This window comes from Cervus canadensis, chromosome 24 (genome assembly GCF_019320065.1).
Source record: "Cervus canadensis isolate Bull #8, Minnesota chromosome 24, ASM1932006v1, whole genome shotgun sequence".
Taxonomy (NCBI): domain Eukaryota; kingdom Metazoa; phylum Chordata; class Mammalia; order Artiodactyla; family Cervidae; genus Cervus; species Cervus canadensis.
In genome coordinates, this window is record NC_057409.1 from 5,258,218 (window position 1) to 5,327,554 (window position 69,337).

Below are 69,337 nucleotides of genomic sequence, written 5' to 3' on the forward strand. Positions count from 1 at the left end.
ATCTGTCCCTCCTTTTCACATCAATGCCCAAGAAGGGTTCTGAGACCTTGGATCAGGCCAAGGTTTGAACAGTTGATCATGGCTCGGTGAAATGCAGATACAGCCTCTGGGTGTTAAAGATGAATTCCAGATAGCAGGCCAGTAGGTCCTTAGAGCCATCCAGTCACTGACTCAGGAGAGGGAGCAAAGAGGGTCCCCATATATAGAACTGGCTACTGTGTATCTGCTTTTCCACGTCCTTCCCCAAGTCTCTCTGGTCCCTCTTCTACAAAAAAAAAAAAAAAGTCACTGCCACAATTGCAAGATAAAGAAATAATCATTTTATCGTGCACCAGACTATTTCATGAGGATGTCACAAAGGCAAGGAGCCTAGTATAAAAGTCAGGGCATGGGGTGGGGGCAGCAGGGGGTAGCAGCATCCAGAACTGGGACTCGTCCAGCCCGAGGCCTCAGAGGACACCTTGCCTTGTGATCGGACTAGTGGGGAGGGTTTCGGGCAGGGCTTGGACCCTCTGGCCAGCCTCCAGAGTGGGTGACTGTGTCAATCCTGTGCTGGTTCCTCTTTATTTGGACAGTCTGGAGTGGGATGTGTCCCAGGAAGCTCCATTTTCCTGCAGCCGTGGAGCCCTTTGGGGTGCTGGTGGCAGCAGTGGTAGGGGCTGGGCAGAGGTTGCTAGAATCTAGTCTGCTTCACTGAGGCTACACCCTTCGAAAGCCACAGGAGGATCAGCTTTGAGGAGCCCCCTGGTAGGTGGAAAGGTGAAGCCTGTGAACAAGCACAGACCCTGTGCCTTCTTCCTGGGGCAGTGCCTATCATACCAGCATCCAGCCGGGATCTACTATGCCCCTGCCTCTGAGGACAGGACCTGGGGTGGGGGAGGGGTCTTCACCGCCTCCTTTGTGTGGGTCTGGCCCGTGCCAGTGAGGGATAGTGTTTTTCCCTGGCGCTGAGACGACAGCTGAGCAGAGCCCGCCAGAGGAGCAGTGAGCCCAGCTGGGCAGCTAACCGTGGGGACACTGAATCAGCTCAGCTTTCATCCACATCAGAGTCTGCCTGCCCCAAGATTATCCCAACGTTTGAATGTGGGTCCAGCATCTCACTTGGTTTTGGCCTTCTTCTCGGATGGACACTGAGCAGAGAGCTTGGCTAGGGGCCAAGGGTGTTGACCCTGTCTTCGTGAGGGAGCCAACACCAGGAGGCACAAACCTCCAGGCCCGGAGAAGCGAGTCTAACAGGCCAGAGCCTGTGTTGTGGATCTGGGGCTTTGAATTCAGATACTGAATCTTGGAGCCAACAACTGGGAGTCTGAGAACCTGCAAGGGGGAGTCCTGAACCCCAAGAGCTCAAACCAGGAGCAGAAAGCCTCCATGTTGGGGCAGCTTGGAGAGCGGGCTGGAGTGAGGTCCCCGGGGGGTCAGGAGCCCACCTGAGAAACAGCTGGGTCAGGCCGGGGCTTGCCATGTGCAGGCCCTGCCCACAGAAGCCTGGGCCTGTGGCCTGATGGGTGCACAGGGCCAGGCCTAGGCTGTGGGGCTGGCTCTGAGGACGCTGCTTCAGGCCCCGCGGCACCTGGGAGCAGGGGTGCGTCCGTGCTGAGACCTCGCTTTGTCAGCCTGGCTGCTGGCCCCCGCTTCCCTCCGAGCCGGCTCTGCCCTCCCTGGGGAACCACGTGGGCTCCAGCTCGGCCTGTGGTCTGTGGCTCCTGCTGCTGGAGTCCCGTCCCCAAGTCTCAGACGCAAGGGGGCCCTACAGTCTCTGGGACCTTGGGAACAGGCTCCCAGGAGGAGGCCTGGCTGGAGGGCTGTTCTGGCTCCGTGTCCGCATCTATGGGTCCTGGACCCAGCCGAGCCTTGCCCTTCGTCCTGTGAAACGAGCACAAGCGTGCGTCCCTGTCTGGTTGGCCTCCCAGGACTGCCGCGGTCGTCCAGTGAGACGGCCCAGGACAGGGCCTGGAACAGTGTTTGCTCAACAGATGTGACTAAGAGAGTGAAATGAAAGTTGGGTGAGGGCTTTTGCACATGGCCCTTTCCCGTGTATGACATTAACGTTCTTAATTTCACGGAGGAGCAGCCCCGTGAAGAGTCACCGTGAAGGCCGACCTGGGGTCTCCGATCCAGGCTGCAGCTGTATTCCTGTCTGGGAGGGACCGGGGGGAGTGGGGGGCGTCTCCCGCTCTGAGGGTCGGGGTGCTGCAGCCTGCACTGGTCCTGGCCTCATCTGCTGCTCTTGCCTGGAGGGGCCTACAGAGATTGAACCGCCGGCTGCCCATGGAGACCTGGTGTGTCTACCCACTGCTTTTCCAGGGGGCTTGAGAGATGATGAGGCCGAAGCTGCCAGGGGCCCCCGTGTAAGTAGGGGGGGTGTGTGGCTGCCATCTAGATGGCACCGTTCCCCTGCCACCCGTCTCCCTGGACGGCAGGGTCAGTCGGCACGGGTGGCTGGGACACTCTTCGTTACCCACCTGAAGTCCGCAAGTAGAAAAACGGGTACAGATAACAAGTGAGTGGTCAGCAGCGGCCACAGTGGACAGCCGGAGGCACGCGCAAAGTCCCTTTGGTCAGTGGCAGCCACAAAGGCCCCGGCTTCAGGGCGGCCCCAGGGTCGGTGCCCTTGGGGCCGCCCGCCCGGTTCGGGCAATAAATAACAGGAGGGACCCAAAAACCAAACCAAAACAAAAAATAACAACCAGTATCTTTTGGGGCGGGTGGTGGCTGGCAGGGGGGACTGTTTAAATTATCGGCCTTCCCCGGGGCCACGAGGCGGTCGCTGGGCGCCGGCCGGGCGGCGGTCACCGGCACGTGTGCAGCTCCACCAGCCGCTGGCACTGCCGGCATTTGACGAAGCAGCACCAGTGGAACTTGCAGCTGCAGCGCTCGGCCAGCTCCACCTGCGCCGTGTGGAAGCCGCGGCCGCAGCACAGCAGCTCGCAGCCGTCGATGGCCTTGGATGTCTTGTTGCACGTGCGGCCCCGCGTGCCCAGCACGCCGCTGCGCACGTCCTGCTCGCAGAAGTCCGGGCTGGGCTCCAGGTACACCAGGTCCTCATCCGTGTGCGGCTTGAACTGCGCGTTGCGCGGCACGAGGGCCCTGGAGGAGCCCACGCGGCGGGGCTCCACCTCCGTGGCGCCGTCGAACTTCTCCTTCAGGGCGTGGCCCACCTGGCGGAAGGGCGGCACGGCTCGCCAGCACGTCTTTACCTCGCAGGAGCCCGACACCCCGTGGCACTTGCATTCCACCCGCATGTGTGTCAGGATGGCCTGCGGGGGAGGGGAGGGGAGAGGGGTGGTCAGGCGCAGCGGGGGAGGGGGCGGTCAGGCGCGGCGGGGGAGGGGCGGGGGGGAGGGGAGAGGGGCGGTCAGGCGCGGCCGGGGGAGGGGCGGGGTGGGGGAGGGGGAGGGGCGTCAGGGCGCGGCGGGGGAGGGAGAAGGGCGGTCAAGGGCGCGGCGGGGGAGGGGCGGGTGGGGGGAGGGGAGGGCGGTCAGGCGCGCGGGGGAGGGCGGGGGGAGGGAGAGGGGCGGGGGGTAGGCGCGGCGGGGAGGGGCGGGAGGCGGGGGGGGAGGGGAGAGGGGCGGTCAGGTGCTGTGGTGGGGGGCGGGGTGGGGGAGGGGAGAGGGGCGGTCAGGCGCTGTGGGGGAGGGGCGGGGGTGGTCAGGCGTGGCAGGGGAGGGGCGGTCAGGCGCTGTGGGGGAGGGGCGGGGTGGGGGAGGGGAGAGGGGCCGTCAGGCGCTGCCGGGGTGGGGGGGCACGGCTGGGGAGGGGCCGCCGGGGAGGGGCCGCCGGGGTGGGGCGTGGACCTCGGAAGGGGGCGGGCGAGGTTGGGATGCCGCCGCGTGGGAGAAAGATTTAGGGGGGCTCTTCCTCTGTCTTAAAGCCCCTTCTGTATGCTACAGGAGCTGCTCATCTAAGCGGGAAACAGGCCAAGATACTGTCCTTGGCGTCGGGGCCGCTTGGGGTTGATGGAGGAGGGACCTTTCAAAGGGCAGTGTCATTGGAAACAGTGACAGCTGATGTGGGGTGGGGTGGGGGGGTGGGACAGGGCTGCGCTGCACCAGCCACTCCAGGAACCTTGAGGAGTAGGCATTGAGATGGCAGACGGGGTCACAGTCAAGCCCCCGGTCCTGGCAGGGACACAGAGCCAGGGGTGGGAGCTGTGTGTGTGACGGGGGGATGGAGACACACGCCTGTGTGCACATACGCGTGTGGATGGCCCTCACACCTCCGTGAGGCCTGCTCACCTGTCTGCCCTCTCGCCACGCCCCCCGCCCCACAGGAGGGGCCTGGCAGGGAGCGTTTGGGGACCTTGCCGAGCCTGTCCTTCCCAGGCGGGGAGGGGGGCCCACGCTACCTTCCTGCCGGCCTCGTTGTTGTGGAGGTTCATGAGGGCCCGGCTGGACGAGGCCCCCTTGCTCCTCTCGCGGACGTCCACGAATGATTGGGAGAAGGCCACGCCGTAGGCGATGTTATCCGAGCATCCTGACCACTGAAAGCCTGGGTGGGTGGCAGGGGGCGGAGGGGGCACCCGAGACCAAGGGTGAGTGAGGGCCCGGCCCAGGCGCCCCATCCACCCCCCGCCCCGGCCACCCACGTACGCCCTCCCCAGCGCCCCGGCTCACCCTGCGGGCTGACCCCATGCACTGTCCGGTCACAGCCACACTTCTCCAGCTCCCCACTGCTGCACGCCCGCGTCACCGCAAAGGCCACACCTGCCGAAGAGATGGCGTACACGAAGGCCGCCTCCCGAGTCCCTGTGGGAGGCAGAGGGGGGCAGGGCTGGGTCCCAGCGCTCCTCCCGCCCGGCACCCTCCTTTATAGAGGGGAGGGGGAGATGGGACCCTCCTGGACGATGGCGGCCAGGGAGACAGACAGCAAGGCAGCAACTCTGTGGAGCCACGAGTCAGGCTGAGCTGACACTCTCAGCACACCGGCGACCGGGCACATCAACACCCGCCGGGCACTGTTCTGCAGTCTTCACACGCGCCGGGCATTTGTCTGCCCCACACCCGTCAGGTGAGTACACCTGTCATCCCCATTTTCAGAGAGATGAGCCAACTTGTCTCAGGCCTCACAGCTCGTGGTTGAGTGGTACTGGTCCAGCTTCAGTGCTCTGAGCTACCCCCAGATCCTGTTCTCACGGCCTCTCCGGGAGATGAGTGATGCTAGGCTGGGAGAGGTGAATTAACATACCAAGACTGCAGGAGGCCCGGGCTGGGCCTGTCTGCCTGGCTCTTCCTGTGCCTCTTCTAAAGTCTCCGAGAGGGTCCCCTGCCCTGCGAAGCTGCCCTAGCCCCTCCCCGCTGAGGCTGGGCCCATTTCTGAGACCACCTTGCTCCCTTAGACTTTTGAGGGTAAATGGCAGTAACAATGGTCCCGCTGCTTACCAGGCAGGACCACTGCCAGTGAGGGGGTGCCCTCTACCTCTGGAGAGCTGCCCCTTTCACAGATGGCCCGGTGTGGGTTTGGGGAGGGGGGAAGTGGGTCCCAGTCGCCGGTCAGGAAGTGACAGAACCAGGACCCAAGCTCCGGTCCGTCCGCCTCGCTCCCTGTCTCTTCCCTTCGGCCCCCTGACTTCTTGGTGGTTCTATTTTGGTGTCTGCCCTGTCTCTCGCCTGAATGGGTGTTTTTATCCTCCTAGGAACTGTGCCTCAGGGGGTGTAGCTGCCGTGCAGGCTCTTTCTGGGGGTGGGGGTGGTGGGAGGGGGGTATATCTGTGTGTGTGTGTGTGTGTGTGTGTAACGCGTGTGCACACAGCTGGCTGGGTGTGTGACCGGACAGGCCCTGCACCTCTCCTGGGCCCTGTGAGAGCCTCTGTGTGCCCGTGACTGTCCCTCTGTCTCTTGCTGGAGTGTCCGTGTCCGCAGGAGCGGAGGGGGCAGGCTTTGGGCTCGCGGTTGGCAATTACCTCTGCGACACCCAGGCCTGTGCTCCCGGCTGCCCCGGGGAGCAGTCGCCGTGGTCAGGCGGAAACAATCACCTCCTGTGTGCCCGCGTCTGTGGGCAGGGGTGGGAGGCAGCCCTGGCCCCCGTGGCTCAGGACACCCTGTTCTCGGTCCGGCCCTTGAGCGAGGGATCGTGCCCGCCGCCCACTCCCCACGGCCTGCCCGCTACCGTGGTCTGGCCACTCTGGGCCAGCATGAGGGGGCTTGGCCAGAGCCACGGGGGCCTTGACAGCCTGAGACAGAATCCTCTCCAAGTTAATCGAGGTTAATAGCAGGATCATGTTGGTTGGTTTTGTGCTGTGGCCGCCCAAAGAGAGACGACTTTAGTTTCTGGTATTTCTGGTATTTCCAGGCCTGAACCAGCACAAATCTTTGCCCCAAAGACCAAGGGGGAAGGGAAGGCAGGAGGTAGGGTGGAAGGGACTGGCAGGGTGGCCCCAGCTCCTGGCCGGGAGCGGTCCTGTCTCCTCTGCTTCTCTGGGCCCTCAGGCAGCCCCTAGCCTGCCCCAAGCTCTGGGCCTACCCTCTCCCCTGCGTGCTGGGTGCAGAGTGCCCCGTGAGGTGGTCAGGGAGCCCCCGCCAACACCCATCTGCCAGAACACCATGCCCCCTTGTTCTGGCCTTGGTAGCAAGGGCACTACCGCTTGGGTGGAACAGAAGAGGTTCTGGAATGAAGATAATGGCATTAGCTGAAGCTTAGAGAGAGCTCACTCTGTGCTGGGCGCTGTCTGAGCACAACAACCCCATGAAGTAGAGACTTTTGCTTCCCATTTTACAGATGAGGAAACTGAGGCACGGAAGGGTGAAGCAACTGGTCCAAGGACACCCAGCCAGGAAGCCGGGGAGCCAGAATTCAGACTCGGCCAGCCTGGCTCCAGCGTTTCCACCTTGACACGGTCCTGCCCCCCAGAGGAGCCCAGAGTCCTCGGGAATAAAGAGCCCATCTCATCTCACCTCCGTTTACGAAGCCGTGAGCTGTGGGACCTGTCCAGTTCCCTTGTGGGTTCTTCCTGGGGGGATGGTGAGCAGTGCTCAGCACAGGAGCCCCCTCTTCCGCCCCCACGGCCTGGAGGATGTGACCGAGCCCCTGTGTCCTGAGAGCTGATGGCAGCCGTGGCGGCCTTCTCTGAGCCGCCCTGAGTCCCCGTCCCTTGACTCCAGCGCTGTGGCTCCTCCCAGTTCCTCCCCTGTGTCCCGGCTGGAGCCTTGCTCACCCGTGGGGCACCCGGCAGCGACCGCTGAGACACAGGACAGGACTGCGGTGCGGCGGTGAGGGCCGCCGAGGGGAGCTCCCCAGGGCCTGGTAGATAACTGGTCTGAGGGTCTGCGGTGCCAGCTGCAGGGGGAGGACAGTCCTGGCTTTGTCCTCCTGGGATGGCAGAGCCAGCGAGGGAAAGGCAGAGCACTCGAGGGGGCTAGCAGCTGCTCGGAGCTCCTGCCGTTTCCATAAAGCCGTTTGCTCATCCAGCCCCTCATCCGTTTCCACATCCAGCCCCTTTCTTCCTGCTCTTTCCTGTACCTCCTTCCCTGGCTCCAAGGGTCTAAATCCTGAGCGTCCTCTGGGTCCCACCTCACTGCCCTCTTTTCCAAGGAGCGAAGGCTGCCTACAGCTGGGAAATTCAGAGTTGTCCTCGGGATCCAGGGATAACTACCCTTTCCGAGGGCTTCCCACGTGCCAGGGCCTGTCCATGTGCTCATGATGACCTGAGCCACCCAGCTATCTCCAGCTCTGCTCCTGGAGGGAAAAATGAGGCTGGGTGGCTTATCCAGGGTCCTTCAGTCAGCCAGCGGACAGGCAGGAACCAGGGCCTGTGTGTTCGAGCACGTCACGCGCACTGTCTCCCCAGATGTTGGAAGGAGGACGTTGGAGCAGGAGGGAGTGTTTGGAAGAGAGGCTGAGTTGGGCTGGAGAGGAAACCGCGGGCACAGGGATCCCCCGGGGCACCAGGCAGGTGTCTGTGGCACTGTCATTCCAAGCATAACTCACATGTTTCCCAAGCGCGCCCAGCGGGAGTCCCAGGGAGGAGGGGCAGGGCAGGCTGGCCTCCGAGAGAGTCCTGACCTTGCTGTCTTCCCATCCCTGCCCCTCAGTCTGCCTGTCCAATTCCTTTGCTATCTTGTCAGCAAAAGTGGATTTTTTTTTTTCTTGAGACCTCCTCCAGGAAGCCTCTTTGGATTTCCAACACAGTGTAGGACCGGGGAAAGAGTAAAGACGCTGGAGCTGGACAGGGTCATGTCGTGCCCTTTTCCAGTTCTAACATGGGGAAGATAACGCTGCCCCGGGAGGCCAGGCCCTGGCGCTTCCTCCCACCCCCCCATCACGGAGTCCCGGGACTCCGGGTGCCCTCGCTGGCTGGCTCTCCACTTTGACTGTTTCGGCTTCTGAATGTCTTGTGTGGCTTGTCTGCAGCCAGATGGGAAGCTCCAGGAACCACACTATCCCTCACCGCCTCCCAGTACAGAGCTGGCAATGACAGGCCTTTCTCAGCTCCCTGGAAATGGAAAGGGGTTATTGGGAGGAGTGTGGATGCTCAGCCAGGCAGGCCTGAGGTCTGGGCCCGGCTCGGTCACTTCCTAGATGTGAGATTTTGGTTTTCGTGTCCAAAGAATGGGGCTGACATCGTCCTGACCTCTTCAGGTGGGTCTGGAAATCTACTGACGTCAAACACAGGAAATGCTTAGTCACTGGCCCAGAGTATGAGCTTGAGACAATAGCTACTGTGAATGTTACTGTTGGGTGAAATTAATGCCATTTTATTCATTTACTAACAAGTATCAGTAGAGCAGTTATATCCCGAGGGCCACTTGTCCGTATATTGGCCACTGGGCCAAAAGCTTCCTTAGGGTGGAGACACCGCCTCCTTCACCAGATGGTTACCTGCTGTGAGCCAGGCCCTTTGCCAGCACCAGGGAGGCCCAGAGGAACCTGTCCCCAAGGAACCCCTAGTGCGGAGTGTCTCCAGGGTACCCCCTCCCTAGGCCTCCTGTGACTTATCTGATGGCACCAAAGGCTGGCTTGAGAAGTCCCCAGGAGACAGGCGTGTCGTCGCCTTCTCTGGTCCAACGTGATGGCAACATCGAGGATGAAGGTGAGAGCACAGGTGTCAGTGAGTCGCAGCCCAGAGAAGCATCTGCTTCCCACCTCCAGCCTGATGCTGCCTCCGGGAAGAGGCACCGGGACTTCCCTGGTGGTCCAGTGGCTAAGACTCTGAGCTCCCGATGCAGGGAGCATGGGTTTGACCCCTAGTCAGGGAACTAGATCCCACGTGATGCAGCTAAGACCTGGCACAGCCAAATAAATATTAAAAAAAAAAAAAGATGCCCTGAGGTTTGAACTCGGGGACAAGAAAGACAGCCTGGGCTGAAGCTTCACTTGGCTACGACTCATCACCTGTCCAGGTGGCAGCCAGGGCCTGACAGGGCCGCAGACCTCAGGGAGCCCACTCTCTCAGGACAGGGGTGCGGTGGGGCTCACAGAGTGGGGTGCAAAAAGGCGGGGGGGTGGCGCCCAGCATTCTCCACAGAGGGAAGGAGCGGGGAGCCGAGGACCTGGCTTCTTCCCCACCTTTCTGCATCCTGCTCGGGCTAGCCCTGCTCAGAGACCCCCGCCCATCCTGTTCACAGTGACCCTGAACTTTTACCAGACCGCATGGCCTCTCCCTCCCCGCTCAGGCCCTGGGCTTTCGTCATTCCTTCCACAAATGTTTATCAGTTACGTGCGCAGATGCTGCCCCAGGCATGGGGATCCGGCAGTGACCAGACCGCACAGAGGCCATCCCACATCTGGCCCTGAGTGCCTGCCCTGCCAAGAACCTCCGCCTGCCCCATTCCTGGCTGCCCCCCGCCCCCTGCCAACTTCACCAAACTTCTGGCGTAGTCTCAGCCTGGAGCGCGTGGTTTGGCCCTGCCTTACACACTGTCCTCATGGGTCACCAGTGTCACCATCCGTCTTGCCTCTGTAGGCCAGGAGCGGAGGGGGGTCCACTGCCTGGGGTTAGAGGGGGTGCAGGGTTAGAGCCGTGCTGCCTCAGGCAGCGCTGGCGGGAAGAGCCGTCCCCACCCCCGGGAGTCATTCAGGCATTTGGAGACATCACCTCTGAATCCTGATGGGAAGCCTGGCGTTGCCCCCTCGCCCCCTTTCCAAGGGATATGCCGCTGAAGTTCGGAAAGGGGATGGACCTTGCCCAGGGTCTCACGCCTGGCTCAGGTCTGGATCTGGGTGAGTTGCACCCTCTCTGCTGCACCTCCTTTCTCAGCTATAACATGGGAATAATACTAACACACTTGGAGCTGTCCTGAGGGTGGCTGGATGTGAGGCAGTGCCCTCCACAAATGGGGCTCCTTTTCTCCTCCAAGTATGGCCTGGCTCCTAGAGGGATCTGTGACCAATTACCTTTCCAGGTCTGAGGTCATGACCCCAGCCAGGCAGCTCATGAATTTGGGAACCGGCCAAGCTCCCTGACCCCAAAACCTGGGAACTGCGAGAGAGGCCTGCCCAGGCCAGTGCTGCCCCCAAAATTACAGCATCTGGTGATGATGGGTGGCTTTTCTGGGGCCAAGGTCCACCCTAGATGGTGACGCCCTATGAGTGAGCGCAGGGGAGGGTCCCACTGACAGGTGAGGACACTGAGGCTCAGAGGGCGGTCCCTCCCCCAAGGTCGTGCTGCCCACGCTCTTTCCCCAGTGTCTCATCGACCCTGGGAGGGACGGGTCCCTTCTCTTGTTCAGTGGGGATAGAGTAAGGCTTTCCCAGGAGGCATTTTACTAGCGAAGAAAATGGAAAATGCAACAGTGAGGAGATGGACTGGTGGGAAGAGCTCAGACTCCTCCAAAACATGATGGCCCTGGCCTGGTGTGGCTGCCTGGTGTGATGGCCTGGTATATCTGCCTGGTGAGTGCCTGCCCTGACTCGGCCCCGAGGAGACTGGACGCTTGACTGAGTCACTTGGACTTTTAGTCCCGAGCAGGCTCCAGCCAAACCTGGTCGAGTCTTGGCGTCTCCCTGAGCTTGCTTGGGAGGGTCAGGCTCCCTCCCTGGTTCCTGGCGCAGACACAGGTGAGGAAAGCACATCTCAGCAGGGTCCCTCACCAGCTTCAGGCTGCACTGATCCGCGCCTCCCCTCCTCTGCCCCTTGAGTCCATGCCCTGACTTGCTCTCTGCCATTGGATGGCATCCATCGACTGTATCCTCCATGCCAGGCTCGGCCATGTGCTGGGAAGCCGGTAAATGAGACATCTGTCTTGCCTTGAAAGAGTTCTAGGTTTAGGGATGGGGGGGTGGGGGTGGGGTAGGGGAGAAAGCCAGCACAGGTCAGTGTGAAAGGTGTACTGAAAACCGTGTGGGCACACGTGGTGTAGACAGGGGTGTGTGTGTGTGTGTGTGTGTGTGTGTGTGTATTAAGGGAGTGAGAGAAGGAGAGAGAGAGAGAAATTGATGCGTCAAATGGGTTAAAATGTAAATAGCTGGTGAATCTAGGTAAAGAGGCGATGGCAATTCTTCATAGGAAAAACAGAACTCATATGTTCAGAGAACAAATTGGTGCCAGATGCAGAAGCAGGAGGTGAAGGAGGGCAAAATGGGTGAAGGGGGTCAAAAAGTACCAACTTCTAGTTATAAAAATAAATGCATCATGAGGATGTGATGTCCAGTGTAGTGACTGTAGATAGTAATATTGTATTTAAAAGTGGATGAGAACGGAGATCTTAAAAGTTCTCACCACAAGAAAAAAATGTCTACATCTGTGTAGTGATGGATGTTAACTAGACTTTCTGTAGTGATCAGTTCATAATATATACATATTATTGAATCATTATATTATACCCTGAAACTAATATAATGCATGTTAATTATTCCCCAGTTAAAAAAAAATAGGAAGATGAAACGTGAATAAACTGAATAACTGTCACATAGAAATCTTTTTATAAAGAGTACATGGGGGGACTTCCCTGTTGGTCCAGTGGTTAAGACTTCAGCTTCCAGTGCGGGAGTCATGGGTTCTATCCTTGGTTGGGGAGCTAAAATCCCACATGCCTCAGGGCAGCCCAAGATCCAGAACAATAGAAACAATATTGTAATAAATTCAATGAAGACTTAAAAAACAGCCCATATCAGAAAAAAGTCGTAAAAAAAAAAAAAGTATATGAGAATTCCTTGTACTACTGTTGCAAATTTTCTCTAAGTTCGAAATTATATCAAAAAACAATTACCAGAAAAGGGGGGAAAAAACACCCCAGAATGAACAAAGAGCTCTGGGGCCCCGAGGAACAAAGCAACGCCCCTGCCTGCAGGAGCTGGGAAGACTGGAGGAGGGAGAAAGACAAAGACTGGCGGAGAAAGAGGACGGGGTGTCTGGATGGAGGGAACAGCATATGCAAAGGCACGGGGTATGAGAGGGCCTGGCGTGTGAAACCCTGCCCATCTGTTCACCAACCCACCTGGGACACAGAACACCTATTGTGTGCCAGGGGCTTCCCAGGCCCAGGGCCTGCTGCTGAGCCTAGGATCTGGGCCTCAGCAGACAGACAGACACCCTGGTCCCGGGAGGGCCTCAGCTCCCCGGCTGCGCCCTGGGGCTCTGCTTCTTCCACGAAGCAGCAATGTTCAGTTGGGCCAAGCACGATCGTGCCTTTTTTGGCCCCTGCCAGCTCTCAGGAGAAAAGCTTCCAAATTTCTATCGCAGTCGGTTTCCAACAACATCTAAATGGTTTGCCACAAGCCCGGCAGTCCCAGCCTTCCAGGACCGCAGGTGCCAAGACAAAGGTTGGCCCAGGAACGCCCTCCTGCTGCCCAGGCACATCAAGGGGCCTGTGGACAGTCCGTGGCCCAGAGTGTCAGTTTCACGCTCAGGAAGTGGTAGAAAAAGAGGAAGCTGGTTCACAGCGCGCCCTGGAGGACAGCGGCTTGACCCGGTGCCCTCCTGGGGAGTCTTCCAGTTGCCTGGAACGTTCTCTATGCCCTGGCCCACCTTCCTCTGGCTTGAAGGCCTTCTCATGCTCCTGGTATCAGCCGAGGGCCCACCTCCTTGGGGAAGCTCTCCCCCTGAGCACCTGCCCTGGCTGGGGCCAGGTCCACCCCGGGCTCCTGAGGCTCCTGTGTCCCCTCACTGTGGGTAAGACAGAGCGCGACTTGGAGCTGGACCGCGTGGGCTCAAGGCTTGGCTCAGCCGCTTTTATCTGTGACCGTAAGCACATGACTTAGCCTCTGGGTGCCGTAGTTTCTCATTTGCAAGATGGAAGCCTATCTCAAGGGGCCAGATGAGTTCGTATCACTTAAAACAGGTCAACAGTTTTTGGTCTCTTGCTGGTGCTACGGGTGTGAGGGCCACTGCTGCAGCTGGGCCGTCAGCATTGCCTTGACCTGAGCCGGGGAGGACAGGATCCGGGTGGTGTTCTTTCCGGGGTCTCAGGGCTGGGCATGGTCAGGTTCCCAATAGCGTTTGTCAAAGGTACTGAGGAACAAGGCGGTCTTGCCTAAGGCAGGCTGAGCTCTAAGGTAAAAACAGCGTGGGGCTGGAGGTCTGGAGGCCCCTGGATCTGATTTCTGATTCTGCTGTTCACCCTCTGAGGAGCTCCAGGCAGCTCCATCCTTTCCCCTGCCCAGGCCTTGGATTCTGACTCTGAAACGGGATGATGACCCCAGGACTGAAGATGCTGCCCGGGGTATTGCGCTACAAGTGTCAATGAAGGAAGGCCCTCCTGCCTCCGACCCCCGCCTCCGCTGCGTTCTGCTCACTTCCGGCCCTCCACCTGCCATCCTGTGATGAGTGATGGACCGGTCAAGCTACTCTCAAGCACGTGACGCCCCTCCCCGCCTGCCCGCCCCCCCAGGAGACGCCACCCGCGCGCGCGAGCCCCGCCCTCACCTTGCGTCACCACCTTGCCGAAGACCGGCAGCGAGTCGAGCGTGGAGCAGTTCCAGCGCCGGTTCCGGAACTGGTACTGGCACTCCTCGATGGCGAGCTGCGCGCCGCGGCGCACCGAGTCCATCACCTCTAGGTTCCGCTTGCACAGCTGCACCTGCCTCTGGATCAGGCCCTTCAGCTTCTCGCACGTCTCCTCCTCGGAGATGCTTCCCACCGACGACAGCTTTGCTAGGTACCTGGGGAGAGGGCGTGGGTGGGGGTGGGACACCAGGCAGAGCGCCTCCCCTCCTCCTCCCACGCCCAGGCTGAAGCCCCGCCACCACCCCCCACCCCCCAGCCCCGCCCAGGGCTCTGGGAGCCAGTTTGTCCCAGCGATGAGTGCCTGGAGGAGGTGGGCTTCTCTCTGGATTCAGGGACAGCCCTCCTGCCTGGCTCCCAGAGGGGCGGAAGTGGGAAGTGCTATCTTGTTCAAAGCTTTCATCTCGGCTGGAGTTAAACAAAGCCGGGGGAGCCCCAGGAGAGCCGCTGACAGAGCCCCCGTGGGATCCTTCCCCACCTCGGGGCCCCTGGGCGACTGGCATCTGGTCCCCGATGTTACACCAGACCTTCCCCACTCCAAGCCCTGCATGTCGAGATGCCCTCTGTCTGGGAGCCTTGGAGCCACTGTCTGGTCTGGTGTGTCTCTTTCCCTCATCCCCAGGCAGGGACCCCCGCGACCTAAGCCTACCTTCTGGCTACAAAGGCCGCGATCCTCTTTGCCAGTCATTTCCCAGGGCCCCCGGGCAGAGACCAGCATCACAGCAGTAGCACTTAGGACAATGTGTGCAGTGAGGATGGGGGGCTGGGGACGGGCGTGAGGGAGTGTGAGATGAAAACGGAAGTGTGCCAGGCTTCCCGCTCAGCCTCTGGGTTCTTTACCGCCCGGGGATGAGGCACCAGCACTTGCCCAACCTCACAGGGTCGGAAGGGGATCTCAGGCCAGATAACATGGCTTTCTGTCACGGGACCCTGGGAGCAGGCGCATGTGAGAGGGGGCTTTACTGCGTCCATTTCAGCGGAGGACAGGCAGAGCATTGCTGTTTTGTTTTTGTAATCTTTTGAGCACACCACATGGCATGTAGGATCTTAGTTCCCCAACCAGGGATCAAACCCACTTCACCCCCAATCTATGAGTTGACAATTACTGTGCCCATTTTATGGACTCCAACATAAAGGCTAAGAGGGTGACATGCCCAAGGGAATCCAGGTAGCAAGTGAAAGAGCCAAGCCTCAGACCCCTCTGACCCCATGGGCCTTTCCCCTGCCTGTCCTCCTCCGTGAGGGCCCCGGAAGGCTCTACTCTGGCTAATGACGATGACTTTGTGATCTGGGCCAGGATCCAAGGGGCCCCGGAGCAAGATACAAGAACGCTCACCGGGGTGGGAGCAGAGCTGGGGAAAGACCCTGTGAGGAAGAAAAGTGGTTTCTCTCTCAAGGGAAGGGTGTGCACCTACTAAGTGTCAGTATTTCAAAGCAGGGAGGTGGCCGTCGCAGTCACCCAGCTTGTAAGGAAGAGCAGACCTGCATCGGAGTCTGGGTCTGGATGACCCTGAGGCTTGTGCTCCAAACTCTGCCCCTCAACCTGCCCCCAGCCACCCATCCCAGCATCCTTGGCTGAGGCTAGTGCACATAGTAGGCGCACAAGTAGCAGTCTGATGGTGGAAGAAGAGCCGAGTGGTGACTCTGGAAAGCCTTTTCTTCCCCGGCCCCTCTTTCTGCCTCTTCAGTGGGAGGTGCACCTGGTTCCTCCCAGGTTCTTGGAGGTGCAGCAGAGTGCACAGAATCACAGCCTTTGGGAATGAGACAGATGGTCTGGTCCAGACTCCTTACCTTACTGGTAAGCTCAGAGAAGGAAAGGGGCCTTCCCACCAACTTCCCACAGGAGACTCAGACCCCTGCTCTACCTACCCTCAGCCTCAGCCCCAACCTCACGGATCCAGGGCTTTGAATATAAAGAGAGGAGGTGCCCCACTGCACCAGACTCCACAGTGAAACAGCCCAGCAACCCAGGTCTCCTTGATGTAAGAGCAATGGTTCTCCGGGGGTGGAGGTAAAGATGCTGGTACGTCTCACAAGGGAAGCTTCACAGATTTCTATCAGAAGAAGGATAAAGGGGGAAGGTCGCCACTCTCTGGGACTCAGTTTCCCCACCTGTAATGTAAGGGGGAGACTGACCACCATTTGTGGCCAAGTCAAAGAACTGTAGTCGGGCACTACAGGGATTTTGGATGTGAAAGATGGTCTAACCCGGGGCCTCAGACGATGGGGTGTGAACTTGACATCTGTTTACCGAGTAAAGGAATGAATAAATGCATGGTACCCAGATAGAAAATCACACAGAAATCCTAGTAAGACATGGGAGATTTTTTATAACAATAGCAATGAGAATAACTAATTTGAAGGCTGAGTGGCAAAGGACGGATGCTTTTGAATTGTGGTGCTGGAGAAGACTCTTGAGAGTCTCTTGGACTGCAAGAAGATCAAACCAGTCAATCCTAAAAAAGAAAACCAACCCTGAATATTCATTGGAAGGACTGATGCTGAAGCCAAAGCTCCAATACTTTGGCCACCTGATGCAAAGAGTGGACTCATTGGAAAAGACCCTGATGCTGGGAAAGATTGAATGCAAGAGGAGAAGGGGACAATAGAGGATGAGATGGTTGGATGGCGTCACCGACTCAATGGACATGAGTTTGAGCAAACTCCCGGAGGTAGTGAAGGACAGGGAAGCCTAGCATGCTGGGGTTGCAGAGAGTCAGACACGACTTAGTGACTCAACAACAGCGTCAATGGCCCTTAATCAGGAAAGCCTAACACTTTACTTACATGATTGCATTTAATCCTCAGCAAGCCAATGAACTCCCACTGTATAGGGGTTAAAGACGGAGGCACAGAGAAATATTTTGCCCTGTGTGCAATGTCACGTGGCAAGTAAGAGGCAGAGTCAGGACTTGACCCTGGTTTTGCCCGACTTCAAAGCCTTTGGTAGAGCCAATATTCTTTAAAGTGGCTCAAGGACTGGAATGTCACCAGTGGGCAGAGGCTGCTGGGAGCTGGGTTCGCTGGACCTAAGGATGCGGGCCAAGGTGTAGATAGACGGTGGGTCACCTGTGGGTTGCCAAGCTCTCCCCACCGGCAGTGTACCATCAACAGCTGGATTCTTTTTGTCGGGCATGGGGGCTGGATCAGAGTGATGGTTCTCAAATCTGTGCAGCAAAACATTTGCGGGGTTTGCGGAAAGCATAGGTGTCTGGGCCCCACTCCAGGCGGGGCTTGATGGGTGTATGGGTTTTTTAACGAATTCCCTGCAGCAGCTGTGAAGCCAGGCTTGCACCCACCTGGAGGGGGCTTTAGGGGAAGCCTGTGCGTGACCACTGGTGGTGTTCCCTTCCCAGTCCCCGGGAACCTGATTCTGGCGCCCTCTCTCCTCCTCACGGCTGCACCAGCCCCCTGCTTGCTGGGCCTCCCTGCGCCTGGCTTTCCTGCTCCGGGAAGTGGAGGTAACGATTTCCATCCCCAGGCCGCTGGGAGAAGTTAACCTGGTGAGATGCGTCTGCTGCATCTTGCTCTCAGCTGATTTCTGGGTGTTCCGCGACTCTGAGGCTCTCGCCCTTCCCTGGCAGCTCTGGAGGTGGGAGGTGGGTGGTCTCGGCGGGAGGCAGTCCCCCCTCCCTCACTCTCCCCCCATTCCCTGCCTTGTGGGAGGCTCCTAGTCTTTGCTACTGGGTCCTGCCTGGAGAATGCACAGAGGCTTGGTAGCGTCCCTATGAGGCCTGGGCAAGACGCCTGAGAATCTCAGAAGGGAGACGGGGGCTCGGAAAGATGGCTGAGGGTCCGCCGGAGGGTGCCTCTGCAAGGGGAGGGGGCCCTGTCTCCCCGGCCCAGCTGTGGAGCTGGCACCACTTGGCGCTCTTGGCCTGCAGGGGGCGCCAAGAGCCTGGCTACTGGCCATGGGCCAGGTCCACGTTGGGAGGCCACGGGGTGATGGGGGACTAGGAGTTGGGCCTACAAGTTGGATCCTTTCCTGCTCAGATGCCAGGGCTGGCTTCTAGGAGAAGGTGGTGGGGGGCGGTGACATGGGGGCACAGAGCTGGCTGGCCCCCACCTCTGCTCTGCCCCCCTCTCGTGTCTGGCCGAGGGGCTAGGGGAAGGGCAGGGCAGGTGGTGTGGAAGCTTGGCTTCTGTGTCCAAGGCCGGGGTTCTCCGGGCAAGGCGAGCAAGCTGGGGAGGCCTGGCCGAGCCACCTGCGTGTGGTGCGACCTTGGCCCAGTCCCCGCCCTGTCGGAGCCTGTCTCCTAAAGGTACTCCTGCAGATGAAAGGGTCAGAGCCTGGGGGGATGGAGGGGTTTAAGCTGCAGAGGCCTTAGGCCCCATCCCATGCAGGCTGATAGATGGAGCCCCTGACACTGAAGACGGGGGACATGGACCAGGGAGCCCCCTACCCCCCACCTGCCCTCCGCCTGCCCCTGCTGCCGCTCCGAACTCAACGAGGGACACAGGCTGAAATAACAGTGGAAGGGATTTAGGGGTGAGCTGCCGGCCTGCCACGGCTGTGAGTCACCGGGACGGCTTCCAGGAAGAAGCTGAGAAAGCTCTTCCGCTGGGGAGTGTCCCTGCCCCCCAAGACTGGCACCAATGCCCACCACCCCCAGCCCCTGCTTTCATCTGGCCCCTCAGCTGACCCCTCCCATGGTTTGAGAAGCAGAGCCCTAACCCCGCTCTGGTTCTCACAGATCCCACGCTCTTGCCTGTAAAGGGCTGGACGTCAGAACTGGGAATGGAACTGGGACTGGAGAAGGGGCGGGGCCTGGGACCCCAAGCCTCATGGGCTGTGGCCTGTGCTGCTTCTTCGGTTAGGATGCCTGGCTTCGTTTTACAGATGGGCAAATGGAGGCCCAGAGAGGGGGCGTGGCGCCCCAGAGTCACACAGCCAGTGAGCAGCAAAGCTGGGACGCAGACCCAGCTCACACGGGCCCTTTTCCCCGCCTGCACCCCGGTTGTGGATCTGCCTCGCTTGATAGCTGCAGGGCGTCACGGCCCGCTCCGTGTGTGTCCAGCCTGCGGCCTCCCCGACGTCCAGCACAGGCTGTGACCGTAGAAGGTGCTCAGTGAGTGCTTGCAGCATAGATGGGGGACCCTGTGCTCATGAGGTCCCCGCAGCTCCCCTCCTGCAAAGCGCTCAGGAGAGGGGAGGGCGGGGGTGACGGAAGAACCTGGGGGCTCCTTGGCCGTTCGGCCTGCGGAGGACTTAGAGAGCCCAGCGGGCAAGGCCCAGCTGGTCCCAGGGGCCTCAGGAATGCCCTCCCCACACCCTCAGGTGGCTCACCCTTTCCCCCAGAGACACGCGTGCCGCTCGCTGACCTGGGGCTGGGCCCGGCTCAGATGTCAAGTGCACTGGCCATTCCTGGGGGAGATGCGGAGTGTGGGGCCAGCCGGTGGAGGGCCTTGGCCACCCCTGCCTCTTCCCTCGTTGGGGTTGCATTGCTCCCATTTAGGCTTCTTCCGGCCTCTGCTGAGCACAGGCTTAGCCATTTACCACTCGCTGCCCAGGGCCACCCAGGACTCCAGCCACAGCCGTGCCATCGATCAGGTTACCCCCCGCCCACCCCCCCACCCTGGGCCGCCCTGCTGCCAGCCAGCGCGTGCCCCGTCTCCTCCCGTGGGGGCTTGGAGTCCAGCAGGCTCCTCCCAGGAGGCCCTCCCCGCGGCCCGTGCCTGCCGCCTGCGAGGCCGGAGGGCCCTTGGCCCTGCCAGGGAGATCAGATCCTCTCAGCCACCTGCTGTTTTCATTAGAAACTAAAATTAGCTGGGCTTGTCCCAAGCTTTTCCAGGTTTGCTGGCTTTTTAAAAAAAAAAAAAAAAAAAAAAATATATATATATATATATATACATATATATACAAATTCCTAGAGGAAAATCCGCACCTCTCCACCTCCTGCCCTGGCTCTGGCTCTGCGCGTCAGGAGGACAGGGGACGGGAAATTGCTGGAGCGTTTGGGAGGCCGGGCGGATCAGTGCTGTGGGTCCCGGCCCCGCTGCGGGCAGGTGGGGGCTGGGAGGCCGGCCCGGGCCTCTCTCTGCCCCCTCCTCCCTCGGGCCTCCCTGCTGCCCAGGCCGCATTTAGAGCCTCCCGAGGAGCAGTCGTGCCTGCCGGGCGACACCAGGAAGGAAGGAGGCCAAGAGACTGGGAGGAGGAGCCGGAAGGAACCGAGTGCCTGATGATCGGAGAGCTGCCCGCCCAGGAGATGCGGCCGGGTGAGGGAGAGGGTCTGTGACCCGTCTGGGCCCCCCGGCGCACCTGGAGGGTGGGGAGTCCCTGGTTCCCCAGGAGCCGTCCACATCCCCAGCTGTTTTCAGGCCTTGGGGGGGCTTCTGTCCCCGCAGTCTCCGTCTCTGTAGCGTCCCTGTCCCGAGACTCTCATCCCTGCCCGTGGCAGGCGGCGCGAGGCACTGCCCAAGAGAGATGGACGGACTGGGTCGGCATCCCGTCTCCGTGTCACTGGCGGCAAGAGCCTCTGTGTCTTCCCCTCTAGGATGGGGAGAAGAATAATTCGGGTCTCTGGAGGCTGAGGTGGGTTAAACAGTCACACAGCAGTTACGCCTCTCCTGTTGGCAACACGATTATATTATCGTTGTTCCTTATCATTAGTATGCTCATCAGCAGTATCAGCATCCCTGCCCTCTCAAAGCCTCTCCTTAGTCCACTGAGCTGCAGCCTCTTCCGGGGGACCCCAGGGTGGTTTGGCTCATTTGTCTTCTTTGGCTTGGCTCCATCAGCTCCCTTCCACCTGGGTTCCCAGCCCTTCTTTTCAGCTGAGCATCCCAGAGGGCAGGACACACGCCCTTCAGGGTCAGTGGGTCACTTCAGCCTCGATCCCAACCATTGATGGTTGACGGGATCTCCAGTCTTCAGAGAGAGAGGGTGTGTTGCCAGTGGTCCTGGCCCATCAGATGGGTCCTCTAGGAATGGGGGTGACTGAGGAGTCGGGGGATGGTGCTGTTAGGAGATTCAGAGCTGGAGACCCTGGCGTGAGGATGGCACGGATAGTGGTGTGCCCAGGGAACCTGGGAACCATTCTTGGGACTAGATGATGGGAAGAGGGACCTTACGTCCCTTGTCACTTTGCTCCTCAAACAACAGTCACGTGCTCCACTATATCTTTACATGGGCGCGTGCATGCTAAGTCACTTCAGTCGTGTCCACTCTTTGTGACCGCATGGACAGTAGCCCGCCAGGCTCCTCTGTCCAGGAGATTCTCCAGGCAAGAACACTGCAGAGGGTGGCCATGCCCTCCTCCAGGGGATCTTCCTGATGCAGGGATCAAGCCTGCGGCTCCTGCGTTGCAGGTGGATTCTTTACCACTGAGCCACCGGATAAGCCACCTTACATGGATATAGAGTCATAAATTCACGCAGGATTCTCCAGGTGGGTATCATCCCCTCTGTTTTACAGATGAGGAAACTGAGGTTCAGAGAGGTGTGTGTTTCAAGGCTGTGCAGTCATTCAGGGACAGTCAAGACTTGAAAACAGGTCCTTCTGGCTTCTAAACCTGGGCTGTCTCATCAGGCTCCAGCGATGGCCCAGGGCATAGAGGACTTGGTGGTTTGGCATCAGTGGGCACTGGTCTGAGGAAGGTAGTCTTATCCTTCCATTGATAGGTCTTTCTAGAGACCCCGTATCTTCCCTGCCTGACAGTGAAGGCATCTTTCAGGGGCGAGGGGTGCTGGAGAGGATGATGCCTCGGAGGTTACGTGGCCGCCTGGACAGTATCTGGGTCCATGACCTCTGCAGCTTCTCAGGCAGTGGAAGGAGTTGCTGCTGTTGGCCTGAAAGCCCTGCAGGGGTAGCCGGCGAGGAGGGGCTGGCCCTGGAGATGCCCGCAGGGGCTGTGGGGTGGTGGGTGCTGCCTCCATGCCGCTCTTCTCCCAGACGGAGCCCAGCTCCATGCAGCTCTCAACGCCCACGTCAAGTTCTCTTTGCTCCAAGTACTTTTCCTCAGTTGCGAGTGGAGTGACAGCCTCCCTGCAGCCCAAGGCCCCGCTCCTGTCCCCTAGGGTGCTGTCTGCACCCCCCACCCCTATCTCCTGGCCCCTGGCTCCCTTTACTCCTCATCCTCAGAAGTCTCAGCACCCTGATCTTCTGTCTCTCTTTTTATTTTTTTTAAAATGTGTTCAAGAAACATCTATTGAGCAAGGAGTCATAGCACGCACGCAGAACGGGGTGATCTAGCTGAACATGTGTGACAAATCAGCATTGAAGTATTTTGCATTTGTTTCTTCATCTCTACCTCGATGGAAAGAAGATGGGTTATCGTTGCAGTGTTACAGTCCCGGAATTGTCGTCTCTTCCTCTGTCTCGACATCTTACTCCCAGTCCCACATTGCCCCCACTTCCCTACCTGCCATTCCTGCCCCCCCCACCCCCATTTCTTATTTCCCATCTCACAGGATTAGGTCCCAGGGGAGCTGGTGGCTGACTCAGGGCCAGCAAGTAGCAGCTCAGACCTGAACCTGGCTGGTTCCCGAGCTGCGCCAGGAGGGAAGAAGTTTCCTTTTCTCTCTAGGGGAAGGTGTGGCTGTGGGCCCAGTGGGCGGTGAATTTAAGGCACTTCCTGACCTTGCTCGCCCCCGAATTTGCCAGCAGAGAGCGTCTCCCTTGCACAGACGCATTCTACCCTCCTCCCTGGAGTACCTTGCCTGCCTTGGAGCCATCAAGCTGTTGAGTGGTCCTCCCCTAGCTGGGCTGGGGGAGCCCTGGGAGAGGGGTGTCAGGAGGGATGGGGAAGCCTCATGAGCTGTCCGGGGACAGTGTGGGGGGCTCCCTGGAGTCAGGCTCATGCCCTGTGTCTTTAGGTTTCTAGCGAGTTCCTCGGCCTTGGTGCACCCTTGCTCAAGGCCCAGGCCTGGGGAGCCGGCGGCTAAGCCCACACTCGCACCCCAACAGGGCTGGCAGGAAAACCTGGGCTCCTCCCTTGTCGCTCATCACCTCCAGCAGGGATGACGGGCAAGGGGGGTGGGCTGTAGGCCTGCTTTCACCTGCCGCAGGGAAAGGTCCGGAAGGCAGTCAGAGACCTCAAGTGGGGTTCCAGCTCTACCACTGCTGTGCCCTGGGACCCCCAGGTGCCTAGCGCGGCGCCTGATGGAGAAGAGGTCTGGACAAGGAAGTGCGCGCCGCCATCAAACAGGGCTCGCCAGGCACTCGCCCTCCTGCTTGGAGGCTCCGGGAGGAGGCTGACTCGAGCACTTGCAAGAACCTCTGACTCTGATGGCTGAGATTCCGTCCTCTCGGCCCCAGGGTGCCAGAACAGCCGGGCATCCCTGACTCAAGGGGGTGCCCTGAGGTCTCCAGTCCTTGTAGAGGAGTTCCTGAGATCCAGTTCTGCAGTGATGTGTGTGTGAACACAGTGAGAAACGGTCCAAGAGGACCCTTCAGGGTCACAGCGGCAAAGAGGCCCCTCTGGTCTCATCAGCGGATTCATGCTGCTCCTAAGGGGCCTCTCCAAGTTCCCTTGTGAGCCGAGAGCTGTCAGGGGTGTTCCCTCCCTCCTTTTACTCCCCCCCACCCCCCCACCCTTTGCCTCTTTTCTCAGACCAGGTCCCCTCCGCTGCGGGGGTTCTGACTTGGCCAGGGAACTAACAAGCGTTTGGTTTCGAGTTTGCCAGGAGACGGGGGAGGCGGAGAGGGGTTTGGGAGGGGGAAAGGGGGAGCTGGGGGTCACGGCAGGGAGCGAGTCTTCTCCCGGCTTTGGCTGGATCACAGAAGATGCAGCTCAGGACTCAGAGATAAAACCTGGCAACTCCTGTGGAAATCTGGACAGCAACCATGGGGTCACAGCTCCGCCTCCCAGCTGAGTCCGCCGAGCGGCTCTTGCAGGCTTGTTTGGAGTGGGGGCGATGGGTGGGCAACTGTCACCCCCCACCCCCTCCCTCATCGGCGGCTGCCTGGCAAACTCCACGCCTGGTTGGCTCAGGTCAAGCCCTTCTTCCCAGAGCTGGGGACGAGAGGATGAGGCTTGGTGCAAATGCTCAGTTCTCCCAAGGCACCCACAGGGCCCGAGCTGGGCGAGTTTCAACAGGTTTGGGGAGCACTGTCTTGTCAGATGCTGAGTTGCTCAATTGCTAATCCAGGGTTGAGGGAAGAAAGTCAAGCCACAGCAGACAGCTGGGTCGTGATTGCTGCTTGAGCAAACCCCTCGGGCAGAGCCTGGTCCCGGGGCCCTGAGAGGAGGGTGAGGGGAGAAAGTGCTCTCAGCCTGGCTCTGAGCGGGTGCCCTGGCCCAGAGCTGCGGGCCAGAGCCTCGCATCTGCTGGGTGATACCCACTTTGGCACATCTGAGCATCACCCGTGGCTTGGGGCAGTAGGGCAGAGCCTCCCTCCCACTCCAAGTGGGAGGGCCCACATCAGATGGGGCCTGATGTGACAGCAACTTACAATCCTCAGGAGTGAACAGGCCTGTCCTCCCTTTGTTCATGAAATGTTGACTGAGAAGCTGTTACAGGCCAGGCGTGTGCCAGGCACTGAGGCTGCCGGCAGGCGTCTGTGCCAAAGCCTCGGCCCCTGGAGGCTTCTAACCTTGCAGAAGGAGCCACGTTATTTGGAAATGGCAGCCCCCTCCCGTATCCTTGCCTGGAGAATTCCACGGACAGAGGAGCCTGGGGGGGCTACATACAGTCCATGGGGGTTGCACAGAGTGGGACACGATTGAAAGACTGAACAACAACCACATATGATAGGAAACAGTTCTCTAAGGAGAGGATGGAACACCAGGAGATCTGGACATCTGAGAGCAAGTCAAGTACTGAGCCTTGGGGCATGTGGGATGTCCCTTGGGGAAGTCACTGCACCTCTGGGCCTTTGAAGTAGGGTTGAATATGGATTCCCTCCTCTGAAGGGGAAGGGGGTTCTTATAAGGAAGTGGGTGTGAAAATGCTTCGTAAGTCATTGATTCTCAACCAGGGTGATTTTGCCCTCTAGGGACATTTGACAAGGTCTGGGGATATTTCTGGTGGTTCCCTGGCTGGCGGAGGGCGGGGGGCAGGGTGCTATAGGTGTCTGGTGGGTAGAGAGGCCAGGGATGCTGCTAAACATTCAACAATGCACACCACAGGCCCCAAGTACCAATGGTGAGAAATCCTAGTGTAAACGGTAAAGCGCTATGGGTGTGTCAGTGACTATAATTCAACGCCCAGAGCCATAGGAGGTGATCCAAGGGGGTGGGCTTTTGCTCTTTAGAAGGGAGCAGGTTTTAGCCAGAGACTAGAGAGACAGTTCCTGGGGGCGACAGACCACACCTTTAGCTGCGGGGCCGGCACTGCACGTCTTGGCTGGCTCTGGCCTCACCCGGCCTGGTGAGCTGTCCCCAGAGTGCCAGGCACCACTCCACTCGTGGGCCGGGGAGTGGCACCGCACCCCGCGCCCTGCTGGGTCAGCAGGCCTACGGGGACTCGGCCCGGCGATGGGGCTGCACATCTGTGGGGAGTCGGATCCAGTGTGGAGCGATAGGCCTTCCCCAGGGGCGCGAAGGGTGCTCCTGGTAGCATCCCCTCTGGCTGGCAGGATTTGCCCAGGAGCTGGGCTGGCCTTCCTGGCTCGGTGAGGCTCTCGCAGGGGCCCTGGCTGAACACCAGGGAGGCAGCAGCCGGGGATCCTCCCTGTGTGATCAAGGTCGCAGGATGTGGACGGCAGTTTCCCAAGACCCTTCCTCTCCATCATCTCTGTAACCGGGAGTACAGCGCAGTGACGGCTGCCACCGTTTCCAGCAGCATCGTCCATGGCTGCCTTTTCCATCGCTGGCTCTGTGCTCAGCATGCGGTGTGCATAGGCTCTCTGTAGCCTCAGCACCCTCACATGTGGGTCCCATTTTACAGATGAAGAATCCGAGGCTCAGAGAGGGTAAGTACTTTGTCCGAGGTCACCCCTCTGGTCAGGGGCAGACCTGGGATGGAACTGTGTGCCATCTGCCCTCGCCACTCTGCTGGACGACCTGTGAATGTAGCACAGGCCCCCTGGCCATGCCTACTGGGCCTCCAAGGGGGCCCCAGCTCAGCACATCACCGCCTTTCTTCAGGAAATCTACCATGATAAAACCTTAGTGTATCTATTCTATCTTAGTTTATCTATCTAACTCTTCCAGTACTTCCATCTGGGGTTCAGAACAATCTGCTGAGGATTGCGGCCCAGAGGGAAAAAGAGGCCATCCCAGGCCACCCAGCTCTGGGGACCAAGTCTCCTGACTTCCAGCATGGCCCCAGTGCCGGGGGGAACACTCGGAGACATTTACAAGCCCAGGTCTGTGGAAGATCCAGGCCTTCCACTGATGGACCGTCTCATCCATCCCTCCCTCTCTCCCTCCCTCAGTGGTGGGAGCTGCCACAAGCTGTCAACTCACTCCTGGTGCCAGACACAAGTCTAATCAACAGCTTCTAGCTTCTCTGGGCTTGCCCAGGCCTCAGGCTACAGAGCCCTCCCAGCTCCAAGCTCCATCCTGCCCAACAGCTGCACGCAGCGGGACACCTGGCCTCTCCGCCAGGCCACCCGCCCTACAGAGACAACAGACAGCATCAGCTCTTGCAACCGGACAGCCAGCCGGCCCTGGCCGGAAGCCTGATTCCAGGTACTGGAAGGGGAGTGGACACCCCAGCCTTGCCCCTCTGAGAGTGCTGCCAGCCATCCTCTTGGGGCCAGACCTCCAGCATGGCTGGAAAAGACACAGTGCCAGCCATCGTGCCTGGACGGACATCTGTCTCCCAGAAACTTTTCCTTCTACAGGCAGCTTTTGGATTAGACGCCTCTGCCATTTACCAGCCAGGTGACTCGGGGCAGTTACCTCCGTGATCCTCAATTTTCTCATCTGTAAAATGGGATTCAGGTGTTGTCAGGATGTAGACAGCACAGGAGGGTCTATTATAATTATTACTGTCAGGATTCTACAATCTTCAGGCCAAGTCCCCTCCGTGGCCACTCCAGCTCACACTCATCTCTTTCCTCCGATAGCTACCTCATATTCACGGTCTCATCCATCTATGGTCTGCTTTTACCTTGTCTTCCTCCAAGCTCCTTGGAGGCCCAGCTGTGACATCTATTTCCCCAGAGCTGGCCCAGGCCCTTGCCTGGGGATGGACCCAGTCTTGGAATATGCCCAGAGATCTCTTCTCCATCACAGCCTTTCTGGATTGGCAGGGGTCCTGGGAAGCCCCTTGTTTCTCTTGCCTTGGGCCGAGCAGAGAGACCCTTGGCTTGAAGCCTGGGGTGGAGCAGGAGCGAGCTGGGTCATCCGGAGACCTGCTGCATGGCAACCTGAACCATTGCGGCTGCAAAGAACAGGTTTGCCAACCTCTCTTCTCCTTCGAGGCCGCCCCTCTTCACCCCACCCCCCACAGTGCAGCAGGAGAACTGAGCTGTTGGAATTCCCCGCGATTTGCGTGACCCAAAGCTGGGGCGGCCTCCCTGGTTGGGATCTGGGGCTTGGATGCGGCTGAAGGTGGGTAGTGACACTACCTGGGCCATGCTGGCTTAAGTTGGGGACGGCGTCAGGGAAGGAGGTGTGTCACTGCCTGGAAGTCAGAGATCTGGGATCAGTTCTCTGCTTTGAGATGAGCAAGTAGCTTCCCCTCCTGGGGCCTCAGTTTCCTCATCTGTAAAATGGGCCCCAACACTAGATGCTCTTGCAGAACTCCACTGAGGATGTCTCGCTCTTCCCGGAAGGCCTGGGTCAGACCCTGGAATTGTTGCTTCTTCCTCTGCCTTTTTGTAGCCCTCAGCTCTGGGCCAGTCATACCTAGTTCTTGCTCCTGCTGGCTTTGGAGACCCCGGCTCTGAACTCATGCTTTCCAGGGACCGTGAACTTCCCCAAGTCCCGATCAGCCCCCAGCCTTGGCTCTGTGACCCCCAGGCCCCACTCGGGGGCGGGGTTGGCCTGCCGAGGGGTAGCAGGAGGAGGTGGTGGTACCCTGCTTTCTGTACACTTTGCCACTGCCCCTGAAGTGTTAATCAAATTAAGTCTCCAAGAAAAACAAAAGCTCCGCAGCCACTTCGGGCTGCCTTGGAGTCGCTCACTCTCCCTCTCAGAACAGCTGGGAGAATTCCACATCACCTCCGTCCCCCAAGCCCTGGGTGGCTCTGACCCCAGCGAACGCACTCCTTCCAGCCTGCAGGGCCCCAGCGGCCGCAATGACCTCATAGCAACAGCCATTGGACACTCGGGGCAATTTCATGGGAGATATTTGTTCTTTGGTCTTGATGCAGAGAGAATTTTTTCCTCTCCCGCTGTCTCCATGGAAACCCCAGCTACACTGTTGGCTATCCCCCTTCCCACCTCATGCTTTTCAGATCAATACTGGAGCTTGGCTCCCCACTGACTGCCCACGGTGGCCGATGGGGGCAGAGTTCTGGGCAGAAGCAATGGGCACCAGGGTGAAGCCTGGGGCAGGGGTGAAAACCATCACTAAGGGGGATGAAGAAGGGGTCCAGGGCCCTCTCGCTTCCTTGTTCACCCACTCATGGAAGCTCATCCCTTTAGGATCCCCCACTGCCTCCAGCGAACCTTCAGCCCCTTCCCAGGGAGTCCCAGGAGCCAGGCTCAATCAGGGAGAAACAGACAGGTCACCGGCGGTCACTGTCCCCCCTTCTTAGGTGAGACTTAGGGAGCCGGGGGCTGCTGCCTTCTTTAAGCTCTGGACGGAGTTTCTTCCCGCCCCAGGGGGAACCAAGGCCGGCCAGCGCCAGCTGCCGGAGGCCGGCCGGTCTCTTCCCTGCTTCTATCCCGGCTCTCGGGCCCCCAAGCAGGACAGGTCCCTGCACGCCTCCGGCCCAGCCGGCAGCGCGGCGCGGGCAGCTCGGCGCGGGGAGCTCACTCCTGGACTTCGGGGGGGATTAACCTGATATTAGCAGCCAGGGTCCTCGCCGTCATGCGCTTCCTCGGCGACCTGTCAGTCCAGCCCGGACTGAGCCCCGCACCCGGCACCCCGCCCCTGCCGCCGTCCCGCGCTCGCGCCCCTTGCGCGCCCGGGCTCCCCAGGCCGCCTCGGGGTGCGGGCGGTTGCCGTCACCCCTGCCGCCCCTGAGCTGGGAGCCGGACGCGGGCAGAGGGGTGTTCAGAGGGAGGCCGGGGCAGTGGCGGCGGCGGCGGCGCACAGGGCGGTCAAGCCTAGCGTCCCGCGGCGAGACACCTGCCGGGCGCCCCCGCGCCCGCTGCCCCCCGCGCCGCCTGGCACCGGCCGCGGCCCCCGGGGCCCGCCCCGCCCCGGCCCCCGCCCGGCCCCGCCGGGTCCGGACTTACAGCCAGTTGCTCGCGGCGGCCGAGAAGACGGCGAAGACCAGGAGGCGCAGTGAACGCAGGCACCAGCGGGGACTCATGGTGCCGCCGCGGGCGCCCGGCCCCGGGCAGCGGCTGCGGCCGCGGGGGCGGGTGTGGGGGGACCTCCCGTCCGGGCGGCAGGTGGGCGCCCCGCAGGCGGGCTGGGGCGCGGCGCCGGGCGCGGGCCGGGGCGCGCGCGGCGGGGCTCTGCCTCCGTGCCTGCCGGCAGCCCTGCCCGCTGCTGCGCCCGCTGCCCGGCGCGGACCAGACTGTCAGCGCCGCCCCAGAGCCGGGATGCGGCGGCGGCGGCGGCGGCGACGGAGGCGGGCGGCCGGGGGGGCGGGCCGGGGGCGGGCCGAGGATGGGGTTACCTGGGCGGGCCCAGCGGCCCGGGACCCCCCCCCCCCCACCCCCGGGGGCGGGCCGGAGCGGCGGCGCCCGTGGACGCCCTGGCCCGCGGGACTGGCTTCTCCCGGGGCCTCCCCGGCCGGGTGCCCGCGAGTCCTTGGGGCCGGAGCCCGCTCTAGGCACGCCTGGCTGCGCGTCGCCTGGCTTGGCCGGGCGAGGGAGCGGCGCCCCGGCTGCCCGGTCCCCGGCCGAGCCCGGGGGACAGGCGGGCACAGCTCCCCCAGCCCGCCACTGCGGGCACTGCAGCGCCGCCCCCCGCCGCACCCCTCTGCCGGCGCTTGGGAGCCCGACCCTGGCCCGACCGCGGCGGACCCGCCAGAGCGCGGCTGTCGCCCGCGCGCACCTAAGCCGCTGGCGCTCTGGGCGCCGGGGCCGAGCACCCAGGCTGCGCACCCGGGAGGTGGGTGCCGCCCGACTCCCCCCCACCCCCTCGCACCCGCCGCCAGGCCCCTCCCTGCCTCCCGGCCGGCGCGTCCTCTGGCCCGGCCCCTCCCTGCCCTCACCTCCCTCCAGCCTTCCGGGAGCTGGACGGGGCCTCCCCATGCCTCGGGCAGCTTGGGACAGTGGCCGGAGACTGCCGGAATCTGAAACCTCGCTTCTGGCTGGCCACAAGATCTGGGCGCGCCCTAAGCGGCAGGGTGTTGACCTAGCCCCTTACCTCTCCGGTCCTCCGTTTTCTCATCCGAGAAATCGACAGGAGACTGGAGGATTGCGAGGATGAAGGAGATTAGAGGTCTCTTTTTAGCACACTCGCCAGTCTTTTGCTTTGCCTTTCGGTTTTCTGTGTGCCTGTTTGATCGTCCCAGGTCCGGCAGATCAGCCCCTAGCTGGCACAGCGTGGGTGGCGGCAGTGTTTGGGGAATGAATGGACGAGATGAAAGGGACCGCGATCTGTGACCCGCCAGTGCAAAGTGCTCAGTTCCACACCTTGGTAACCCGAGAGAGTCATCTGCCCATCGCCAGGTCCCGCCCTCCCCAGGTCCCCGATCTAATTGTGCCCTTCTTCACCCTGCTTCAGCCTGGGTACCAGGGCCTCTTAGGGCGAATGAAATCTGTTGTCTAAACGGGAAAACTGAGGCCCAGAGAGGGGTAGGAAGCTGCCCGCCTCACTAGGGTTGGGGCAGAGCTGTAGACCAGGTTCTCGCTCTCCTCCGACTCCGAGCTCCTCACTGGTTTAGGAGTGCGGGGTGTGCGCCCACGGAGGTGGTCACGTTTGGGTGCCGGGAGGGTGCCCTTCACCCCATGGAGTCCCCTGGGCCCGGCGCGGAGGAGGGGCTCAGTAAACATTTGGCGTTGAGAGTGGGCAGGAGGTGGCAGGGATTTGCGGGGCCCAGGGAGAGTGCAGATGGAGGCTCACATACCATATGTCTAAATATTTGCAAGTTATAAATCAAGCTAACAAAATGTGAAATAAAATATGTTCTATTCTCCTACCTTGACAAGCACACTTTCATAACAACCTGGAAGGCCAGTTCTGAACGTAGACTGCTCCGACTCCTCAGAGCCCACACTGGAGCTTGGTGGGGCAGGGGCCTCTGTGCACACGTGTGTGTGGACATCTCAGCCCTCACGCGCCAGCCGGGTGCACACCGCCCCACTCCCGAGAGAGCTGCCCCCGGCCACCCCTCCGCCGCCGAGCTGGGCATGTCAGTGGTGCCATCTGACCTCTGAGGTTGGATCTACAGAAGAGACCCTCCCAGGTCCTCCTGGTATTGGGCTTGGGGCCCCCTGGGCACCCAGAGTGATCGAGAGGGGGCACAGACTCCAGGTGGCACATCACCTTGGCCCCAGGGTCTCATCTTGTCTCCCTGTGGTGAGAGCTTAGCTGGAGGGCTAGAGTTTGAGGTCACCAGGGCAGGGCTCACGTTCACCCACGGGAGGCACTGAATTACTGAACTGTTCTGAGCCAACCTATTTGATTCTTAGAGTCTCAGTGTGGTATGGTGGAAAATAATAATAATAGTAGTAGTAATAATAATAATAATTTAAACAGCTACAGGCAATTATTTTAGAGTGGCCATGTAATGTTTTTCCAAACCGAGACATTTTTGAGAGTGACCAGGGTCTCCAACGGGAAGGTTTGCCGGGAGTCAGGCATAAAGCAGGAGTATGCCAAAATAGCATGTCTCATTTTGCTAAGATACTGAGCCCTCAATGTGCTAGGTGTTGTTCCCAGTGCTGTCGTGCATTCAGTCCTCACAAGGGACCTGGACGAAGGTCTTTTCTCCCTTTGACCGATGAGGCAATGAGGGTTAGAGGCGTGACTTGCCCAAGGGAAGTGGTGGTCCCGGGCCTGCGGAGCCATAGCCTTGGTGCCTGCTGCTGCCGCCCAGGGCCTGGGCTCTGGTGTTTGGCCTCCTGTCCCTCAGCACGTGGCCCTGACATCTGGGGGGCTGCTGGGCCGCCAAGTGGGGACAATGTTACCTGACCCACCTCCTCCGGGGGCTGCTGGGAGACACACACGAAGCGGTGGGTGTGAGTCCTGTGAGCTGGAGAGAGATGAGCCGGGGCAGGAGGACGGAGGGAGGGAACTTCGGTCCCAGCCAGAAAGGCCCGCCCTGGTTGTGATAAGGGCGGGGGAGGAGTCCTCCGGTCTGAGTCAGTGGAAAGTCTTCATGCGAAAGTCTCTTTGAGAAAATGCTCTTTTAGCTCTCAAGATTCAGTTGTGAAGATATAAATAGGAGTCAATCAAAAGTTCAATCTTCAATAGTTCTCTCATCTGTAATCACTGGGCTCCAAAATCACTGCAGATGGTGATTGCAGCCATGAAATAAAAAGATGCTTACTCCTTGAAAGGAAAGTTATGACCAACCTGACAGCATATTAAAAAGCAGAGACATTACTTTCTCAACAAAGGTTTGTCTAGTCAAGGCTATGGTTTCTCCAGTGGTCATGTATGGATGTGAGAGTTGGACTATAAAGAAAGCTGAGCGCCAAAGAATTGATGCTTTTGAACTGTGGTGTTGGAGAGGACTCTTGAGAGTCCCTTGGACTGCAACGAGATCCAACCAGTCCATCCTAAAGGAGATCAGTCCTGGGTGTTCATTGGAAGGACTGATGCTGAAACTGAAACTCCAATAGTTTGGCCACCTGATGCGAAGAGTTGACTCATTGGAAAAGACCCTGATGCTGGGAGGGATTGGGAGCAGGAGGAGAAGGGGATGACAGAGGATGAAATGGTTGGATGGCATCACCGACTCAATGGATATGGGTTTGGGTGGACTCCAGGAGTTGGTGATGGACAGGGAGGCCTGGCGTGCTGCAGTCCATGGGGTCACAAAGAGTTGGACATGACTGAGCAACTGAACTGAACTGAACTGTAATCACATACAGTGATGGCAACAGCGTCTCGAGTGGCTTTCTCTGTGCCAGCCATGGGTCCAGATGATTTGCTTATATGAATTTATTTCATCCTGGCCATGGCCCTGGGAGCTGTGTGTGTGTGTGTTAGTTGCTGAGTCGTATCCCACTCTTTGTGATCCCATGGACTGTAACCCATCAGGCTCCTCTGTCTGTGAAATTCTCCAGGCAAGAATACTGGAGTGGGTGGCCATTCCCTTCTTCAGAGGAGTCTTCCCGACCCCAGGATCGAACCCGGGTCACCTGCATTGCAGGTGGATTCTTTACCGTCTGAACCACTAAGGCAGCCCAGGAAGTACATAGATGTTGTTGTTATTCCCATGTAGAGGTGGTGAAACCCAGGTGCTGCTCTAACGTGCCGTAAGAGAGATCCATGGACCTCTGGCATTGGTACTATTGTGACTCCCATTTCACATACTGAGAAACTGAGGCACAGAGGGCTTGCTTAAACTCACGCTGCAGGTAAGCAGCACGGCCAAGGTTTGGACACAGGTGTTCTGGGTGCCGAGTCACCCCCTACGCTGTCTAGTAGACAAGAGTCCTCCGCGTGTAAAAGGATTACATCCGGGCCCAGAAGAGGGAGGTTATGGGGTTTCTCTAGGCTCCTCCTGGCAGTTACTAGAAATCTCCCTGGACTGAGGTGGGTCCCCCCCCCCCCACATCTCCTCTCTGTGCCCACTGCGTTGCATGCTCCACACACAAGGAATCTGAACAAATATTGGTTGTTTCCTCTTCCTGGGTTGAAGGAGACAATTCCTTAACTTTTAGAGTGCCCTCCTTTCTTCTTTTAATTGAAGTACAGTTGATTTAAAATGTTGTGTTAGTTTCTGCTGCACAACAGAGGGACTCAGATATATGTAATTATGCATGTTCTTTTTCCATGTTTTTCTGATTATGGTTTATTGTAGGATATTGAGCATAGTTCCCTCTGCTGTATGTTAGGACCTTGTTGTTTCTCTATTTTATATATAGTAGTGTGTATCTGCTAAACCCAAACTGCTAATTTATTCTACCCCCACCCTCTTTCCCCTTTGGTGACCGTAAGTTTGTTTTCTATGTCTGGGAGTCTGTTTCTATTTTGTAAATAAGTTCATTTGTGGTTTATTTTAGATTCCACATAGACTGATCTCTTATGATATTTGTCTTCCTCTCTCTGACTTACTTCACTTTAGCATGATAATCTCTAGGTCCGTCCATGTTACGGCAAATGGCATGATTTCATTCTTTTTTTATGGCTGAGTAGTATTCCACTGTATGTTTGTACCATTCTTCATCCATTCATCTATTCATGGACATTTAGGTTGCCCCCATGTCTTGACTATTGTACACAGTGTTGCTATGAACATTGGAGTATCTTTTCGAATTTTAGTTTTCTCCAGATATATGCCCAGGAGTGGGATTGCCGGATCACATGGTAGCTCTAGTTTTAGTTTTTAAAGGAGCCTGCATACCGTCTTCCACAGTGGCTGTACCAATTCACAATCCCACCAAGAGTGTAGGGTTCCCTTTTCTCCTGGAGTGGTCCCTTTTTCTGGAGTGAGTTCTCCTCTACTGCTAAAACGATGAAAATTCACCAAGGATGGGAAACATGGCCAGGTTTTTAATCAGAAAGAATCACAGACTCTATCTAAATTATTGCCAGCTCGTGGTGAATGAGTCCAAAGCAACGTGGTTGGCTGCGTCTCCAGCCCAATCTTAGACGCGTCGAGCAACGGAGCAGACGGTCAGCTGGTGAGCGGCCTTTCCTGTCCAGCTTCCCAGATTTTTGAGATGGACAAACCGAGGGCTTAGGCTTGTGGTCTAGAACATTCTTAAGCCTATCCATACGTTGTCCAAGGAGATAAAAAGTAGAAGGTGCCTTTCCTCTGCCACCGTCTCAGGCTTGGCGGCTGGATCTCACAGTCACCTCCTCCAGGGCAGTCCACTCTGGGGTCCTGTTCCAGAAGGCCAGAGGAAACCTGATGGGTATCTGCCAGCCCAGTACATTTCTGTGGCCACAGGCAGTGCCCTGCCTCTCTCTGGGTCTGCCATTTGTTCTCAAAAGACACTGCCAAGAATCTGGAGAGGGGGATAGAGTAGAACTTTGAGTTCTCAAGAAGACCTATGTTTGCTTCCAGCCCTGCCAGGTCTCTTGGCCAATCTAAGCCTCAGTTTCCTCATCTGTGCATTGGGGATAGTAAGGGAGACTTACGATTGGGAGATCGTGAGGAATCAGCGCCATTCTGTGTGTAAAGCCTTCTTCCACACACAGGCCTCGGCGTCAATGCAGGTTAGCTCTTTACTCGTTCTATGGTTTAAACCAGCAGTCACACTCCAGTGGTCTGCAGGTGTGTTTTGCTTGGCCTGCCCAATGTTTTTAAATATATGAATTTGTTGACAACATTTCAAGATCGGGAGATTTCACATAAGAAGCGGGATCCCCAGCTTCTCTTGAAAAATGGGGAGATTTGGCAATAGGGCACCCACATTCTCTGGCAAAGAAAGTGACCTCTACACATCTTTAACGGCTCACACGTGTCCCTGCAGCAGCCCCGCAGAGCCCTGGGGGAGGGGAGGAAGCCAGGATTTCCTGAGCATCCTACTGTGTGTCAGGAGCCGGGCCTGTGAATTACAATTTAATTCTCACCGCGGGCCATTCCTACCCTTGTTTTGCCAACGAGGAAACAGGAACTCAGAGACTTGGGATGAGTTGCCCACTCTGTCAGCAGATGGTACAACCCAGGACTTCCAATCAGACCCTGTGTCACTCTTCTCTTTCGGGGGCTCTCCTTCCACCCTCAGCCTAGCCGAGGGTCCATGGAGACATCTTGGTTATGACCTGTTGATGGATTGATAGATGGATTCAGGCATGTGATGTCAATGCCTGAGGTTCCCATTCTTTATCTTCAGACCCCTGGGGGCTGTGGAGTTAGGGTAGGAGTCCAGGAATCAGTGTGCATACCTACAAGCCTTGGAATAAAGCTCTCTCGCTTATATATATCCGATGATGCTTTAGTTTTAAATGTTTTATTTAGATAATATGCTAATATACACAGTAGAAGAAAGTGGTAATTTAATAAACCCCGTGTATCCATCACCCAGATGCAGTCATTGTTAACATTTTGTTCCATTTGCTTCATTTCCCCTCTCTTTTGTTATCTGTTTCTCTTTTTCTTTAGGGCATTATTTCAACACACAGTCCAGATATCTTGTCGTGTCTCCTGCACATAACTTCAGCGTAGATCTCTAAAACCAGTGGAGCTTCGGAGCCAGCTGGTCCTGGCTGCTGAGGGCTGGCTGATTGTGTGGCCTCTTCTCGGCTTGGCATTCCGTGATGTCAAGCTGGTTGCTTGACATCAGCTGGGGTGGGAGTATTTACACCACGGAAATGGACAGATGCTACAAACCAGAGCTCCCTTCACCCCCACCCCTGGGAGTTGGTTATTAAACATGTACCAATACACCACTGTGGAAAATACACAACACGAACATTTTCTTACATAATCACAATGCTATTATCTCCCCTAATGAAATTAACACTCACATCCTAACCAAATGTCCCCAGTAGTTTCAAAAATGTCTTTTTACAGACGGTTCGTCTAGTGAGGACTCAAGACAAGGTCAAATATCTACCTGTGATGTTTATTTTTTTATTATTATTTTTAGAAGTATTTATTTATTTGGCTGCACTGGGTCTTTGTTGCAACACATAGGATCTAGTTTTTCTGACCAGAGATCAAATCCGGGCACATGGAATCTTAGCCACTGTACTCCACCAGTGAAGTTCTACCTATGATATTTAGTTGCTACATTTCTTAATTTTTCTTAGTCCGGAGCCTGCCGATGTATTCCCCACTTGTGTTTTCTGGTTTTGTTTTAGGGCCTCGACTGTTACAGACATCAGGCTGATTAATCTGTAGAGGGCCCCCATTCTGTGCTGGCAGTATATCCTGTCAGTTCATGTGCTAAGAGATTCAACTCAAATTTTTGGTTGGTTCATTTGTCTTTTTGGAGGGAAGGAAGCCAGAAGACTTCATAGATGGTGCTGGGCTGTTTGATTAACTGTTCAATACTTGTAGATAAGTTTGTGATGAATGAAATGCAAAGTCATGGAAGAGCATTAAAACATTCATGGTGCGTGCTAAGTTGCTGACTGACTAAGTCGCGTCTGACTCTTTGTGACCCTAAGGACTGTCTGCTCCCCGGCTCCTCTGTCCGTGGGATTCTCCAGGCAAGAATACTGGAGTGGGTTGCCATTTCCTCCTCCAGGGGATCTTCCTGATGCAGGGATTGAACCCGCATTTCCTGTGGCTCCTGCATTGCAGGTGGATCCTTTACAGATGATTCTGTGATGAATGAAATGTAAAGTCATGGAAAAGCATTAAAACATTTATGTCTTCTTGCTCTGTCAGCATCAACTAGATGACAAGTACACCCACTATGGAATCTTCGGCTCTGAAGGAGGGGTCGTCAGACTCAGGAAAGCTGGGCCCCTCTGATTGGGCCTCACAAGTCTGGGCAGGTCTTTCTACATTCCTCTCTCAGGGGTGAAGAACTGCCGTTGGGAGTTCATTCCAGGATGTTGTCACTTGGATGGTCAGTCATTCCTATCTGACGTCTAACTGCGGTCTCTCCTGCTTTAGGTCAAGCCCATTTTCTCTACTTGGAACCCTGGAATTTCTTAATCTCTCTGCTCTCAAGTGTCTTCTTGAGAGCTGAGAAAAACAAACCCCAGATACCATGTGATTCCAGGGATCTAAATCCTATGCTTGAAGTGGTGGTTGTTTCACCCTGGAGCAGTTTTAACTTAGCTGTGCCCTCTGCCCCTGCCCAGGAGAAGTTGTTCATACCTTCTCCACTCCACTCACATACCCCCCTCCATGCAGGAGCGGGTCCTCAGAGGTCAGGACAAGGGATGTTTTCCTTGGTCCATCAGTCTGGGGTCCCTTTGCACTCTCTGGCTGGCAGACCTGGGGTCCTGTCCACCCACCTAGCCTTAGGTTGTGTTTCTGGTCCCCAACAGGGCTTTTGTTCTGGTCTGCTCTTCCCATCTGGACTGATGGAAGCTGATTCCTCACCACCTTTATCCTCTGGCCTGCTCCCTTGGGCCCCAACCCCGCCTTACTGAGTCAGCAGGGAGCTGGCTCTTTCCTTCCAGAAGCAGGGCTGGCATGAAGACACTTCTTGTGGCTGAGCCTTCTGCTAGACCCTAGAAAATGGTGTGAGCGAGATGTGATGCCGGTCCCTTAGGTCCCCCAGGAAGCAAGTGGCACCTGGGGAACTTGGAAGCTTCGTTAAACGTTCTGCCTTGAGCCAGAAGTTTGAATCTGAGCCGGTATGGAAGCTGCTGTTAGAACTCAACCCAAGAAACAAACCCTTTGGGCGTGGGAAGGCCCTATCTAACCCTTCCCTTCCACCTTGTGAAATTTCAAAGCAGTTCATTGGCCTGAAGGGAATTTGGGGGTGGGCAGTATGAACTTGACTTTTTCTCAATTCACATTACCAATGAGCCCTTGGACACCGGTAACCCTGGAGTCTTAGGGAAAGAAAAGGTCTGATTTGTAGAGAACTATCCAAGGGAAGTTGGAAGAGCCATTCTGTTAAGGTCACAGTAACGGGGTGTCACCGACAGCTAAGGATGATTTCATGGGGTGCCAAGTTGCCCTGGAACGTCTACTTTTCCTGGCTTGTTTTTACTAGGACTGAAATGGATGACTAAGATGTCTTCATAGAGGACTTGATTTTCTCAAACCTTCTCTAGTAAAATGTGTGTGTGTGCAGTCGCTCAGTCGTGTCTGATTCTTTGCAACCTTATTGACTGTAGCCCGCCAGGCTCCTCTGTCCATGGAATTTTCTAGGTAAGAATACTGCGAGTGGGTTGCCATTTCCTCCTCCAAGGGATCTTCCCAATCCAGGGATCAAACCCGCATTTCCTGCATTGCAGGATTCTTTACCACCGTGCCACCTGAGAACCGTCTCTAGTAGTAGAAGTGATTTCAATCTGTTTGTCATGTTTCTCTCTGAAATCTGATGTTCTGGACAAGGAGGTAAGAATGGAGGCAGCTCCCATTCTCCTTTCCTTCAGCAGCAATCTGCCCTCATGCTTGGGGAGGCATTAGCAAAGGCCCTGGGATCAGCTCATCTTGGGATCTGACCTGGGCCTGTCCCTTACTGGCCGTGTAGCTTCCAGCAAACCATCTATTTTGCCCCTCCTTCTCCCCTCCAGGCCTTTGCACGTGCCATTTTGGTGCCTGGAATGCTCCTCAACTTGCCTTTTACTGGGCTAATTCCTTTCAGGTCTCGGCTTACATGTCATGTCCGAGAAGGCTTCCTTGGTCTCCTGGTTACATACTTTCTCTCAGCCCTTTGGACTTTTCCTTTGAAGCCCTATCCATCTAATCACAACGGTTATTAAATAGTTCTGTGTAAGATTATCTGTGTAATGTGTCTCCCCATGGATGATGATCTCCAAGAGGGTGGGGATCACGGCTGCCATGTCCAAGTGCCACTGTATGCCTGGCCCGCGGTGGGAGCTCAGTCAGGAAGTGCTGAGTGAACAGGCGAAGGGCACGTCCCCAAGCCTCAGCGTCTTCATTCATGAAAATGGGCCAATGAATATCTTTTATTTATTTACTTTTCAAACCCACGTCCCTTGCATTGCAAAGTGGATTCTCAACCACCGGACCACCAGGGAAGTCCCTATCTTTCTTTTAATTGGGAAACCCAGGTCTCCTGCATTGTAGGCGGATTCTTTACCATCTGAGCCACCAGGGAAGCCCAAGAATATTGGAGTGGGCAGCCTATCCCTTACCAGAGGATCTTCCAGACCCAGGAATCAAACCAGGGGCTCCTGCATGGCAGGCAGATTCTTTACCAGCTGAGCTACCAGGGAAGCCCTTTAAATGGGAATAGATATACCAGACAAACATCAGTTCCTTTTCTGTTCTCATACCATACAAAAAAACTCAGAAGAAATAAATGATCTTTTAAATTGTTTGCCTGAAAAGCCCACAGCTTAAGGAGTTTGTAAAGTTGAAACTGTAATTCTGTACTCTTTTTTTTTTTTGGCTTCACTATTCAGCTTAGGATTCCTTGGTGGCACAGATGATAGAGTTTTCCTGCAATGTGGGAGACCCAGGGTTGATCCCTGGGTCAGAAAGATCTCATGGAGAAGGAAATGGCGACCCACTCCAGTATTCTTGCCTGGAGAATCCCATGGACAGAGGAGCCCGGTAGGTTACAGTCCACAGGGTCGTAAAGACTCAGACACGACTGAGTGACGTCACCACCACCATGCAGCTTGGGGGCTTTACCTCCTTGACTAGGAACTGAGCCCAGGCCATGGCAGTGAAAGCATGGAGTCCGAACCACTGGGCCGCCAGAAACCCCTGGACGGTAACTGTAATGACTGAGGTATCTCTGGCTTCTGCCACGGGGCTTGGATGAAATGACTCTCGGATCCCGAGGCGAAGGAACTTTTTCTCCTGGGGATGGGAGAGCTGGATGTGCTCCCCTGTGCCGGTCCCCTCCTGGCCGAGATGATGTCTAAGTTCAGGCTTGAAGGCTGAGGAAGCTTAGCTCAGCCAAGGGTGAGAGGAAGACTGTTCTAGGCTGAGGGGAGAGCGGAGGCAGGAGTCTGGAGGGGAGAGGCCACGACGTGTCTGAAGAACGGAAGCAGCTCAGCGTGGCGCGTGGGCAGAGGTGGGGGAGTGGGTCCTGTGAGGAAGGTGGAAGCGGCCAGCGCGGGTCAGCGTGACAGCAGAGAGAGGAGACCCCCTCCCCCAACACGTGAGGGATGCCCTGGAGGCGACTGCAGCTTGCAGGACGTGCTGTGCGTGTGTGAGCGTGTGCCTGTGGACACCCACATGTGTGTATGTGTGTGAGTCTGCAAGGGGGCAGTTGAGGGGGCCCGGGGCAGCCCCCGTGACTGCCAGCCAGGAACTCTGCACGCGGATGCCCAGTCAGCATCCCCTACTAACGCAGACACCCCGGCACTGGAGTGTCAGAAACCCGCCGGGGCAGGAGCAGCTGCTTCTAAATCAAGGCCAGAGAGGCAGCCGAGGGGCCGGGCTGGGTCTGGTTGGCTCTGCCCTGAGGGCTGATGTGGGGGCTGGGGTGGCAGGGGGCTCTCCGTGAGGGATTCTGGGCCAGAGTGAGCCCGGCTGGTTTGGGGGAAGTTTATTTTGGAAGCTGGGATGATGCAAAATTAAGTGGGGAGCAAAAAATAGATGAGGCGGCGGTGAGGGTCTGTCTGTGGCCGGCGGGGCTGAAAGTGTCCAGTTAGCAGAGCGTTGCTGGGTAAACAGATGGGGGTGGCAGCTTTGCTGCGTGTCCGCTATAAATACCCGGCAGCTCGGCCGCCCCGCTGGGGTTTCCTGGCATCGTGGGTGCGGAGATCAAGGTGCAGACACAGGGCACTTCCGGGAGCAGCAGAGGGTGGCCAGGGCCCGGCTCAGATCCGAGTCCCCTGCGGGGCGGGTGGAGGGCTGAGGCTGAGGCCCTCCGCAGGGGCGGGAGGTGCTGCTCACCAGCTGTGACCCTCAGGCAAGCCCCGCAACCTCTGCGTTTCCTCCCCCGCCCCCTTAAGACGGGGTGAGAAAATGCAGCAAAGGCAAGTGTTGCTCCCGGCGGTGACCGGCCTCCTGCAGACCTCAGGATATGCCCTCTCCCAGGGTCAGATCTCTTTAGGTGCTACGTGACCTGGGAGAATTCTCTCACTGAGCTGACCCCCAGTTGTCTCATTGAAAAGATGAGAAGAACCTCGGTCTGGGAGGTGGAAATGGACTTGTGAGTGTGGCAGCGGACTGCAACGTGAGTGATCTCTCAGGGCTAACTGTGGGTGGGGCTGGAGCGCCCCCCTCCAGCCCTCTGAGCCCTGGAGCGAACGCTGTCATCTCTATCATAGTAAAGCCTTAGTAAAAATCATAGCGGTGATGGCAACAGCCGTGCCACTGCAGGTTTGTGATATGCAGGAACTTTGCAGACTAAGGTCTATGTTTCCTGAGTTTGTTTTCCCAAGCTCCCGTCTTACAGATGAGGAGCCTGAGGCTCAAGAGACAGACTGCCAGGAGGAACAGACCTGGGATCCATAAGATCCTCTCTATTTGGTCAATGCACAGTGAAGATAAACCACATGCGAGGTGCTGGAGATTTAGAGGGTCTGTGTGTCCATGGAGCTCACAGCCTGGTGGGGGAGATGGGCTATGAATCAGTGAACAAGTGATGCACAGATGAGCCTCCAGCATCCGAGATGACCTGGGACCTCCTGCTCTCCTGCATCTTCAGCGGATGTGTTTGGACTCCTCCCAGGACCGAGGGGCTTTGTCATCCGGTCACCCAGAGTGCTGGCCCTGGACTCGGCAGTTACCTGCTGAAGTGAACCAAGAACAAATCAATTCAGTTCATGCAAACATTGCCTGCACACTATTCTGGGCAGGACTTGCGCTGGCAGCTGGGGGTCCCGGAATGATGGGGCCATTTGGGGAGATGACGAGGACGAAGGCAGTGCCTTGTGCACATCTGTGTGACATGTCGTGATGAAAGAAACATTTCCATACTTCTGAGAGCTCAGTGAGTGAGGCAGGGCTGTTCATCATCCCACAAAGTAGGAAGAGAAGGTTCAGGGAGGCAGAGGGACCTGCGCAAGGACCTTCACTTGAGATGTGGCCGCACAGGACCTGCAACCCAGGACCGCCCGGCTTCAAGTCCAGTGTTCCTTCCCTTGCAGCTGGGAAGGGGCTCACGGGCCTCCCAGGCCTGAACTCCATGTTTGCATGCAAGTTCAGCAGTGGGGACTCTGGCCTGGGGAAGGGCAGGCATTTCACCCTTGCTCCTTGCTTCCCGTTTTGAAGATGCCTGCCTGCAGGTGGAGGGAGGAAGGAACTCTGGAGAGAGTGTCTGGAGACCCAGCTTTGTCCTTAACATGCTGGGCCATGGGAATCCAGCTCCCCCTCCCTCAGCCTCACTTTCTCTCTGTGAATGAAAATGTTGGACTAGATAACCTCTAGGGAACATGAGGGCTTCCCTAGTAGTTCAGTTGGTAAAGAATCTGCCTGCCACGCAGGAGACCCCGGCTCAATTCCTGGGTTGGGATGATCTGCTGGAGAAGGGATAGGCTACCCACTCCAGTATTCTTGGGCTTCCCTGGTGGCTCAGCTGGTAAAGAATCCGCCTGCAATGCGGGAGACCTGGGTTCAATCCCTGGGTTGGGAAGATCCCTTGGAGAAGGGAACAGCAACCCACTCCAGTATTCTGGCTTGGAGAATTCCATGGGCTCTATAGTCCACGGGGTCACAAAGAGTTGGACATGACTGAGCGACTTTGACTTTCATTTTCAGGGGACATTTCAGCTTGCTGTTGTTGTTCAGTCGTGTCCGACTGTGTCTGACTGAGTCGTGTCTGAGTCTTTGTGACCTGGCAGCACGCCACGTTTCCCTGTCCTTCACCATCCCCGGGAGCTTGCTCAAACTCTTGTCCATTGAGTCGGTGATGCCATCCAACCATCTCATCCTCTGTCGTCCCCTTCCACCTTCAATCTTTCCCAGCATCAGGGTCTTTTCCAATGAGTCTGCTCTTTGAATCAGGTGGCCAAAGTATTGAAGCTTCAGCTTGGATGCCCTGTATCCCTCTCCCAGGAACCCCATGGCCCCACAAAGGCATAATTGGGAATGAAGGTCCCAGGACATTTGTTTGAAACTGGACCAGGAAGGATTTATACTCCAGCCTCTAAAGCAGACAAGGGCTCACGGCTGATTCTGAAGTCTCCCCTCACAGAAGGCAGGGCCGAGGGGCTGGGGAATGAAGATGCTCAGGGAGATGCCACCAGGGCGCTTGTTCTCCTTCCCCCGGCCCTGCCTGGACTCCATTCCAGTAACCCTGGGGACAGTGTTCCTGGGCAGCTGGATCAGGGCATGGCACGTGTGGTGGCCTTAGGGCTGTTCACAAACATCCAGGGTTCCCTCTTTCTAAATCTGTAGTGTGAATGCCCTGTCCATTCCCTTAAAGTTAGGCATAATGATGTGACAGGCTTTGGCCAATGAGATGAGACAGCCCCCAGTGACCAGCAGGACGGTAGCGGCTTGCGACCTGAGGACCACATGGAGCAGAGCCCCCACTAACCCACAAGCATGTAGTGTGAACAGGAACTAAACCTTCATCGTTTGGAGTCATTAAGATTTTGGAGTTGTTTGCTGCTGTGACGTAACCCGTGTGTCTTGCTGGATGGATTCTGGAGGGGGGACGCGATGGGACAGCAAGAGAGACTGCAGCCTTGGGATGAACTGATTGATCCTTCTTCCTTCCTTCTTTTATTTCTCTAGCCCTTAATCTATTTCTAGCCTGTACATGTACCAATTCACTCACCGACCCATCCATCCACCCATCTGTCTATCCACTCCATCCATCCATTCACCCATCTATCCGTCTGTCTAAGGATTCAGACGCAGGTCTGCTTGGCTACGAAGACTGACCTTGTCCTTCGGGCTAGGGTGCCCCTTTGGAGGAGACGTACTCTTCTCTCTTCTGACCCCAATCCTCTCTGTCCACCTTCCCTCCTCTAATAAGCCTTCCCCGACCTGCTCCCAGGCCCAGCCAGGGTGTCCAGGGGGCTGGAGCGACCACATGGCCTTGATCACCTTGACTGGCCCACACATGTTGTCAACTGAACCACAGCCTGGAGGCGTAACTGCATTTTCCCAGAGAGGGCTGAGGCATCGCAGGAAGTTGGCTACAGTGGCCCCAGTACCCCGAGAGCCACAACGGCCCAAAATGAAGGGGGACCCTGGTCCGCAGCAGGCTTCATGTGTCCGTTTTGGATTTGGCAAATGTGATCACTCTAGAAAGGTGCCCCATGACAGCTCCATTCCCAGCCCCTCCAGGCTTCAGAGCAGGCTTGGAATCCACCTTGAAACATAGGTCTTTCTTTTTGGAAAAAAAAAAAAAAAAACCAAAAAACAAAAAAACAGTGGAGGCTGGGAGTCCTTGATGGAGGGAAATTGAGTTTTAGTGAAACTGTCCCACGCTGATTTGTTAGGAGAGACACTCAGGCCTTGCAATCTCCTGCAGAGTTTCCCCAGCTGCTCTTGCTGCCGCAATGAGAGAGAGGAGGCTTCCCTCCACCTGGAAGGCAGGGTAGCCTAGCAGTGGAGGCCTGGGCTTTGCAGGTGGACTGCGGGACTTGAGTTCCTTTCCATCTCCTTGTGGCCCCTGAGAAGAAACGTCGCATCTCTGAGCCTCGGTTTTCACATCTGTTGTTGTTGTTGTTCAGATGCTCAGTCGTATCCGACTCTTTGTGACAACATGGACTGCAACACGCCAGGCTTCCCTGTCCTTCACCATCTCCTGGAACTTGCTCAAACTCCTGTTCATTGAGTTGGTGATGCCATCCAGTCATCTCATCCTCAATTGTCCCCTTCTCCTCCTGCCCTCAATCTTTCCCAGCATCAGGGTCTTTTCTAATGAGTCAGCTTTCACATCAGGTGGCCAAAATATTGGAGCTTTAGCTTCAGCATCAGTCCTTCCAATGAATATTCAGGACTGATTTCCTTTAGGATTGACTGGTTGGATCTTGCAGTGCAAGGGACTCTCAAGAGTCTTCTCCAAAACCACAGTTCAAAAGCATCAGCTCTTCAGTGCTCCACCTTCTTTATGATCCAACTCTCACATCCATACATGACTACTGGAAAGACCATAGCTTTGACTATACAGACCTTTGTTGGCAAAGTAATGTCTCTGCTCTTTAATATGCTGTCTAGGTTTGTCATAGCTTTCCTTCCAAGGAGCAAGAGCCTTTTAATTTCGTGACTGCAGTCACCATCTGCAGTGATTTTGGCGCCCAAGAAAATAAAGTCTTTCTGTTTCCATTGTTTCCCCATCTATATGCCATGACGTGATGGGACCAGATGCCATGACCTTAGCTTTTTGAATGTTGAATTTTAAGCCAGCTCTTTCACTCTCCTCTTTTACCTTCATTAAGAGGCTCTTTAGTTCCTCTTCACTTTCTGCCACAAGGGTGGTGTCATCTGCATATGTGAGGTTACTGATATTTCTCCCGGCAATCTTGATTCCAGCTTGTGATTCATCCAGTTTGGCATTTCACATGATGTACTCTGCATGTAAATTAAACAAACGGTGATAATATACAGCCTTGATGCACTCCTTTCCCAATTTGGAACCAGTCTTCTTTTCCATGTTTGGGTCTAACTGTTGCTTCTTGACCTGCGTACAGGTTTCTCAGGAGGCAGGTAAGGTGGTCTAGTATTCCCATCGCTTTAAGAATTTTCCACAGTTTGTTGTGATCCACACAATCAAAGGCTTTAGTGTAGTCAGTGAAGCAGAAGTAGATGTTTTTCTTGAATTCTCTTGCTTTTTCTGTGATCCAACAGATATAAAACCGGCTTTCACATCTGTAAAATGGGCTTTTCCTCGGCCTGAGGAAGGGTTGATCTGAAAATGATGGGACAGTGACAGAAGTGCCTGGCACATAGTAGGTGGGCCACAGATGGTAGTCACTATTGGTGACGGTGACTGGAGAGGACCTTCAGTCGTGTCCAACTCTTTGCGACCCCATGGAATGTAGCCCTACTGGGCTCCTCCGTCCATGGGATTCTCCAGGCAAGAATACTGGAGTGGGTTGCCATTTCCTTCTCCAGGAGATCTTCTCGACCCAGGGATTGAACCCAGGTCTCCTGCATTGTAGGCAGATGCTTTTACCATCTGAGCCACAGGGAAGTCCTTACTTGGTGACAAATGTGCAGAGATTTGGTAGCAGAAATGAGGGTGATGGTGGTGATTTATTTTTGAACTAAGTCCAGTTTCTCTTGTGGAGGAAGCTTAGTCCTTGGAGTTAAATGTTAAGAACCGGGATCAAGGGCACAATTCAACTTCTGTTTATAAGGAGAAGGGAATGTTTCTTTTCTAAAACTCCTACTGGATTTCCTTGGGGATCCAGTGGTTAAGAATCCACCTGCCAATGCAGGGGACGTGAGTTCAGTCCCTGGTCCGGGAGGATTCCACATCCCACAGGGCAACTAGGCTGAGGAACCATAGCTACTGAGTCAGCACTTGACAGTCTATGAGCTGCAACTCTGAAGCCTAAGAACCTGGACCTCTGCTCCGCAAATGAAGCCGCTGCAATGAGACGCCCGAGCACTGTAACTAGAGGGCAGCTCGCTGCAACTAGAGAAAGCCACCTGGAGCGACAGAGACCCAAATAATAAGGCACCTTGGGTGCTGGGTGCCCAGGCAAGAAGAGTTGGCGCGTGACTTCTTGGGAGCCTCGCATGGGCTTTAAGGGGGATTAGACCCACTCTACAGATGGTGCAACTGAGGCTCTGAGGCCAAAGATCTGGTCAAGGCCACAGAGTGAATAGGAGACAGAGGACGATTCCAAGCCTGGTCCCGTCCTGTGTTCCTTCTTGCATAAACAGTACCCAGGCCTCTGGGCTGGTCCCTCTGTCCTCTGCCAGTCAAGGTCGTGTGATGGCCCCAGCAGCTTTGCCTAAGCCTCTCATTATCCCCGCAGGAGGCTGCCGTGTCCTGGGGCTTGGCTTTGGCGGCCACCCCGGTGGGAATGTGGGCTCAGCTCTGCTCTGGGTCAAGCTCCCCGGGGGCCCGTGGGCAGGAAGGGGGCAGGAAGTGGGCGGCTGGGCAGCAGGTGGCTGCGGTGCTGGGCAGTCCGCGCTTCCCGACACTTTGCTCCCAGGGTCCTTCCCTCTGCTCAGGGCTGCCACCACCTGCATTCCGGAGCCCACATCCCTCCCCCTGATCAGAGGAGAGAGTCAGCCTGGGGACCCTGCACTTGATTCAGGCCACAGTCCCCACCGTGAGGAAACTGAGGCTCAGGAACGGGAAGAGAGGCTAACCTCAGTGGCAGAGGCAGAGTTAAGAGAACTTGGGCTCCAGCAGCCCCGCCCAGGGCCCCTTCTCCTATGGCACTCCCCCACGGGATTCTCCAGGCAAGAATACTGGAGTTGGTGGCCTTTTCCTTCCCCAGGGGAATCTTGCTGACCCAGGGATAGAACCTGCATCTCTTGTGCCTCCTGCATTGGCAGGCGGACGCTTTACCACTGTGCCACCCGGGAAGCCCCAGGAAGATCCTACCGTCCGAACAAGTCACAAGCTGGTTCCCGTGGGAAATGGGAACAAATGATCTGACATCAGAATAATCACAGAAAATCTGAGACACGAGTCAGCACAACTAAACCCTCGAGCCTCTCCTCTTGCACGGTAACCCCCCCTGCCCCCCGTCCCCTCCAATCTCAGGGGCTAAATGCATGGCTTCTTCCAAGAGGGAGGGTGCAGGGCAATGCTTACCCCCAATCCCCAGCTTCTCATGGGCAGATTTCAGGCAAGGTGGCACACCTGGGCAGGGCAGAGAGTTTAGAGCTTGGGGTCATTTCTAGCTGACCTCTTTGCAACTCCATGCGTCGTTTGGGAAACCTGACCAGAGCCCTTGCACCAGGCCGGGCCTCCTCAGAAGCCCGTTTCTGTGTCTTCCTGTTGCGGTTTTGACTTTGGAGAAATGCTCTGGCCTTGAACTCATCAGGGGCCGACCCCATGTGAAGCTTGAAGTTTGTTCAGCCGTTTTGGGCTCCTGGTGGCAAGCGAGCTCGGCCTTAAGCAAAGTCCAAACTGACCGCAGGTTTCCAGGGTGACTCTGGAGCGGACGGGCCTATTTATATGTGGTGGGCATTGTATCACCACTTCCCTCCACGCTGAGTTTGTGAAGGTTTCTCTCTCAGGGTGGAGCATGCTCTTCTTTCCACCATCATTCTTGCTTTTCCTGGCTTCTCAGAGCTGGGAGGCCCACCAGCCAAGGGAGACAGTGCAGCAAAGTGGAGAGGGTGAGGATGCAGAAAGACTTTAGGTCTCACTTCTGAGGTCACCTCCTCCAGGAAGCCTTCCCTGCTGTTTCTGCCCCTGTTTTACTGTTCCCACAGTGTTTACCACCGTCTGGATGATCTCGTCGTGCATCGATTCGTCTTACTGTCTCCCCCACCAGGATGCAGCTCCAAGGTCAGGGACTGTGTCTGTTCAGATTTATCCTCAGGACCTAGGGCAGTGTTGGGCCCCCTGGAGGTGCTCCGTCAAAGAATTCTGAATCGGTGCAGGAATGGGGTGTGTTCCCTTCAACAGTGGTTCCCAAATGTCGAGGAGCATCAGAGCTCCAGAGCACTTCCTCACCGTACTGACTTGGGTCCTGCCCCAGAGAATGGGATTTGGTGGGTCTGGACAGGCATCAGCAGCAGGTCTGAGGCGGGGTGCATCCTTTGTGAAATACTGGCCTCAGGCAGAGGGCCCAGAGCATGGCAGGATGGGTGCTGAGCTGTGGGTGTGGCCCTCCTGCCTTCTGTCCTTGGAGGGGTCTCAGGAGGCAGCTGTGTAGCAGGAGTGGCCTTGGACCCTCAGAATGGGTAGCAGGGGCTTCTCTGGTGCTCAGTGGTAAAGAATCTGCCTGCAATGCAGGACACCTGGGTTTGACCCCTGGGTTGGGAAGATTCCCCTAGAGAAGGAAATGGCAACCCAGTGTTCTGGGACTCCAGAATGGCACTCCAGGATTCTTGCCTGGAGAATCCCCATGGACAGAAGAGCCCGGTAGGCTACAGTCCAAAGAGTCGCAAAGAGTCAGACACGACTGAGCACCTCAGCAGCAGCAGCATGGGGTAGCAGAGGGTGGACCCTCCTCCCTCCAGGTGAAGCCAGGCTCTCTCTTCCCTCAGACATCTGTATCAGGGATCTTTTCTTATTTTTGTTTTGTTTTTGGCTGCAATGCGTTTTTCCATGCAATGTGTGGAACTGCCCCGACCAGGGATTGAACCTATGGGGCTCGCAGTGGAAGGACGGAGTCTTAACCATTGGACCACCAGGGAAGTCCATGGAACCCACTTTCTAATAATTGCTTGCTTAATGTCTGTTCTCTCTGCTAGACTATAAGCATCCCGAGGGCAGGGATTGAGTCAGTTTATAACTGCCCATAGACCTACGTTAGCCAAGTCCTGACCTTGCTGCTGGACCCTGCTCTGGTTCACACTCCAGCCCCCAGAGTGAGGGACCAATGGGAATGTGCCCACTCAGAGCTCATACTCTATCCCCTGGTGGACCATCCCCCAGATCCTGGAATGCCCGCCTGGCTTGAAGAGCCCTGAGCCTGCTCTTGGGGTCTCTGGGGGCCCCTTCCCTGGGCGTGTTCTCCCGAGGATGGACTGCACTGCAGCTATGAGCCCTGCGAGGCCGAGATGGCCACAGAGCAGATGTCTGGCAGCAGGGGGTGTGGACAGAAATTGGACGTACTGGCTGGGGTGTCCACATCGAGCCCAGAGTGGAAAGAGAAGGGGCCAGGCGGGGCGGGCAAGTTGCAGAGCTTCATCTTGTGCCCACTTGGGTCCCAGGCCGCTCTGGGCCTGGCCACTGCTTCCTTCACATCTCACTTCTCCCCGGCTTCTCTGGTTTAAGCCTGCACCCTCCTTAGACAGCAAGTGAGGGAAGGGTGGCAGGATGAAAATGTGTCATTTCCTGGCCACGTATGTTCATCGTTTATGTAGGGCCTGCCGTGTCCAGAGCTTCTTTAAGTTTCCGTGTTTAATCCTCAGGGTGTCCAGGGGGTTAGGTAATGTTTTCCCTGTCGTATGACGCTCAGAGAGTCGAGGTGACTCGTCCAAGGCCACACAGTAGAACACGCGTGCTTGCTGACTCCAAAGCCAGGGTTCACAGGTTGGTGAACAGACTCTTCAGGAAAGGGCAGAACTTGGGGGAAATCGGGTGTGTGTGTGTGGTGTTTCTGGAGTGGTGCCAGGAGGTGGGTATGGCTCTGAAGATCCTGAAAGGGCAAGGACGGGGCCCAGTCGCAGAGACGGATGTCAGCAGTGTCCTGGGACAACCTGGGGGCTCTTCAGACCCCCATTCCACCATTGGACATCCCAGAGCCTCCCCCCAGATAACACAGGTGGAGTTAATACAGGGTCCTGGCTACACAGATGAGGCTCCAGCTCAAACTCGAGGGTTCCCTTCCAACCTGGTGCGTGCAGGCGTGCTAAGTCACTTCAGTTGTGTTTGACTCTGGACTGTAGCCCACCAGGCTCCTCTGTCCATGGGATTCTCCAGGCAAGAATACTGAAGTGGGTTGCCATTTCCTCCTCCAGGGGATCTTCCCGACCCAGGGATCGAACCCGCACCTCTTATGTCTCCTGCACTGGCAGGCGGGTTCCTTACCACTAGTGCCACCTGGGAAGCCCTCCTCCAACTAGGTGGCCACCCCTAAAAGCAGAAATTAACCCCGGGGTGAGACCGGACTCTCCCAGCACAGCACTCCCGCCCCCCAGGAAAGAACTGACCCTCACTGTCCTCCCCCCCCAGGAAAGGGCTGACCCCTGGACCGGGCCCCTCCAGTCCGTCAGTGTTAAGTCGCATGCCAGGCACTTTGCCAATTTAGTTGTTACAACAGCTCAAAGGGGTGGTTGCGCTTAGCATCCTCGTGCTACGTAGGGAGAAACGGAAGCTCGGGAAGGTGGGGCGCCTGGCTCGAGGTCACAGAGCGGCAGGTGCAGAGAGGATCGGGACCCAGGTCTCCATGCCTCCGGAGCTCAAGGACTTGACCTCCGCCATCCGCCTGGTGTCTGCCGACGCCTCGGGCGGTGTGACCGAAGGTCACCTCGGGGAGGTGACCGAAGGAGCAGGAAGAGGTGAGTTCTGACTGTCTCTCCCCTTGGCTCCCAGACAGGCCAGAGTGTGCGTGTGTGATGCTCTGGGAGCTGTGGGGAGCCGGGGGGGTGGGGCAGGAGCAGTGGGGGCCGTGGGGGAGGGCAGTATGTGGACGGATAGGAAACCCAGCCTGGCAAGGCCAACCTCAGCAGGAAACACCTTTGCTTGTTCGGCCAGGCTGCGGGCAGAGGGCAGCTGTGTTGGGTGCCCACTGCCGCAAGCCAGAGATGGTTTCTAAGGGCAGAGGGTAAACAGTCGCCGTGGCTACGTGGGTGTGCACCTGGGTGACAGGTCAGCTCTGGAATATTCCGGGAACTGAAGGAGGGAGACGAGAGGCCTCGGGTTCCAAGAGCGAGGGGGGCGGGCCCGAGCAGGAGGGCCCGAGGGGAGTCTGCTGTCCCAGAGGCGGACCCCGCGGGGGCGGGAGGGTCTCCCTGCCAGGGAGGAGGGTCCTGGAGTTGGGACATCAGGGAGGCGCTTCTCTGCTCAACCTGGCTGTATCTGTGGGATGGAGAGGAAGAGGACCCTCACCTTTCTTTTTAAAATTTTTTATTAAAGTCGAGTTAAAAAAAAAAGAAAAAAAAGAAAAAAAGGAAAAAAAAAAAGTTGAATTGATTTACAATGTTGTGTTAGTTTCAGGTGGATAGCACAGTGATTCAGTTATATATATATATAAAGTTGGAACTTTATATATCCATATATAAAGTTTTATATATATATATAAATCTTTTATATATATATATATATATATGTATAAATAAATCTTTCTGAGATTCTTTTCCCTTATAGGTTAATTGCAATATATTGAGGGTAGTTTCCTGTGCTACACAGCAGGCCCTTGTTGGTTATCTATGTACATCACTTTCTTTTTTAACACTCACACATACACACACATATATATGTGCGTGCATGCATGCTAAGTCACTTCAGTCATGTGTGACTCTTTGCGACCCTATGGACTATAGCCTGTCAGGCTCGTCTATCCATACATATTCTCCAGGCAAGAATGCTGGAGTGGGTTGCCATGCCCTTCTCCAGGGAATCTACCCGATCCAGGGATCTAACCCGAGTCTCTTATGTCTCCTGCATTGGCAGGTGGCCTTCTTCCCAGAGGGAGCCTATATATATTTGGCTGAGCCTGGTCCTAGTTCCAGCACAGGGAATCTTCGATCTTCGTTGCAGCTTGCTAGATCTTTAGTTGCAACACGTGGGATCTTAGTTTCCTGACCGGGGATTGATCCCACATCCTCTGCATTGGAAAGTGGATTCTTAACCACTGAGCCTCCAGCAAAATTCCTGGACCCACTTCTGAGACCACTGCTGGTGTGTATGGGGAGGTGGCATCCTCTTGAAGAAGAGGCAAAAATACCTTGTTCGTGACTAAGGAAACAGACGTTCAAGGACCAGTTGAGCTGTAACGGTGATTGGTGCCACAGATACAGGGTGAGGTCAGTAAATGAGGGAGTCTGATCAGGCCCGAGAAATCAAGGAAAGCTCCCCGGAGGAATTAGCCTCTGAATAGGGGTGTGACACAGAGGTGGAAGTTAACCAGTTTCTGGTTAAGAGTCACAGGCAGAAGGAGCAGAAGGCTGTGAAGTCGGGTGCAGAGTGCTCTGGGGAGGCTAGGCTGACAGGGTCAGCCCACACGGCCTCTGCATGGAGGCAGCAGTGAGAATTTTGGTGCTTCCTTGAGAGCAACAGGAAGCTGCTGGAGAGTTCTAGCTGGGGCTGATATCACTGAATACGTGTTCTATAAAGATCTCTCCGGCTACACTGCGGAGAATGACTGAAGGGGACAAGTAGAGAGACGGTTGGCTGCAGCAGGAGCTGATGGTGGCGTGAGTGAAGGCAGGGACATAGGAGACAGGATGAATGTGAAATACATTTCGGAGATGAACAAAATCTGGGACTCGACTGAGTAGGGGAGGAGTGAGAGGAGATAAACATTTGAAGGACGGCTTCCAGATTTCTGGCTGACACAGAAACCCGTGGAGTGGGGGTTATCAGCTCTCATTTAACCGCTCTGGAGACTGAGGCTCAGAGACAAGAGACCACTTGCCCAAGGTCACACAGCATGTGAGCTATCGAGCCTGGGTTCAAAGTCTGCCTGTCTTCAAAACCTCTGTTCATCTTCTCCCTGGTCTTTCTCGGCAATGATCTCTTCCATGAAGGTTTTGAGAAATGGGGAGCAGGTTTATAGATGCTTAGCGGGCTTAGCTCCCTCCTGGTGCAACACCTGCAATGAATTGCCTGAAGCTTCTAGAACGTCCATACCCAGGAGCCCAAGTCAGCGGGCTAGACCGAGAGAAGCCTAGAGGAGGTGATTCCGGGTGAACACAGCCTTCTCCACCCATGACAGCCAGGGGACCGTCTGTCTCAGGATGAGCAAGGGTCCTGGAGCCAGGCCTGGGGATTGTATTCTAGCCCCCATAACTTCCGAACTCTGTCTCTAGGACTCAGTTTCTTTGCTTGTAAAATGATGTCTACATTCCTCCACATGCCTGCCTTGCAGGGTGATTCCAAGACAGATGAAGACAAATGAAGGCTTGGCGCTGAGAAGGGGTATGAATTGTTGCTATTAAAATTCTCTTATGCCAACCCTGGGGGTTGAGCAATTTCAAGAGAGTCATACAGGCTTTCCTATTTGGGTTTCTGGGATGGGAATTCCCTGAGGTGGGAATATTGCAAAGACAATTCTCCAGGGCACATGGGGGGAGTGGCTGGCACCAGTGGCCAGCCCACCCACCTTGAATTTGTACCCTGACTGTCTCTGCTCTGCAAAATTTATTTCTCTCCAGCCCACCCCCATCCACAGCACATCTCCCATCCTCCAGGCCATGAATTCTCAGTGAACTTGTACCTGATGTGGCTGTCTTCTTGCTGATCTGACCTCTGCGGGTGACCCCTCAGCTTCCAGAAAGCGAGACCAGGTAGAGTTGCCCAGCCAGTTGAGTGACCTGAAGTGGCTTGCCCTTACTGTCCATCTGTTAACTCAGGAATCCAGAAGCAATAAGACCATCTTCCCCAGCGTGTATTTAAGGATTCAATGAGATAATGTACGTGAAGTGCCTGTCACAGCAAAAAATGGTGCTTCTCATTGGGTTGTGTTTATTGGTTTGTGCCTGTGTCCCTTTCTAGGCCATGAGCCTCACAAAGAAAGTAGGGATCACACCTCACTGACCTCTGACTTCTCAGAGTCTGGCAGGATGCCTGATGCATTGTAGGTCTCAGTTAAGTCCTGTTAAATAAATGTATTCCTTATTTTGAGTCTCCGGAAATGCCCAGAGCATTATTAAGAGGCAGGGTGGGGTATAGGAGCATGGATTTCGGGATCAGATAGATTTTGGGGTTCATATCTTGTCTCTGGGCTGGATGAAGCACAGGCTGGAGTCAAGACAGTTGGAAGAAATATCAATAACCTCAGATATGCAGATGATACCACTCTAATGGGAGAAAGCAAAGAGGAACTAAAGAGCCTCTTGATGACAGTGAAAAAGGAGAGTGAAAAGCTGGCTTAAAACTCAACATTCAGAAAACTAAGATCATGGCATCTGGCCCCATCACTTCATGGAATAGAAGGGGAAAAAGTGGAAGCAGTGACAGATCTTATTTTCTTGGGCTTCAAAATCACTATGGACAGTGACTGCAGTCATGAAATTAAAAGATGCTTGCTCTTTGGAAGGAAAGCTATGACAAACCCAGACAGCGTATTTAAAAGCAGAGACATCACTTTGCAGACAAAGGTCCGTATAGTCAAAGCTATGATTTTTCCAGTGATCACATATGGATGTGAGCGTTGGACCATAAAGAAGGCCGAGCGCCAAAGAATTGATGCTTTCGAACTGTGGTGCTGGAGAAGACTCTTGAGAGTCCCTTGGACTGCAAGGAGATCCAACCAGTCAATCCTAAAGAAAATCAGTCCTGCATATTCATTGGAAGGACTGATGCTGAAGCTGAAGCTCCAATACTTTGGCTACTTGATGGGAAGAACCGACTCATTGGAAAAGACCCTGATGCTAAGAAAGATTGAGGGCAGGAGGAGAAAGGGGTGATGGAGGATGAGATGGTTGGATGGCATCACTGACTCAGTGGACATGAATTTGAGCAAACTCCGGGAGATGGTGAAGGACAAGGAAGCCTGGTGTGCTGCAGTTCACGGGGTCACAAGGAGTCGGACATGACTCAGTGACTGAACAACAACAACAATGACAATGACAACAACAATCTTGTCTCTGACTCGTAACAGCTATGATGCTTCAAGTCACTTCATTTAACCTGCTTCCTTCTCTGCAAAATAGAGTGAAAAGGCCCCTCCCAGGGTTCAGTGATGATTTGTTAAATCTCATAACTCATGCTTGTGAAGTGCCTAACGCAGTTCATGATGGGAGCTGCAATTACGACGACTAATCAGCTCATTTTCACCTATGTGGCTGCTCAGTGCAGTGGGCCCATGTGCATGGCTTTCCCAGAACTCCTCTGCCCTCTCAGATACCCTTAATTTTGGTTTGGGGAGCCATGTAATTGCACGGACTGATTCCACTCCTGGTGTCAGATTGGAGCAGGGCTAAGTCAATAAGTGCACTTCAAACATCTGGCTCAGTGACTTGTTTAGCGTTGAGCATGTGATCTAGACCTGTCACTTCAGAGTGAATCTTAGGACTTTTCCTGGGAATTCTGGAACAAAGATGCTTCTCTGATACCCTCCTGATCACGAATGAGATCTTGGGAACTGCTGGGAGGTGTCTTGGGGACTGTAAGGGAACTGCTGGGAGGTGTGTTGGGACTGGAAGGGAAGCCAATCCTGAGAAAGGCAAGTTGAGTAAGAGAAAGTACTTGGGTCCTTGTTAGCACTGTTAAGCTGCTGGATCAAGCCTTTCCTGAAGGACTTTTCAAAAAATGTGAGCCAGTAAATTACCTTTATGATTTATGGCTGTTTGAATTGAGTTTTCTGTTCCTGGTAACCAAAGTCACCCATACGGACGCAGCACATACATTTCTCCACCTCTCGCAGCTGTCACTTCCTTTCTGTGGGTGTGGTGACATCGGCTGAGGCCACATTTCCTCCATGAGCGCATGGTCTCTGTGAGAACCAGCTGACGCTGCTGCCTGTCGGAAACCAGACCACCCAGGAGCCGAAAGATTATGGAAACATAAAGAAAACCAGAGCAGGGAAAAATCCAAATGAATGCTTCCAGAATAACCAAAAAGAAGAAGAAAAAAAAAAGTGGTGGCAACTCTAATAGCAAAATAATTGACTGCCACACTCCTGGTTGAGGAGGGCGTACCCCAGTCCACACCACCTGAAGGGTGTGTCATCCCTGGGGGTGTGTTCCTCTCTTCTGGCTGTCAGCAGCTCCTCCCCCGCAGGCCAGCACTCTGGTTTCCTTTCCTGGAATTATGGCAGGGGTCCCACTTTTTCCCGAGCCAAAGGTGGGCTAAACACAAGCTCCTTTACTGAGATCAAATCTTGAGCTGAAGAGGCTGGCCCACCGTCTCTGTGTTGAGGTCCTCACCATAGTATTCCCGTGGTGAACCTGATGTTCCTTTTGCTATCTAACCGCCACGGTATCCTTGGTTCCCAAGCCGGGGACTTTGGCCTCCAATGGATCCTGTGAGCTCCCGGGAGCTGTTCTTCCAACATTTTTTCCTTTTGCTGAAGCTAACAAGATTCATTTCTGCTGTCTACCACCAAAGACTCCTCAGTGATACACCTGCCAAAGAGGCTGCAACAAGGTGGGAGAGGCGTCTGTCACTCATTGAGAAGCCTTGTCAAATGCAGGGCTGGAGGATTCCCCGCAAGGCTCTGTAGGTGCCCTGTATGGGTTCATTCTTGCAAAGGCAAACTGGTAATTGTGAAGGGTGTCCTCAAAGTCCCAGTGCACTGTCAGGCATCAAGCGTTGTCTGCAGGCTGGATACACACATATACAATGATGCTGAAGTGATGAATAAAATACAAGTTTGTTTCAAGTCATTTCTGAATTTACATTTTAAAAAACCATTAGGTGGTGTATCATCTAACCAGTATTGAATGTAAAAGCTGGAAAAATATTTACGTGGCAGTGGCGTGCTCCTCTTGAAACTGTTAGAACCACAGATGTGGGAGTGTGATGAGCAGAGAGTGCACTGCAGGACTGTGGTGGTCACCTGCCCTTCCTGCCTCCAGAACCCACTTTTTCTTCCTGCGGGACTGCACCCTGATAGAGCTCTGGGAGACTAGCTCCTCCCACTGACTCCAAAGATGGCGAGTGACTCAGATCTGGCCAATCAGAACATTGGATTTCCCTGGAAACACGGACTGGCTCAGGGTTGGGAAAGTGACCCCCACCTTAGAGCCAATGAGATGCAATGGGTATCTCCTTGAGACTTCTGGGAAAGAGCCGCCCACTATGACTTGAAGGATTTAAACTTGAAGCTGCAGCGGAAGGGAAACTTGTATGTGAGTCGGGCCGGCATGCAGGAGAGGGGAGCTGAGCTGGAGAGAGAGGAGCTTTCAGAGGTCGGTTTGAGCCTCTGCTGGGGCCTCATAGAGCCAGCTCATCCCTGGGTTCCTCAATCACTGGAGCCAAAGAATTCCCTTTCTCTTAAGCTGTTCAAGGGTCCTAATGGACACACAGGAGAGGCGGTTCTGGAATTCTGACACCCAGCTAGTTGTTATCACCCCAGAGAGACCAGCTTCTCCAAAAAGGCACATTCAGTGTAATTCAACTAGATGTATCAAGGGACTTGCTTTCCTGGAGGAGTGAGAATTCCAACTGGGACTCACCTCACTCAGGGGACTCATTTTAGAGCGATCAGATTTAGCACATAAAAATGCAGGACAGCTCCTTAAATTTGAATTTCAGATAAACAGCAAATACTTTCTTTTCTTTTTTTCTTTTTTTAGTATATCTCATGCACCGTTCAGAAAACTAAGCTCATGGCATCCGGTCCCATCACTTCATGGCAAATAGATGGGGAAACAATGGAAACAGTGACAGACTTTATTTTCTTGGGCTCCAAAATCACTGCACATGGTGACTGCAGCCATGAATTAGATGCTTGCTCTTTGGAAGAAAAGTTATGACCAACCTAGACAGCATATTAAAAAGCAGAGACATTACTTTGCCAACAAAGGTCCATCTAGTCAAAGCCTTGGTTTTTCCAGTAGTCATGTATGGATGTGAGAGTTGGACTATAAAGAAAGCTGAACGCCAAAGAATTGATGCTTTTGAACTGTGGTGTTGGAGAAGACTCTCGAGAGTCCCTTGGACTGCAAGGAGATCCAACCAGTCAATCCTAAAGGAAATCAGTCCTGAATATTCATTGGAAGGACTGATGTTGAAGCTGAAACTCCAATACTTAGGCCACCTGATGTGAAGAACTGACTCACTGGAAAAGACCCTGATGCTGGGAAAGACTGAAGGTGGGAGGAGAAGGGGACAACAGAGGGTGAGATGGTTGGGTGGCATCCCCGACTCAATGGACATGAGTTTGAGTAAACTCTGGGAGTTGGTGATGGACAGGGAGGCCTGGCATGCTGCAGTCCATGGGGTCACAAAGAGTCGGACACAGCTGAGCCACTGAACTGAACTGATGTACCATTTGGGACCTACTTGTACTAAATCATTCTTGTGTATCTGAACCTCAAATTTAACTGAGCATCTTGTATTTAACCTGGCAAACCTACCCCAGACTTCCTCTGAAGTTGCTCTAGACAGGTTCATTCACAAGGTGAGGAGGAGGAGACAGGCATGGTGCTTGGCGAGCTGTCAGTGGATGGGCAGGGAGCCTGGAGGTGTGAGGGGTGACTGGGGAGACTGAAAGTGCGGGAGAGAAGAGAGCAGAGAGGAGTGGAGTCACTGAGGGTGTCAGCAGACGGGGGCCCGGATGCCCTGCAGGGACGTGTACTCAGCATGGGCATCACTGAACCCGCAGTGGTCATGACTCCAGGGAGAGGGAGCTCTGCCATCCTCACCCCTGCGCAAGGAGTTCATGTTTTCACCCCCTGATCCTCCCACCACAGTGATTTGGACAAGAACGGACCCAGAGCCAAAGGCAGCCAATCCAGGGCCAGTCTTTCACTGTGACTTGATGAGAGGAGCTGAACTGACCTGAGCAGATCCCATACTTCAGCTTTGAGGTGAGCAGAGGCCAGGGCAACCAGGAGAGGGATATGAAGCTGGAGGAGATAAAGAGAGGCTGAGAGGCCATGAGGGGCTGTGCAAAGGGGAGTCATGAGCGAGGGAAGCTGTGTGAATGAAGAGGATGAGAGCTCAGGAAACTAGGTCCTAAGCTAGCTTCAGGGACTCCAGAGAGAACCTCACTCTTGAGGTCTCCCATTAGATCCCAGTATAGTGGGATCAGATCCCTAAGGAATGAAGACTGGGCCTCAGTGTGCAGATAGGGAGATGAACAATATGCTTCTGGAACTGCGAAGAAGAAGACTTCAACTCAACCTGACAAATTGAGGAGGGTTACCTAGAGGAGGTGGCATTTGAGCAGGGCCGTGAAGGATGAATAGGAGTTTGCTGGGAGAGAAGGCAGGAGAGGCATTGGAGGTGAAGGCACTGAAAAGCAAGAGTTTGTGATGTGTTCCTGATGTGATGAGGTTGGATTAGAGATGAGAACCTGGAAGTCGCCTGTCCTGAGGTGGCATGTGGGATGCGGCTTGCCATGGAGATTCTCTGAGCACAGGCCAGGGTCACAGGCTGCTGCCTTTGGGGGTCAGGCAGGCACATGACTGAGCTAAGCTGGTCAGATGTGAGAGAATTTTTTTTTTTAAAGGAGTTTATCTCAGCCCATTTATTTATTTAAAAATTTTTGGCTGTGCTGGGTCTTTGTTCCCACACATGGGCTTCTCTGGTTGTGGCCCACGGCCTGTGGACTCCAGAGTTTGTGGGTTCAGTAGCTGTGGCTCATGGGCTTAGCTGCTATGCAGCATGTGGGATCTTAGTTCCCCGACCAGGGATCGAACGCGTGGCCCCTGCATTAGAAGGCAGATTCTTAACCACCGGACCACCAGGGAAGTCCCTGAGAGGAAACTTATGGCTTTGTGGGTCTGCTGCCATTTCCCATTTTAAAAAGGGCAGGGATCCAGTAATTGCTGTCTAATTATTAATAAAACAAACCACGGTGAAACGATGAAGCGCAAATGTCCTCATGGCCAACTGGAAAGTCCATGGTCTGCCTAAAACAAATGAGGCTACCCACCAGAATCACCAGGGGCATTTTACAACATAGGATTCCTGGACCCCATCCCTGAAGACTCTGACTTAATTGGCCCAGGGTGGGGCCTGGACAGCAAAATATTTTAATAGCTGCCCAGGTGACTCTGTGGCCCTAAGGCATAGCCAGCACGGAGAACCCCTGGTCCAGCAGGAATACCAGTTGGTGCCTTGCAGGAATGTGTCTTCCCATATTTTTGATTTTTCAAGAAAAGTGAGAAATCCAGGTTTTTCTGTGAAATGTCCTTATTTTAAACTGTTGGCTTAACTTAAAAAGGCACAATTTGGTAGTACTTACTATGGGTCGTTCCAAGCTCCTTTTCCTTACAGCAGTTCTATGAGGCGTCTGCCTCTGCTTTGGGAGATGAGGACACAGGCACAGAGAGGCTGTGTAACTCACCCAGGGACAGGTAGCTAGTCAGGGCCGGAGCAAGATGCCTGCCCCGGCCAGTCTGTTTCTGGAGTCCCTGTATTTATCCACGGCACCCAAGTGCAGGCTGGACCTGGCCCCCGACTCAGCAGTTTGTGACCCCTGGTGGGTGAGCAAGGGAGGGAAGGGCCTGGAGCTGATGAGAAAGCAGGCGAGGGGCAGGGGGCGGGGTGAGCTGCGCGGTGACTGCCCCGAGCGGAGGGGAGGATGGAGCCCTTTGCCGTCTGTGATGGCCTCCAGCATCTCTGAAGTCCCGGGTGGCCCTGCCCAGGGAGTGGAGCCCTGCGGTTCTGCTTCCTGCAAGGCCTGGCAGGTTCAGACTTCAGTCTTCACCAAGTGCCCTGCTGGCCCTGGCGGCGCGGGCAGCCCTGGCTCTGCCGAGATGCTGCAGGTACACGGGCTCGCCCGGTGGTGGGGCCGTGGCCAGGGGAAGCTGCAGGCTCTGTTGTGCCTGTGACTCAGGGCAGGTCACCTTCTGGGGGCAGCCTCGGCACCTCAGGCCATGGGCTCCAGGCGGGGGTCGGGGGGCGCCTTCTGAGGCTGGTTGGACCCACCCAGCGAGCCTCCTCCAGTAGTCACCGTATGAGGGGATGGGATCCCCTACTGGCTTTGTGGATGGGGCTTGGGAGGCGGTGGGGTGGGCATGCTGGGTAAGACGAGAAAATTCAGCCAACCAGTGGGGCTGATTAAGGAAAGAAAAGTGGCCATTTTCTGTGGATCTACTATGTGTGTTGGACATCCCCGGCGGCTCAGTGGGTAAAGAATCCACCCGACAATGCAAAAAGGCATCAGGAAGATCCCCTGCATCAGGAAGATCCCCTGGAGAAGGAAATGGCAACCCACTCCAGTATTCTTGCCTGGAGAATCCCACGGACAGAGGAGCCTGGTGGGCTACAGTCCATGGGGTCGCAAAAGAGTGGGACACGACTGAGCAACTAAACAACAACTATGTGTGCTGCATCTTGCTTGTGGCCTTTGTATCCAATTCCTTTCTTTTTAAAACTACTTTATTCATTTATTTGGCTGTGTCAGTCTTAATGGCATCATGGGAGAGCTCCCGTTGCAGCACACGGACTCTCTAGTTTTGGCACGTGGGCTTAGTTGCACATGGGATCTTAGTTCCCAACTAGGGAGGGCATGGCAACCCAGTCCAGTATTTTTGTGTGTAGAAGATCCTCATGGACAGAGGAGCCTGGCGGGCTACGGTCCATGGGGTCGCAAAGAGTCGGACATGACTGAGTGACTAAGCCCACAGGGATTGAACCAGCGTCCTTATTGCGAGGCAGATTTTTTAAAAAAACAATTGTACTTATTTTTGCTTGTGATGGGTCTTCATCACTGCGTGGGCCTTTTCTCTAGCTGCAGAGAGCGGGGGCTGCTCTTCGTTGCACGCGCAGGCTTCTTGTGGTGGTGGCTTCTCGGTGCGGAGCACGGGCTCTAGGGCATGACGGCTTCCGTAGTTTTGGCACGTGGGCTCAACTGGTGCAGTTCCCCGGCTCTAGGGCACAGGCTCCCTAGTGGTGGCAGGTGGGCTTAGCTGCCCCGAGGCGTGTGGGATCTTCCCAGACCAGGGATCGAACCTGTGTCTCTTGCACTGCAGGCAGATTCTTTACTACTGAGACACCAGGGAAGCCCAACAAGGTGGATTCTTAACCACTGGACCACCAGGGAAGGCCCTACATCGATTTCTTAATATTTGAAACAATTCCAGGTTGGGTCTATGTTGTCAGTCCCATTTAACAGACAAGGAAGTTGAAGCTCAGAAAGGTGAAGTGATTTGGCCGAGTTTTCATGGCTTGTAAGCGGAGCTGTGATTTGAATCTAGGTGATCCCCAGGCCATTCACCTTCTCTAGATAATGTCCTGAAGCCCCTCCTTAGGGCCCATCCCAGTCCCACTCACTCCACACCCCAGAGCTTGATTGTCCTGCCCTACTGGGTCAGGGCTGTGTACACCTCAGTAGCACATTCACAGGTCACAGGCATCTTGGGCAGACTGGGCCGAGAGATGACACGTCTACGGGGATGTGTGGGCATCTGTACAGCTCAAATGCAGAGAGATTTGGGGCTGGAGCTTGTTAACACACCAATCAAATAAAAAAACAGATCCGTGGCCACCAGGCAAAGCATCATCTTAGTTGTGTTAAACTAAGAATAATATTGTATGTCTTTAAAAAAAGCAGTGGTTATTTTGCTCACCAGCTCACTCTCAGCTCCATCAAAGTAGTTTAAAAGTCAACACTGTTGTTTTTGCGTCTCTGCTCAGTGCTGCCTGCCTCCTTTTCTCAGACAGGCTCACCTTTGCTACCTGTCTCTCCTCACTTGTCTGTTCAGCCCTTCCAGGCACCAGAATCGGCTGCGTCCGGATGAAGGCCTCCCTAGGTGGAGGGTATGAACTTGGGTGATGGGGAGTTTCCTGGAAGAGCCCCCGACTGTGGTCCAGGCAGGATCACTTACTAGGAGGGTCTCATTTTGTGGTTGGAACCTGGGCCTCACTGGGATGGAGGAGACTGTGCCGAGCCCCAGTGGCTGGCTGCCTAGTCTCTAGCGAGAGGCCAGATTTCTTTTAAAAAAAATACTTATTTATTTTTATTTACCTATTTGGCTGCTCCGGGTCTTAGTTGTGGCATGCAGCATCTTCAGCCTTCCTTGTGGCCTGCAAACTCTTTGTTGTGGCATGTGGAATCTAGTTCCTTGACCAGGGATTGAACCCAGGCCCCCTGCATCGGGAGCGTGGAGTCTTAGCCACTGGACCACGAGGGAAGTCCTGAGGCCAGCGTTTGGCCTGGTGTTCCAGGCCTCCCCCATCGGGCCCTGACCCACCCCTCCAGCCTCCTCCCCTGCCCAGCCGCCCTAGTTTCCAGACAGGAGCTGCTCGGCAGTTGCACTGAGTCACACCTCTGTGCCTTTGCATAGGCAGTCTGCACTCCTAGGATCGCCCTCCCTTACTTGCAAGGAACCCCGTGTGGAAGAGGCCAGCGCTGTGTTCAGCGCATCGCCAGTGCTTAAAAGCACACCTTCTGTCCTCCCTGTCTCCTCCGTCTCTGTCTCCAACGTGGAAGCACAGCCTTCCTGCTCGAGGGGAACTCTTGGTATGATGCTTGAGGCGTTAGTACCAAGCCAGAGAAGCCTCTTCTGCGTGGATGGAAGAAACAACATCTGAAGTCCCTTGTAGAAGTAGTGGGTTGGGTTTGGGCCCAGCCAGCACCCAGCACCCAGAGTCCCGGGGATCCTTCCGTGCCTTCTTAGACCACTGGTTTGTGCGCCTCTTCCCCTGAGAGGTGGAACCTGGGAGCTCTCTGAGCCAGCCTGGTCTTCGTGTTCCCTCAGCCACAGAAACTGGTCCATTCAGAGCCAAAGGGACATGATGAGATGTTGCAGGGGCTGCCGGACAGACCCAAGCCCTCCTTCTCTTGACTTGAGTCAGGACCTGGCTCGCCAGGCAGCCCTTCACTCTGTGAGCTCTCCCCTCCTCCTCCCTCAGTAAACACCCTGCAAGCTTAAGGAAGCCAAATTGGAGTGTGTGGCTGGCAGTGAAGGGAGAGACCCTGCAAAGCTACCAACTCCTGGGATAGAGGAGCAGAGAGCCAGGGCCCCAGTGGGGAGGAGAGGGTGGGGGTGGACGGGACCACAGGGACCAGCTGTTCAGTCCCTGGATGGTGCCCAGGGTCCATCTCCGGGGGTAGGCTGAGCCAGGCAGCCGGGACTTTACCCTCCTGGCCCCACACCCAGTCCTTTCTGCTGACACCTAAGGGTGGGGATGGTGGGGTGCGGGGGAGGGCCAGGAGGGGCTGCCCCATCTAGACTGGCATCACGACCATAACCACGTTCTGGGTGCCCAGAAGGAAACCCATGAGTGGGGAAAGAAAACAGGCCCTAAAGCTGGTAGAGGTACCTAAAGGAGGTAGAGGAGAGAGGCAGGCACAGGTCTTGGTGGGCCCCCTTTCCTTCCCCAGCAGAAGCTGGGTGTAGTGAGGGCCCTGGGGGAGTGGAAAGAACCTTGACCTGGAGCCCGATGGATCTAGGCTTGAATCTACAGCTCTGCCTAACCAGCTGCAAGAGCTTGAGCTGATCATCTCAGCTCTCTGAGTCTCAGTTTCCTTGGGTGTAAAATGGGATTATTGTGAAGATTAAACAAGGAATAGTTCAGTCAGTTCAGTTCAGTCACTCAGTCATGTCTGACTCCTTGTGACCCCATGGACTGCAGCACGCCAAGCTTCCCCGTTCATCACCAACTCCCAGAGCTTGCTCAAACTCATGTCCATCGACTCGGTGATGCCATCCAACCATCTCATCCTCTGTCGTCCCCTTCTCCTCCTGCCCTCAATCTTTACCAGCATCAGGGTTTTCAGTGAGTCAGCTCTTCGCATCAGGTGGCCAAAATATTGGAGTTTCAGCTTCAGCATCAGTCCTTCCAATGAACACTCAGGACTGATTTCCTTTAGGATGGACTGTCTGGCTCTCCTTTCAGTCCAAGGGACTCTCAAGGGTCTTCTCCAACACCACAGTTCAAAAGCATCAATTCTTCAGCACTCAGCTTTCTTTATAGTCCAACTCTCACATCCATACATGACTACTGGAAAAACCATAGCTTTGACTAGACGGACCTTTGTTGGCAAAGTAATGTCTCTGCTTTTTAATATGCTGTCTAGGTTGGTCATAATTTCTTCCATGGAGCAAGCGTCTTTTAATTTCATGGCTGCAGTCATCATGTGCAGTGATTTTGGAGCTCAAAGAAATAAAGTCTGTCACTGTTTCCATTGTTTCCCCATCTATTTGCCATGAAGTGATGGGACCAGATGCCATGATCTTAGTTTTCTGAATGTTGAGCTTTAAGCCAACTTTTTCACTCTCTTCTTTCAATTTCATCTAGAGGGTTTTTAGTTCTGCTTCACTTTCTGCCATAAGGGTGGTGTCATCTGCATATCTGAGGTTATTGATATTTCTCCCAGCAAACTTGATTCCAGCTTGTGCTTCCTCCAGCCCAGCATTTCTCATGATGTACTCTGCATATAAGTTAAATAAGCAGTGTGACAACATAGAACCTTAATGTTTTCCTTTCCTGATTTGCAACCAGTCTGTTGTTCCATGTCCAGTTCTAACTGTTGCTTCTTGACCTGCATACAGATTTCTCATGAGGCAGGTCAGGTGTCTGGTGTTCCCACCTTTTTAAGAATTTTCCACAGTTTGTTGTGATCCACACAGTCAAAGGCTTTGGCGTAGTCAATAAAGCTGAAGTAGATGTTTTTGTGGAACTCTCTTGCTTTATTGATGATCCAATGGATGTTGGCAATTTGATCTCTGGTTCCTCTGCCTTTTCTAAATCCAGCTTGAACATCTGGAAGTTCATGGTTCACATATTGTTGAAGCCTGGCTTGGAGAATTTTGAGCACTACTTTGCTAGCGTGTGCTGCTAAGTGGCTTCAGTCGTGTCCAACTCTGTGCGACCCCATAGACGGCAGCCCACCAGGCTCCCCTGTCCCTGGGATTCTCCAGGCAAGAACACTGGAGTGGGCTAGCGTGTGAAATGAGTGCAATTGTGCAGTAGTTTGAGCATTCTTTGGCATTGCCTTTCTTTGGGATTGGAATGAAAGCTAACCTTTTCCAGTCCTGTGGCCACTACTGAGTTTTCCAAATTTGCTGGCATATAGAGTGCAGCACTTTCACAGCATCATCTTTTAGGATTTGAAATAGCTCAGCTGGAATTCCATCACCTCCACTAGCTTTGTTCGTAGTGATGCTTCCTAAGGCCCACTTGACTTCGCATTCCAGGATGTCTGGCTGTAGGTGAGTGATCACACCATGAGGAGCGAAGTTTGGGAGTCATCTCTGGGCCTGCAGAAGAGAGACTTTGGGAGGCCCGGGACTCAGAGCAGAGTAGCGATGAGCAGTCGGTTCCTTGGTAGAGAGCGGCTTGGGAATGTGAGGGCACCCCAAGCCGGGGAGTGGGCTGGCCAGGGAGGCCCTGGAACCTTCCCAACAGTAAGAGAACCAGTCACTTTGGTGTTGCTGCCAGCTGGGTCCAGAAATCTCTCTCCTTTCCCTGACCCTTCAGTGAGGTCTGTTGTACGCACAGCCTTTGGGGATGAGGAAACCAGGGCGGCAGGGGTGTGTGTGTGTGTTAAAGACAGCAGGATGCAGGGGAGACGTGGCTCATGCCAAGGGTAGAGTTAGGAATGAGAGGGAGCGGGAGCCATGCACCTTCTCACAAAGTCCTGGAGATTTCACGAAGGGCTTTGGACTTTCCAAAGTACAGGGCGTAGGGTTTTGAATGATTTTATTTTGAAGCTAGATGACATGGTGACATTGGGGTTATGGTTTTAGGTTTGTATGATTTGGACCGGCAGAGAACAAAAGCCACTCCCTAGCAGGTAGGGGTGGGGCTGGGGCAACGGTAGGACACAGGCCTGGGGTTGAGAAGCACAGGGTTGGCGTGGCGGACTCCTGGATGGTGTGTTGCTGCTGCGGGCAGTGGGTTTGGGACACAGAGGCCTGGAGTGCTAGATGAGAACTTGATTTTCTGTGTAGTCACTGGGGAGCCATGGAAGACTTTAGACCAGGGGAGGGGCCAGAAGCAAACTGGCCGTGGAAAGACGTCTTGACAAGCTTGGAGAGGAACTGGGATGGGGACAGGGAGGGAGGGGGGAATCAGCGTTCTGTGTTGAGGACCACTCACTGTGCAGGGTTGGTTGTGGCGGGTGACCGCGGCGGGTGTGATACAGTTCTTGTGAAAGGGTGCACCTGTGTGAAGGTCCTGGCGGCAGCCCGATTTCACCTGCATCAGCCGCCTAGCCTCCTTCCCTGTGCCTCGGTCCCCCTAAGGTCAGGACCCAACACAGTCTCACCCCAAGAACTTTATTTGGCTTCGTGCTAGATCTTCGTTGCTGCGCGGGCTTTCCTCTAGCTGCAGTGCATGAGCTTCTCGTTGCGGTGGCGTCTTCTGTTGAGGAGCACAGGCTCTGGGTTGTGGGGCCCCAGGAGTTGTGGGCTCAGGAGTTGCAGTTCCCAGGCTCTGCAGCACAGGCTCCATAGCTGTGGCACACGGGCTTCGTTGCCCCAAGCCATGTCGGATCTTTCTGGACCTGGGATCGAACCTGTGTCTCCTGCATTGGCAGGCAGATTCTTTACCACTGAGCCACCAGGGAAGCCTGGGAATTTTAAAAGTTATGTCATTTTGGAGGTGACTCAGTTAAAAGGGCAGGGCTGGGGGAAGGGGATCTCTCACCCCAAGATCTTCTGTGTAGCCCCGAAATCTTCATGGGTCACAGCTAATGTCCAGTCACCACACCAGCTGATTTCATTTGATGGATGGGAAAACTGAGGCCTACAGATGGGAAGGGACCTGTGCACACTTGAGTGGCCAGAGCAAAGGCCTGGGTCTAGTTCGGTCACTTTCTGTGTGATTCTGGGTGGGTCATTTCTCTCTGGGTCTCGGTTTTCTCATCTGTAAAATGGGGGTAATGCAGTCTGTCCTAAAAACTCAATTTCCTCTTACCCTCCCACTTTGCTGCCTGCCTTCCCCTCACCAGAGATGCTGTCCTTGGCCAGATCTTTGGTCCTCTGTGCAGGTGTTGGGTGTCTTTACAACTCACAGGTGCTCCACCACCTCCTCAGCCTGACACCTGCTCCCCTCCCCTCCTGGGACCCTGCTTCCCTTGGGCACACTCCTCCCTAACCCTGCCATGCTCTGGCAGGCTGAGATCCTCCTCATTGCTATTCCCTGACCTCCCTGCCACCCTCTACATTCCCTGAAGGCTTGGCTCATGCCCTTCCCCCTACCCAATCCCACCACCATCCAGCCCTCAGTTTGAGACCATCTGTCTGGTGATGGCTGCTCCCTCCACTGTCTTCTAGACACTTCTTCTCTCTCATCTCCCCTGGGGTCTTGCACCTTCAATAATTCCCATTCTCTCTGACCCCTTCACCCCACTTCCCTGGTTCAGTCCTTGTAGCCTGGGTTATTATGTTTAACTCCTCATATCTCAAAATAAAGGACCCTTGATCCTGTGTCTTATCTCTAGACACTAAGCTCATCCCTTTACCTGGAACCTCCCAAGTCTGGTCACTAACATGCCTTCATTTCCCTCTTTCATGCTTCAAGGCATTACCACTTCCCCTTCCCTTCATCC

At 55.4% G+C, this 69,337-nt stretch overlaps 2 protein-coding genes across 7 annotated transcripts; one reads left to right on the plus strand and one right to left on the minus strand.

The window, feature by feature from the left end:
* Positions 1-298: 298 nt before the first annotated feature.
* WNT4 (Wnt family member 4) lies at positions 299-29,424 on the minus strand. 6 transcript variants are annotated; one of them, XM_043445984.1, is made up of 5 exons: positions 29,116-29,424; positions 13,799-14,034; positions 4,614-4,745; positions 4,346-4,488; positions 299-3,257 (listed from the first exon to the last, which is right to left on the minus strand). In XM_043445984.1, the coding sequence occupies exons 1-5, from the start codon at positions 29,190-29,192 to the stop codon at positions 2,790-2,792; spliced, it is 1,056 nt and encodes a 351-aa protein (XP_043301919.1). In that variant the 5' UTR covers positions 29,193-29,424; the 3' UTR covers positions 299-2,789. The 6 variants fall into 6 exon arrangements, with proteins under 6 accessions (XP_043301919.1, XP_043301920.1, XP_043301922.1 ...); XM_043445985.1 differs by having other exon boundaries at positions 4,614-4,703; positions 29,116-29,314; XM_043445987.1 differs by having other exon boundaries at positions 299-3,158; positions 29,116-29,314.
* LOC122426752 (basic proline-rich protein-like) lies at positions 29,191-30,191 on the plus strand. Its single transcript, XM_043445889.1, has 2 exons — positions 29,191-29,941; positions 30,055-30,191. Exons 1-2 carry the CDS (start codon positions 29,191-29,193, stop codon positions 30,189-30,191), a joined length of 888 nt encoding a protein of 295 aa, XP_043301824.1.
* The last annotated feature ends 39,146 nt before the right edge of the window (positions 30,192-69,337 follow it).

Coding starts and splice junctions, on each gene's coding strand:
- LOC122426752 (XM_043445889.1), top strand. CDS start 29,191: ATGGTGCCGCCGCGGGCGCCCGGCCCCGGGCAGCGGCTGCGGCCGCGG. Junction 29,942..30,054: donor CCAGGCTGCGCACCCGGGAG/GTGGGTGCCGCC, acceptor ACCTCCCTCCAG/CCTTCCGGGAGCTGGACGGG.
- WNT4 (XM_043445984.1), bottom strand. CDS start 29,192: ATGAGTCCCCGCTGGTGCCTGCGTTCACTGCGCCTCCTGGTCTTCGCC. Junction 14,035..29,115: donor GCCGCCGCGAGCAACTGGCT/GTAAGTCCGGAC, acceptor CCCTCTCCCCAG/GTACCTAGCAAAGCTGTCGT. Junction 3,258..4,345: donor ACAACGAGGCCGGCAGGAAG/GTAGCGTGGGCC, acceptor CCTCCCCCGCAG/GCCATCCTGACACACATGCG.